We start from the raw sequence: 72,089 nt of genomic DNA, 5'->3' as shown, positions 1-72,089 counted from the left end.
TAAAGACTTGACGATCCACCTTTCCACCCCAATAATGCTTCAAACGATGGCCATTCGCATGAAATCTCTCACCCTTTTTCATTTTCCAACTTCATTGCACCATGGTTAGCAACTTGTACCACAGGAAATGGCCCTGACCAACATGATTTGAGTTTGCTCGGAAATAGTCTCAATTTTGAATTGTCAAGTAACACTTTTTGCCTAGCTTCAAAGACCTTAGGTAGAATTTTCTGATCATGATACTTCTTGGTCCTTTCCTTATAGAGCCTTGCACATTCATAGGCATTAATGCGAAATTCCTCCAATTGGTTCAATTGAAGGAGCCTTTTTGCACTAGCAGCTTGAAAGTCCAGATTGAGCTTTTTTATGCTCTAGTAAGCTCTATGCTCCAATTCCACAGGCAAACGACATGCTTTTTTGAACACCAATCGATAGGGAGACATCCCAATCGCAGTTTTATATGTTGTCTTATAGGCCCAAAGAGCGTCATCCAATTTCAATGACCAATCTTTTCTTGTTGCACCTACTACCTTCTCAAGAATGCTTTTGATCTCTCGGTTGGATATTTCAGCTTAGCCATTTGACTGAGGGTAATATGCTAAAGTTACCCTTGTGCTTTATACCATATTTCTTCATCAGAGGTTGAAATTGATGATTGCAAAAGTGGGAGCCACCGTCACTGATGATAGCCCAAGGTGCTCCAAATCTAGTGAAGATGTTTTTCTTTAGGAATTTGATCACAATCTTAACATCACTGGATACACATGTCGTAGCTTCAACCTATTTCGAGACATAGTCTACAGCAACCAGAATGTACTCTTGATTAAGAGACTTTGGAAAAGGGCCCATGAAATCAATCCCCCATACATCAAAGAGTTCAACTTCCAGAATATTATTCAGAGGCATTTCATTCCTTCTTGATATGTTTCCAACTCGTTGACATCGATCACATCAGATCACAAAGGCGTATGCATCTTCAAACAGTGAAGGCCAATAAAAACCACTTTGAAGGACGTTGGCAATAGTTTTCTTACCTCCAAAGTGCCCTCCATAGGCAGAAGAATGACAACACTCTAGAATATCTTGCTGCTCAACTTCCTAAATATATCTTCTTATCATTTGATCGGCACATCTTTTGAACAAATAAGGCTCTTCCTAGAAGTACATCTTCGCATCGTGAAGAAATTTCCTCTTTTGGTGGAAGTTAAGGTCTAGTGACAAAGTTCCACAAACAAGATAATTAATCAGATATGCATACCATGGAGTAGTAGAGTCATCCACAAAGAACAAGCATTCATCAGGGAAAGATGCATTGAACTCTTGGCAATGATCATGTTGAGCTGCAGTACTCAACCGAGACAGATGGTCCGCCACTTGGTTTTCAGTGCCCTTCCTGTCAACAATTTCCAAGTCAAATTCTTGAAGCAAGAGGACCCAGTGAATCAGGTGTGCTTTGGAATCTTTCTTGGTAAACAAGTGCTTCAGAGTAGAGTGGTATGTATAGATAGTCACTTTAGTGCCTACAATATAAGAGCAGAATTTCTCACAAACAAACACCACTGCCAGTAATTCTTTTTCTGTAGTAGTGTAGTTAAGTTGGGCATCATCCATAGTTTTACTTGCATAGTAAATGAGATGGAAGACCTTTTCTGCTTTTTGTCCCAACACAACTCTAACAGCAAAATCACTAGTATCTGTCACAATGATGAAGGGTACTTCCTAACTAGGTGCCACTAAAATTGGTGCTGATGTAGGCTTCTTCTTTAACTCCTCAAAAGAGTTCATACAAGTGCTATCGAACTTGAACTCCCTATCTTTCTCCCTATCATACAAGCACAAAGGTTTAGAAAAATCTTTAATGAAACAACAGTAGAATCCCGCATGACCTAAGAAACTTCTAATACCCTTTACATTTATTGGTGGAGGCAATTGCTCAATAACAAATACCTTTGCCTTGTCAACCTCAAGGCCCTATTTGGATACCTGATGACCAAGGACAATACCCTCTTGCACCATGAAGTGACATTTCTCCCAATTCAGAACCAAGTACGTTTCTTCACACCTTTGCAAAACAGCAGTCAAATTATCTAAGCAGCAATCAAAAGAATCTCCAAAAATGAAGAAGTCATCCATGAACACCTCAATTATTTTTTTGATCATATCAGCAAAGATGGCCATCATGCACCTTTAGAATGTTGCTAGAGCATTGCAAAGACCAAACGGCATCCTTTTGAAAGCAAACGTGCCATAAGGGCAAGTAAATGTTGTTTTCTCTTGATCATCTGGTGCTATTGCAATTTGGTTGTAGCTTGAATATCCATCCAAGAAACAGAAGAATTCTTGCCTGGCAAGTTTATCCAGCATCTAGTAAATAAATGGCAACAGGAAATGATCCTTTCTGGTTGTCACATTCAACTTTCAATAGTCCATGCAAATTCTCCACCCAGTCATAGTGTGAGTTGGTACTAGCTCATTTCAGGTGTTAGCCACTATAGTTATACTGCTTTTTTTAGGGATGCATTGAACTGGGCTCACCCATGAGCTATCAGAAATAGGGTACTATGCCAGCTGAAAGCCATTCAAGGATCTCCTTCTTGACCACCTCTTTCATAACCGGATTTAATCTCCTTTGATGCTTAATGGAAGGTTTGTGACCATCTTCTAATAAAATCTTGTGCATGCACAAAGGGATGATCCCTTTGATGTCAGCTATGGACCACCCAATAGCTTTCTTGTGGTTGCTTAAGACCCTTAACAATTTCTCCTCTTGCAACGTGGATAACTGAGAAGCTCCGTTAACTGCCGCTGCCGGAACTCCGATGACCGACCAACCAGCCAATGAGGGCTTTGGTATTTTAAAAACAATAAATAAAATGAAGGGCAATTTGGTCTTTTTCTTTTAACATGATAATCCCAATTTGGTCTCTTGAGACCAAATTGAGATTTCTCAAATTTAGCAGACCATTTAAGGATTATAAAATTCAAGTGTCCTTTTCTGTCTTTTTCCCTATTTCTTTCTTTAGCCGACTTTTTCCTCACAGCTATGATCTATATGCAATATTCATTATATAAATTTGGGATTTTCAAGATTGAATTATGTTGGCTAAAAAGAAAACTGAACAATTTCATATAATAGAAATTGAATTCATTGTGTATTAGCAAAATTGAACCAACGTTCCATCCAACAATTAACGTCTATTTTTAAAAATTTATTTTTGAAAATGAGCCCATATATGAATTTACTTTAATATCATATTTAACCTGTGAAAAAAACAAAAAAAGGAAAAAAAAAAGAAATCATCTTTCATCCGATAGTGTTCTAATAACAGAAGCATGGTATAGCGAACCTAACAGAAAAATATTAATCAGTACTATTTTCATTCACCATTTTACTGACAAAAAAAGCACACATTTCCTTGAAAAATGAAATGATCATGCAAGAATCTTATATTTGCTTTATTTACTTTTGTGTCCTCTAAAATGATACTCCTCGTGTCCTAAATATAAGACCCATTTTGTAGTGTAATTTACATTATAAAATGGGTTTTGTATTTAAAACTGGAGGAAGTATAAAATTATCAGTATATAAGCTAGACAGCAAATCTTAAGTAATTAATCCATGAACAAGCAATAATCAAACAATAAAATATTATAAAGCAACAAATAACTAAAAATTCTAAATTCTTGATATCATGATCTCTAGAGAACCACAAGAATCAAGGGTATAAAACGATCTAAATTAACCGGTTACAGGTTCATTACCACAAAAAGTTATATTCATAAGGTCAAATAAGTATTGAAGAGTTATTTGTTTATCATTGTTCGCCTCATGCTTCACTTCACTAACTGTTTCTGGCCTTACGAAACCACAAATGAATTAGGGACGTAGCACTTGGTGGAGCGAGTGTGAAAAAGCTAGTTTGTAATCATAATCAGCAAGCCAAGGACGTGGAGAAAAAGTCTTGAGTAGGCATTGATTTTAATGTGAACTCTCCTGTTGCTATGTTGAATGAAACTATAAGTATCATCACCTCCATCTTCACTCTCCAGAACTGGCTTTTTCGCCAACCAAAAGATAACTCCATCAAGAGTCAGTGCTACGAGCGAGACATATGCCGTCTAATGGATGTTACTTACTGGGATAAGGCTTTTCACATAATTCAAAATCTGATGAGTAAGCCTACATTTTGTTGGGAAAGCAAAATGTTGAATTCATCAGTACTGAGATTGCACAAAAGAACTTTTGCTTCCTCATTCTCCATCTCAGCTTCAATTCCTGTTTCATGAATGACAACGGCTGTACAAACAATATCATTTCTCCAAATAGTCATTGGACATAACTCCCAGCGTGGACAGGGTCTGCTTGTATATATCTTAGTCCAAAGCCATCTCTCCCTGGACTCATTTGTACACTCCTCCATCACCCACAAACCAATCAAAGATGATTGATCATTTCTAATGGGAGAAAGCATAGCAAGTTTGTTATCAAACATAGTAAACTCAATGCGATATAATTCAAGGGCAAGAGCCTCATCAGCAGGAAAAGGTAGCAATGTGAACACTTCCATTGCTATATCAAATGAAACTATCAAACAAAGATCACTTTCTTCCTTTAACCCAAACCAAAAGATTGATCCATTACAAGTGAAACCCCTTTCACTCATAAGAGTTATACCCTCTAAATTCCCAAAATTCACTTTTCTCCAAACGCCTATCCCTAATGCATATACTTCCACCCTAACAACCAAACCATCAAGCATAAAAAGTTTCACAATCTTATAATCGTTAACTATTGCGCTGAACCCAAATCCTACAAAAAAGTTATCACTCTCATAATTGTTAAGAGATTCGGGCACTTGTAGGACATCTCTAATAGCTGGATTCCACAACCAAGAGGAATCCGATTTATTAGACTCGTTGAAAACAAAGCAAGCTATTACTGGAATGGACAATCGTCCAGGATGCTGTTAAGGGACCAATGATAGGATTTGAACAATCGAAAATTAGTAAAGGGTTTGTCTGAGTGGAGTGGAGGAGGTGTTCTGAGATGAAAGATGAGGTTTTGAACAGATTCTTCCAATCTTTGCACGCAAATAAAGATTGTTTTAATCTGACTGGAACAGACCAAATATTAATTTTTAAAATTTTTTTTCATATTGGAAATATTATTTCATTTCCATTTTTACAATATTTATTTTATTATACATTATCTATATCTAATTTTAATTTTTTTGTATATTTTAAATAAATAAAAAATAAAAAAGTTATTAATAATAAATGAAAATAATTAGACTTAAAATTACAAAATTAATAATATGTTGTTTTTCAAAAATTAAATATAGAGATCTAATTATAATCAAATATGAAAAAAAATTTGTAACCGAGAAAAGATTTATCTTAAGTTCAAGAGTAAGGAATACATATCAAAGTAAATTCTTCCTTAATTATTGGAGTAGATAATGATATATATTATGTTATGTAAATTAACGATACAACCACATATAAAAAATTATCACTGTTCATTTACGTATTTCAAAATATCGAGACAGAACAATATTTCATCTCAAATTCAAATACGAAGAATTCCATTTCGACGTTCGTCCTTAGAAATTGGGATTTGGGATAGGATATCATTATTTAAATAAGGAATATATATATAATTATATATATTCAGTTTGAAGGCAATATACATATATTCTGTTTTCCAAATTAGAGTGCATAAAATTTTAGTAGGAAAAATGTTGCGTATTAAATTTTGTATTTAAATTTATTTTCAAATTCTGAAAGAAATTCTTTTTTCTAATTTACCTTTAGATTAGAACAAATTACTTCCCAAGATATCCTTAAAAAAATTTTCAAAGCTGATAAGTTAGAAGTATCAATTTCTCACATGTAAATAAGTTAGCTAAAACTATAATAACGTATATGTTCTTCATGGGTATAATACTTCTCCACCACATCATGCTGCAAGCAGCATTTGATGTGGAAATAAGGATGAATTTTAAGAAGTACTACTACATTGGGATTGACATAACAACTGGATAAAAAGGGAAGGTGAAGATTAAACGGAAAGATACAATACTATCTCCCATTCTCAATATTAGAGCTAGATAACAAATTTAGGAATATTAAGAAAATTACTTAAATTAGTTATTTGTCACAAATATTTGTTGATCTCTCTAAACTATTCTTTTCAATTGTGTGCATTATATGATTAAAATTATTCTTTAGTGGGAACCCTTTTGCAATCAACAAGGATATTTAGGGAAAAGATGAGAGACAAAATGAATTAAGATTTGATATTTGGGACTAAATGCAACCTCCAGTTAGTTCTTATATTAAGGACTAAAGGTTAGATTTAATTAACATAAGAGCTTATTAAAGGTTGAATTTTAACTTAACTACTTAAGGATTGGATGTTGAATTTGAAAATTTAAGGTAAAATAAATTTATTAGCTATATATTTTCTTTTTTTTTTTTTCATATACTTGTATGATTCTTACATGATTTGATATCCAATTTTAATGATTTTTCTAGCTTATTAAATATATTATTTTAAAAATATTATTGATGTAAGTTAAAATAAAAAAATTAATATGCATGTTATTCTTCCAAAAAAAAATATAGAGATATAATCAATTTTTTTTTTATGTCTCCTTTATCTTCATTCCCCCTAAACAGATAAACTAGAAGAAGAAAAAAAGCCTTCAAAACTTGCGTAAATAGCATATTTTGTAGTAGTGTGAAAATTTTTAATTTAAAAGACATTTCATCTCTGTTACAAAAATGAGAAAATTGAGGTGTATGAAGGAAAATAGTAAGATATGAAACTGTGAGAAAAAAACAAGGGAGTATTTTTCATTTATTTGTACGTATGAGAGCTTTGTATATAGCCTCCATTTAGGCCTCCAACTATTAAAGTCTTATTTGAGGGGTATAAAAAATATAAAGAAAAATATAATGGCATTAATCATGAGAAAATCTTTTTTAAGTCATTCATGAGGAAGGCTATGGGTTTATGACATATAAAGATTAAAAAAAAAAAAAGTCCAAGATATCTCACACCAGCGCGTTCAAATTAATGTGCCCTCACGCCCCTCTTTTTGTTTTTGTTTTCTAATTTAACAAGCCAATATATTTATTGCAGAAACAAGTAAACAAAGGGAAAATGATCAGAAACACCTGTTAAATTTTACAAAGATACATAGGTTATACTGACTATTCTTGTAATAATTTTAACAACTCAAAATCTGTTAAAATCACTATTTATCATTTCGAAATTTAACAAATGCTTTTTTTCATTTTCCCAAAAACTAATGCAATTATGATTTTTTTCCCAACTAATGTAATTTTGATCCTAATCATTGAATAAATGTAACCACTTCATGATCTTTAAGAAATTGTACTAACCTGTCCTTAGACGTAGAAAGCCTAAATAAGAGTTGATCTTAGCCCTAGTCTCCTAGATATTGTAACATCCTTATTTTTATCTAGTATTTAATTAAATTTATAAATAGATATATTTTAGTATTAAGTTAATTTTAAAAAAAAAAGTTACATATAGGCAAATTATTATTATTATTCTAATAATGTTTTTGTGTGTGATTGTGTGTGTGTGGATGATATTCTAAGAAAATTAAACCATGGTATAGAAGTCCCACATCGACTAATCTTTAAAGTGAAAGAATTTAAGGAGCCTATATATAGGAGATAATGAGTGGAACTTGAAGTGAGTAAATAATTTTCGCACATATCTGAGGTAGCCTCAGAAAAGTACTAGTTTTGAGTTTATTAACTGTTGGATCAGACTGAAATTTAGTCAGCCCATTTGAGACATTCAAATCGTTAATTTCAATGGTTAGATCATCATTTTGATCTCCGAGTTACAAGTTATTAGGTACGTTTTTAACTTAAATCTTTTGGATTTAGCAGATAGAGTTTTGAATAGTAAATTAGCATTTTAAAACTTTATTCACCGTTAGATTGAGCTATAATTTGGAGGATAGTATCATGATATATAGGAAATTAAATTCAATGGTTAGATTAAGGGTTTAACTTCTGTAGTGAGAATAAATTGGTTCGTACTAAGTCTATTTGTCTAAGTCCTTCGAAGATGGAATATAAGTTATAAATTTACAGTTTGTCTATTTACATTATGAATTCGATGATTCTAATAATATAATCTAATAATTAAAGGATATTTAAGTAAGGAAAATTTAAGAATCGAGTTTAAAGCATATATATATGTTCTCATTTCAAACCTTAGAGAAATGTCTTTTAGGCTAGAGTACTTCTGAGTAAAATTTAAGCTTTTAGAGGAGGAGTTGGAGGTTAGAATTTTGTGAGTAGCCTACTCTAATACTATAGAGATAATATTTTAATTTTGTTTGTAGATATAAACTCTATTGTGGCATTTTCGAGGTTGGACTCTGGTTGTAGTTGACTGCTAGCTAGGAGACCAGGTAACTAAATTTCTATCTGCTGCATGCTCTAGTATAAAGTTGGTGAGCGGCTTTATAACTAATTCTATAAAAATATATTATGTTTTGTATGAACTGTCTTGTGGGATGCTATTTAAAAAAAAAGAAAAGATTGACATAGTTTGTATTGCAAGAAATTGGTGATCATGATTATGATGTGTTATTATGAAATTCCGTTGATTATGCATGTAAATATGGAATTTTAAACCCTGTGCATGTATTTTGGGTGGGGAAAGAAAATAATTGGAGTTATTGAGAGTCATATACTTGTCACGTGGTATTAGCCTCCATATGGAGCTTTATGGTTGGCTGCTATTATTGTCCCACTAGTTCTTCGAGGGACTGTGACACCCCACTAGTTCTTTGAGGGGGGGACCCATGGTCCACCGAGTGCTCTGTGGTCTTTGGCCGGTCCACATCATTCGTGTGGTGAGCTTGTCAGAGTTGCCAGTTAAATGGAAAGAACTTAGCCCATAGGTCTAGTCGGCAAAAATAAGGAGGATATAAGGATGGATTTGGGTTCAGGAATTGCATATGACATGGGATATTCATTGATATTTATATCTTTTAAATAAATGACAAGTATGTTATCTCTTTTGAAATGTATCAATTGCATGAGATTGGTAGGAATATTTGTCTTGTATGATTATTGTGAGTTTAAATGTTAAATAAATGTCTATAAACTATTATTAACTCTGTGTATCCCACCTGACACCTCGCTAGCCCATGCTAGGGTGTGTGATAGGTAGGGATTTAGTTATTGAGACGTTGTCTCACTCCTGTTGCTTTACCATTTTCAGGAAACAATACGTTAGCGGGACCTTCGGGGAAGACTCCTGAGACTCCATAGTTGTAACTGACAGTATAGAGCTTTTGGATCTTATTTTATGCAATCCTTTCGTATATTGCCACGCATCAGGACTGCATTCATTTGGGACTTATTTTACCTTCTTATATTTTTATGTCGTTTGACTTAATGAACGTATTATACTTTCTATCTTTGGTTTATTTTGTTTGGACATTGGACTAGAGTGCTGGTAGTGGGCCTGAGGCCCTCAGACTGCACGTGATTGAATTATTGTGGATCCACGATGTGATAATGGTAATTTTTGCAAGTTTAATTGTTGCTAGTATTGACTAATATAGTCAAATCTAAACTGCTATTATAATTTATCATTTAGAGGCGTATTGTTTTATCACCATATTCGCATGATTGCAAATATATGTTATTCTTTTCTAACCATGATAGCCTTAATTAAGGTCGAATGCTTTTCTATTATGGTTAGCCCCTTAGTGATGTGATTGTTCTTAAATAACCATGATAGGGTATGTTTACTAGTTTTAGTCCTTTCTATCATGGTTAGTTCTGGTTAATAAGTGGTGGATGTTACAGATATAAAACTGTTTTTATCTCCAAAGTTTATATTTTTTTCTAAAAAAATAACTATTGATTGTAAATATTAAAGAAGTATCTACCGTGATTCTAATTCACATAATTATAAAAAAAAAAAAAAGAAGTGGTTTAGAGAATCTACATTTATTACGAATGATCAATTTAGCTTATTTTCTTAATATCAGCAAATAATCATCTAGCTATTATATTAAAACTTGTGATAATAGTTTATACGTTTAAATTTTTTTAATATACTTAAATTGGTTAATTAGTTTTTATATTAAAGACCAGAGAAGTACATATATATATATTCTGTTTTCTGAATTAGGCTACATGAAATTATATTGGAAATATTATTATGTATAAAATTTTCTATTTAAATTTATTTATATATTTGGTATGAATTTTTTAACTAAATTCGCCTTTAGATTAGAATGAGAATTTGTTCTTTAGTGTATGTCTCCAGATCAGGAACAAACAATTTGAACCAAATTAAAAGAATGGTCTTTCTTGGTCTGTTTTCTAATCAATTAACTGAATTAATATATGGAAGAGAGTATGAGGAAAAGGTGTAACTTTTTATTGATCAATGTTTTATTTATAATTTAATACTATTGTTACTGGACGCTATTTTAGCCGGGGGATTTAAATTAAAATGAAACTTTAAAAATAAATATAATAAAAGACATAAAAGTAGGGCGGTCAAATATCCAGTAATACTTGGGATTTTTCTTACTGAATATTAGTTGATTGTTCTTTATAAATTGAGAGTCTAAAATAAAATAAAATATGTATGTATTCTAAGTTTAATTATTTTGGGATTATCCTCTGGAAAATTTGATGGAGATAAGGGAATTAGGGAAATAATAAAAATCTACATATATTATTACATCTCCCAATAAATTAAAGAGTTAATGATATGCCAGTTATGCAATGTTATTCAAGATATTAAAATAAATAATATCTCAATCAAGATTTCGGCGATCTCATTATCTCTGAGATTTTTTTTAAAAAAAAATCCCTGATTTCATAGAAACCTTACCTCTAAGAGCACTTGACTTATGATTCAAGGAAATATTTTGGGAGGAAGATAACGAATTAAAATATTTTGTTGATACTGTAAAATCGAATATATTAATTGCAATCTATATATGTAGATCAGATATCTGTAAGCTATCGTATCGTACAGATATATGATTAAAATTATGATTCACTAAACACACAAGCTTTCTCCTCTTTCCGTCTCTACCACATACCAATCGAAAGTCCATCTTTGGTAAATATTTTCTCAACACTTCCTCGTCTTTTCTTGCTATCCTTCCTCGATTTTTCTTCTTTCCTTTGTTCTGTTATTTACTTGGACTCTTTCTTCTGATAATATGAAGTGTGAAGTTCATATTTTGGTGCAATCCGATGGCTACACTTACATCATCACCAGTTCTTGAAGGAACCATGGTTAGAAAGAGGAATAAACACTCAACGATTCGTGAATATCCATCTGGTTGTGGCCGATTCACAACAAAACCGAAAGAAGATATTATTGCTGAGAAGCTTCAACAACGTTCTGATGATGCTGAGACTTTTGATGAGAAAAACTTGACCGCTCCACAAAAATTGTCGTCATCTCAAGATGTTGAATCAGCATGTTTGAGTGATTATTTGTACAAGGTTGTGGCTAAAAAGAAACTTGATTGATTTAGACCAAGATCAATCATCCCCACGAGACTTCCATTTGAAGAAGACTTTCAACTAATAGAGACATCATCAGGCGTCAAATGCAGGCTTAATTTGCCAAGAAACCAGCTCTTTCCATTCTAGACCCATCCCTTGGTATTGTGTTGGATATTGCCATACTTTCTAAATATTGGTTTTTCCTTGCCATTCCAATGCTAACTTATAATATGTTAAATTTTATTCTATTTTTGGCGTCAATCAATACATTAAATCTGTTATAAAGTAAATTTTAAATTGCGCATATAGATATGGTACAAGATAATCTTTTAGTGTTTTTTTTTTTCCATGTATTCATAAAAGGGATGGAACGTCCTAAATCTTCATATAGTGTTCACATTTCTCTGGTTTTAAAAAACATAGAGTAAAATACTCTAACCTCCTTTCTGTTTTGTCTAATTACACAGATCTCCCCTTTATTTTGAAAACATAAATTTAAATCCATACTTTTAGCTCCATTAAAAATATTTCAAAAACATGCTTTTTTTAATTCAAATTTATATTGGAATACTTTCTATTTGCTAAATTACCCTTCATAAGACTAAATCCCAAAATCTTTGTTAAAACTATATTGAAGAATTTAATATTTTCTCCTTTACCTTAATTTTATTTTTTTTATTTTTGAAAATTGTTGACTGTTTAATATTTTTATCGTATTGGGCCAAAAATTTAAGTAATTTAGTTAATACAAACATAAATTTAAATGATTTGTATAAGTTTCCAAACTCGCGTAATTTATATTATGTGATGAGAAAATAAGCATTTAAAATATTTTCTGGCCATTTAAAAAAAATCTTAAGTTTCAATATTTCATGAGGAACTAAAATTATATAATTCTTTATAACATATTAAAAATTTTGAAAATACATGTATTATAATTATTTTTTGTTGCATCAAAAATTATTTTCTTAAAGATATAAATGTTTAAATAACCTTTATGTTAAATAGGGATATTTTGGTCAAAATAAAAATTTAAAAGTCAAACTTAACAGTCAACTAATAGTTAGATAGATGGAAATTAAATCTAAAAAATTTAAGGAAGGCTTGTGTAACGTACATTTTAATCTGAAAGGAAGTTTATATAAGTTTTTAAAATAGAAAAGAGATATTTAAGTAAAAGAGGGGAAGTCAATGTATTTTACTTAAAAACATATGAGAATACCTTCATTTTCTCTACTTGTTTTGAGAAATAGACAAAAAAAAAAAGGTAACTTTTCTCTTCTGTTTTTTTAAAACAGATATGAGTAGGGGATCTAAAAAGTGTATTTTGTTTTATTGTTAGAATGGAAACTGATTCATCATGCTATTGGTGAAAAATTTACCATATTTTCATCCAACATCTGTTTTGTAATTATTTTCCCCAACCATGTCCTCGAAATGTTTCGTCAAGGAGGGGCTTCAAAACAAGGCCCAAACACAACACGGGTAAAGATAATCCTCTTGGTTTTTTTTTTCTTTCCATGTTTGCAGATCATTTTACTTGGTTGGTTTGCACTTAAACTTGAAACCTACTTACACAAACCAGTGTATTTAATTCATTTTTTCGCTATAAAGACCAAATAAAGAAAACAAGAAACCCAAAATTTACTTCGCTTCCTTTCTTTCTCTTCCCTGTCATATTAAATAGAATGGCTGTCTATAGATATATGAAAAGGACGCATCCCAAATAATCCATACCAGAAAGTGATAAACGGAACAAACTGATATTATAGGCCAGTCAAAGAAACAAGCCATATATTTAATATCAGCAATCTTCATTCTACATACATAACATTTAAAGATTAGGATGATATAACTAGCATTGTTCTCATCATCCACTATTTTACCAAAACAGCACAGATCTTCCCCAAAAAAATGAAAAAAAAAATGCAAGAAATTCAAATTTGCTTCACTTACTTTTGTTTCATACGACAGAAAATGTTTAATATATTATCACGGCAACAACCAAATTATATAAATCCATCACTGAAGAAAAATTAAAACTGAACAATATAACTTCAACATCTACAACATCTACATGTATTAGCCAAGCCAATCAAAAATGCTTATTGGCTCCTCTGTCATGGTACTGTTCATATGAACACTGACAGCTGAAACATTTTTTCCAGCTTATGTTTTTGGGCTCCGTGCATGAGACTTGCTGCACAATAATAATGTCAGCTTTGAATTTCAAATTTTAAAACAGGTTAGTTTAAATTTTTGTCTCTGAAATTTAAATCTATTTTGGTTTTAATTTCTCAAATTTTAAACTCAATTTTAGTTCTTGAAATTTAACCCGTCTTAAAACGTTAGTCCCCATAGGTGTAAAAATGCCGCTCTCTCATTTTTTTACTTCCTCACTGTTCATTTGCAGAAATTATTTACTGTGCCATACTCACTTATCTACACAAAATCCATTTAGGTATCATATGGTAAATTCATATCACCGCTTTTAATGTCATTGATGACGTGCCTGTTTGGATTCACTTAAAAATGACTTATAAGCTGCTTATGGACCAAAAGTCAGTTTATCCACTTTTTGTTGCATTTGGTTTCACTTTTGGCCCATCCTACTTTTAAGCCAAAAGTAGCTTATTTTCTACGATTGGCATAAGCTGATGAAAGCTGCTTTTATGTGCTTATTGGTTGGGAAATAAGAAAGCCAGCGAGGGGTGATGGAGCGAAGGGGGATAGACTGATGGAGAACATCTGGACTAGGAAAAAAAAACGAGTCTTCATATTTCATATATATTATGGCAATTCATTTTTTTATATTTAAAATATTTTTTATGATTTTTCTAAAATTTTAAAATTTAATTCACTCATTAAATGTGACTTCTTCATAATAAATAATTTTAATTTTATTGTATTATGTTAAATCATTTTTTTATCATGTTCCATTATTTATTAAAATTCATACCCATTTTGGTTATTTTACAACCAAACTTATTTTTACTCAATTATAATCCAAACAAGCTTTTACCAATCTCACTTTTGCAAACTAGCTTTTCTGAACTCCAATCCAAACACAATTCAGCTTATATAATTTAGCTTTTACCAACTTCACTTCTCCATAAGCTACTTTTTCAATAAGCTACTTTTCCAATCGCTGATCCAAACGGACCCGACATTTCAACCGATTTTAATACATTTGCTTTGTCAAGGACTAATATTTTAAGACACATGAAATTTGAAAACCATGGATTTGAAATTTAAGAAAACAAAATCAAAATAGGCTCAAATTTCAGAACCAAAACTTCTATTAACCTTTTTGAAACTCTCTCCATTGTTTCATAATCCCTTCTCTCTCATTTCGCTGGTGGGGAAGCATTTTGCATTGAACGTTCTTTCTTTCTTCGTCGTCGTCCTAAAAGAGGGGAGTGGTTTAGCTGTTGTTGTTGGTAGCCGTTGCCGTCATCAGAAAAGTCTTCTTCACTTCTTATTTCGATACCTTCTTCGTTCTCACTGAAGGATTAACTACAAGATGACGGGTTTCATCAAAATGGCTAAATTGACGATTTAGTGGACGAGTTGTTGAAAGTTCAAGTGTATGGTTCGTTGCTGATCATTTTCCTTCTTCTTCTTATCCCTTTCTCACTCACTCATTCACTTTCTTGTCGCCCTCTTATCTCCCATGGATTCCCTCTCCTCTTGCGCTCCAAGCGCATTCACGGCTTGACAGTCTACAATGATGAAGGAAACAGGGTATTCTCATAATCTTTGTGTTAGTACCCAGCATGGAAAGGAGGAGATTCACATGGCTTAGTACCAGAAGGTTTATATCTGATAACTCCCTGCTTCTGGTTTTTTCTTCCAGTTGTCATTTTGATTTATTTCCCAGGCATATTCTTCCTTCTCCTTTGTTTCTATCACTCTCTTCTATAAATTATAATTATATTTTCTTCCGTCCTTAACGCTCTAGATCTATAGATTTTCATTGAAATCAACGGCCACAAGGAGCATGAGCACTGGAAGGTGAAGGGGATTTCGATGCAGAAGTATAGTTGTCGGGATCCAAACTTGAGAATATGGTAATAAACCTTTAGGTCAAGAATCCATAGCTAATGCAAGTATTGGTACGCGGATCTCTAAATTGTTTAAAGATTTGCTAATCTTTTATATTTAAAGTATTTGTTACATCACAGATAATCTGCACACCAATTGGTTTTTTCTTCATAATTGGAATTTATAGATTGCTGCAATTTATGAGTTTTTCATTTTACAGCTTCTTTTTTCCCCCCCAGCTTTTCATTTTACAGCTTTATGTGCCATTTTCATCTTTTATGCGACTCTCCAAGCAGAAGCTAATAAAGTATTAAAATGGATGACTGCTAATATGCCTATTAATCATAGTACTTGGCACGCTTATTCTACTTCACGAAAGCAGCAATTTTTGGGGTCATAGCAGAATCATTGACTACCGTTTTCTATTTAAATGACATATTATTGGCTTCACACATGGTTTTAGTCCATGCTTGATCTATGTGTTTGTAATGGTTTGTAATTATTTCTGAGAAACTGCCTGCTGCATTAAACCATCAGTTCCTTCGGTGCTAGTGTTGTTACTTTCATTGGTGTTGTTCCTTCGGTTCGTGGCCTCCTCTCTCTACAAAGGAGTCTCCTCTGGCTCTCGAGACCCAAGGGATCCAACGGGGCCTTACACCGTTAGACCAACTCTTTATTGGTCTAATGCTTTGTAATTATGTTATACACTTAAATGAAATATCAATTAATTGTTATACATGCAGCTAGTGGGTTTTGCTGGTGTTGTCACTGTTATTGTCGCTGTTCTACGGCTTGTTTTATATGGCTTGGTTTTTTGTAATTTATTTATGCTATGGATGGGGTCAGCATCAAGAAAGGGAAAACATGCAATCTCCAATGTCCTATCATGTGTTCCAGGAATTGTTTTTCCCCAGGAAGATCTGTTAATAAATATATGCCTTCACATGATATGGTGATAACAAAGCTGGGTGTTGGTTATTACCCTCAGTACAATTTTATCACTACAACCTTCTCTGCTTGCCCAGTAATCGGTATTGTTCACTTTACTGAAGGCTTTTTCGAAGCAAGATTTCTTTGGTCATGCAGGTTACCATGCTTGGCAACCTTTTATCGTTGGATGAATAAAATAGGGAAGCAGCAGAACACGTTATTACTTATACATTGGCGCTTCAAATTTTAAGGATATCAATCAATCATCATCAATCAACTAACTGTCAACTATCAATCATCAACTATACTTATAGAATTTTATAATACCCAATTTGTTTAAAAATAAATAAGGTATGACATTATAAGATCTGAATATATTTAATTAATAAGATTTGGATAATATTTTAATTGGAATTTGAATATATTGAATTAAATGGGAAGCATTAAAATTAGAACAATACTTATATCGAATTTCTTTATCCATTATGTCAAGTTCTCCAATTACACATAATCATGTGTCATATTTTTGAAATAATAGAATTTAATAACATTTAATTGTAAATCTACATGAAACAAGAAAAGACATATGGTCATATATAATTAGAGATTTTGACATAATATATATCAGTAACTTGACCTAAGTTTTCTCCTTAAAATTAATTGCGATTTTAATTGGAGGCTCAAATAAAAAATTTATTAATTAATCTTATATTTGAATAATATATTAATATCTTAATTGGGATTTTAATTGGATGGTAATCATTAATTTCAAATTTGAATAATATTTGAAATAGGATTTGAATAATATCTATTAGAAATTCAAATTTAATCAAATATAAGGGGAAGAAATTTCTAGTTTCTTGGAAAATCATGTATATCCATTGGGTCATATTATCATGCATTGCCTGAATTAATCGATTACATAATCAATTATTAATGCATAAATTTCTTAAGATTAACCATTAAGTAAATTTTGCTGCACTAATTACTTGTGTGTGTGTGTGTGTGTGTGTATGAGCAGTATATTTCTTTATGGCGTTTAAACTGAATGTCACATCTGATTGTGCCAAGGTTTGCTTTTGTCCCCACATTGAGTTCACAAAATACATATTAAACCCAGTGAGCAGAAGATCGAAAGATACCAAAACTCAGCATCTCAATCCATATCAGAGCTTATATATAAGTAACTGGATGGATGTAAGTTTGGTCCTTAGTCCATTACAACAGAATCAAGAGATGGTAACAAAAGATGAACAGACTATATACACTGAATATTCCTTAATTTGTGGCATGAAGGGATGCCCCTTTTTATTTATGCAATGGAATTTGCTTGCTTGTAGTAATATTCAGAGAGGGCCCACATGGGGAAGGTGTTTCTATACAGTGGATAATGCAACATGCAATTCCTCATAAATACTCCTGTCAATTCCTAAAAATATATATAAATCACAAATATTAATTAATTTCATATTCATATTTAATTATTTTTGAGTATTAATTAAGTATGAGAGATGGAGAGGAACTCACTTGCTGTGGCCAATCCCCATCTTCTAACTGAGAATTAATTAGGACTTTTGCTGCACGATGAAGAGGAGTTGGGTCTCTCTCTGCCTATATCCAACCAAATAATCAAAAATAGAATACAAAAAAAAAATCTAGGATTCAGAGGTGCTTTTCTTTCATAATTTTAGAAATTTAGTGTAGTATTTTACAATGGAATTAAAACTTGGATTTCTTTTAATCTTTTTTGTCTGACAAATTTTCTACTTCGTTATAAACAGAGCGCTGACAAAAAGCACTTGAAAGGTTGCGTCATGCATGTTCTCTTATGGTCCAGAAATGGATGCCAAATAAGCTTACTTTTTATTTTTTAAAAAAAGAACCAGTTTATGAAGATCACATGCATACCTAATAAAATAAAAAAAATTAACTGAAATTATAAAGATCTCATAAAAAAGAAAATCCTACATGGACGTGAGTAAGAATTAGAGGAATCTATAAAAGTCAGATAAAAAAAATAATTAAGGTGTAATTTTAATACCAAAAGTTTGAACCAAGAGCTTCTAATATCATTTAGTTTTAAAATATACAAAATTAGCCACAATCATCAAAAAAGAGAGCTATTTTGTCACTCTCTTTAAAAGCGGTGGACGTCCTTTCGTTTTTCTTAAGGTGGATCTCACTCTTTTTCTCTCATATCTTCTCTCTCCTCGTTGCTCTTCTTCCTCTTCATCATTTTTCCTCAAACTCCGTCTCCCATTAACACATAAAATCCTAATCACCTGTAAATCAATGAGTTTTGAGTTTTCTGGCTGTCGAGTTCGACAAGCTCATGGACGTAGAGTTCAAGGACCCCATGTGGGTTTGGACCTTACCAGCATGGTTTCAACAGAATGAAGTTGGTGACTTGGGAACAGTTGGAATTGATCTCAACCACTCAACAACATGATAGTAGATTGTCTTGCCACAGCGAGTTCTACAACAGCAAGTAAGGTCTAGGAGCCGTTGTAGGTGTTATGAGAGCAGGTGCTTTCGGTCTAGCTCTATTCATTGGCATATTATTTCAGATGTACTCCCTAATAATGGTGATGGTTTGATAAGCTCTTGGCAATCGTTTGCAGTGAAGTAAAGATAATGGTGACGGTGGGTAGAGATAGAGAGGAATTAATTCCAACGTAAGGAGAAAAGAGAGAGGAGAATTGAAGAGGGAAGTTATTAGAGTGTAGATACAAATTTGTTTCAAAAGTTTTAATTCAGGAGTTTTTGGTACCTAAAAATTTTTTTGAAAGCAAATTTGTCCCAAAAATTTAAAATTATAGCAATATTACCCCCTAATATTAAAAAACTTATATTGACTATTAAAATAGTAATATCGACTGTTAATATTTTTAACAGTATGGGATAATATTAATATGATTTTAAATTTTCAAGATAAACTAGCTCCCAAAAAAATTTTTAGGTACCTAACACTCCTAAGTAAAAACTTTCAGCAAAAATTTACATCGTAACAATTAAATTAATTTGAAGCGATGGCAGCAGCAGGAAGGGAGATAACATTTGAGAGGGGGACGTGTCCAAGAGCATTCTGACAAATTATGGCGGGATACTCGCATAATGGGATCCACCAGAATTAAAAGAGGGGAAAAAATGAGATCAAAGAAGACTGGCCAAGGGACAACGAGTGGACCCACCGTCAGAAAAAGAAGCGGTGGCTTTGAATAGGAGGGGCAAAATTGTTCTCTTTTTTAGTAGTTATCGCCAATCTTGCACCATTTAAAACTAAATAGTACCAGAGATGTTCTTAAGGTATAATTTTGTTGTTAAAAGTATCTCTTAATCCGAGAAAAAAAAGGATCTATATGAAAATTATGTGAAACTATTGGAACTTGCATATTAATTGTTTGAAAAGGGAAAAAAAATTGAAAAGAAGCCTAATCCAAAATAAGCTGCACATGTGGATGCTATGAACTGATCACATAGACAAAATGGTTTTAGAAAAAGTTTGATGACCTACTTGGCCAGAGTAATTAAGACCCATCATAGCCCATGCTGTTTGAACCACATTTGAACGGCTTCCTTCAAGCGGTACATACTTCTGCATTATCCATCAAACTAATTAATTAGTATTAGAAAAAAAAGAGTAATAATATTGAACTCAAAGAGGTATTAATTAATCCACCTTCTTAGGGCATGAAAGATAGCTCTCTCCCCACCCACCATCTTCTCTTTGTGTCGAGAGAAGGAAGTCGGCAGCTTTACGAATGGAAGCACAAGTTTGATAAGTTTTGCCAGCTGCAACAAGCCCACCAAGTGCAAACATTGTTCCATAAATGAAGCAAACTCCCCAGTTTCCATACCAGCAACCATCTTCTGTCTGAGTTTCTTCTATGTATCTCACAGCATTTTCAATGAAATTCTCAATCTCTTTGTTTCTGTGCATTGGATATAGCTCTTTAAACACAACTAAGGCCTCTATTGCTGCCCCAGTGCACTCAACATATTCATGCTCCACTACCACGTTCTCCAAAAATTCAATTGGATTCAATACCTGCTCCCAGAAACAAGGAGTCAATGCATCAATAACAGTCTTTTTTTTTTTTTTTGGAGTCCAAAACATTTTTAGTTCACTTCAAATGTTAATAAAGTATAACAGACTTGGGTTAGGTATAGCTAAAAGAGGTTTGTTCATCAAAATGTGGTTTGAATCTCTGTTGGGAGACGCATGCATATTTAGCATCTGACTGTATCTTGAGTAAGCTTGCAATAAAAGAATATCTGTGCTTACTAAAAAAACAAATACTGATAAAGCGCAATTCTTACTTCTAACCAATCCTGACCTCTGATCGGTTCCCAAGATGCTAAACCACCATTTTTGCTCTTCGAATATTAACACAAAAGTGTCCATAAGTTAACACATGATCATATCAAATTGAATATTCATTAGCTAATTCAAACAGATAAACAAAAAAACAAAAAACTCACCTGAAAAGATAATAATACGTTAATAGCAGCAAACAAGCTTTCAAGTTCTATCTTTTCACCCACAACCTCTGGAGGTAGCTTTGACAATAGAAGACAACACTAAAACAACGAAAGCATATGACAACATGAATTATACTAATGTCAAGTCAAGTTTATTACGTTCACATGCATAACTAATAAGTATTTCTCTAGCAACCAACAAGCTATTAGTTGAGGTGGTAAGTGATTTCATCCTATAAGAAAGATAACATAAGTTCGAATCCCGAAAAGAGTACTTGTTGGAAAAACTTTAATCTTAGTGCTCCCACTCCCACTCCCAGTCCCATAAAGATTACTTTCAGGCCCAAAGTAGCTTGAGGATAATCTAAGTTATACCAAGAAAAAAATAAAATAAGTATCACTAGAGCAAGTCACCTTCAAAGCTTCGGCTGTGCAATCTGAACCCTGCACTCCTTGGTCTTGATCAGAGAAAGTCCATGACCCTTTAGAAATATGACGATACATACTCTTAAAGTCACCAGAAGGGTTATTATTAACCTGTTCAAGTTTTAATTCACATTAAAAAAAAAAAATACAACACACATGCGGTTGTGTAGACACATACATAAACATCTCCCTAGACGAATACGAAGTCAATAAATAGGTTTTCCCATAGGGACAAAACATACTTGGGATTTCTTGAGGAAATAATGTCCTCTTGCAAGTGTAGGAGCAATTTCTTCAACTTGGTTAGTCGCAAGCAAAGCCTGAATCGCTAAGCTAGCATCCCATGTTTGGCTTCCAAAACTCTGCACATGAACATCAAGCCTAGCTAAAACTATTATATTTTACCAAAACATAGTAAATACTATCTCTCATCCTTAATATAAGAGTTACTTGACTAATTTGAGTAGATTAAGGAAGTTTGTTAAGTTAGTTATTTGTGATAAATAAGCATGAGCTTTTCTAGAATACTTTTTCTAATCATATGTATTAATGAGAACTATTATTTTATAGAATATTTAACCTATGCAACTAGGATTACCTTAAAAAAAATGGATAAATATGAAAGACAAAATGAATTGGGAAGTATTATATATGATCAAATTGAAAGTCAAATTAACTCTTATATTAATAATCGAAGGTAGTATTATTCAACTAAACAAATTTTTGTCGAAGTTAAAACTAACTTTGCATCCCACACTCACAAAGATATGTCGAACATAAAAAAAATTAAACTGAGTTTTTAATGATTTAGTTTCTCATAATTGTTATTCCTTAATTTCACCTGCATGGTCATTCCATCTTCTGAAACCCACAAATAATCAGGAACCCTAGCGAGATGCTTTTTGTAAGCTTCTCCATTTGGATCCTCAGCCCAACAAGCAATCATACATAGAGACTGCATGTGATAGCAGGTATAAAAGGACATTTTTAAATGTTAGAATTTTACTATTTCCAATGTTAAAATAACTCGTTTAATTTGACGATGGTGTTTATTACTATGGAAATGATACCTTTACCACACATCCAGCAGTGATGTATCGAGTATTGTCATCTTCATAATGAATATGCTTTATTGCTTTTTGAAGAGCCTTCTCTCTGATCAATTTGTTGAAAGGCCAACGAACAAGAAGTGGCTCGGTTAATATATATAAGCTATCCCATATGAGATCTTGTACCAAGGGATGTGGAGAGTAAATATCCTCCTATAATATATATAAACAACCTACTCATTAGTTGTTCCACAACAATGAAAAATCAACAATCTGCATTATAAAAAAAATGACTTTTAGTAACGACTTCTTTGTCGTTACTGAAAGGGTCTTCAATGATAACTTCTTTGTCACACTAAAAGGTCTTTCAGCAGTGATAAAATGATAATTTCAGCAACTACTCGCTTTGTTGCTGTTGATAAGTTTCAGCAACAATTGCTACAACAACGACTTGATGATGATTTTTTTTATTGTTGAAAGTCAATTTTTTTATAGTGATGTTTAGAGATAGTGCATCATCATTACCTGGGCACAAAGGTGGCGAGCTTTATTCCAATCAATTTGATGGTAAGGTTGAACATAAAGCTCTTTTCTCAATTGAAGAATAAGTGGTGTGACTGGACCCACAAACCTTTTTCCATACAAGTAAGACATAGGTATGTAGACTGATCGACAATAAAACCACATTTTAGCTGCATTCATTGATCAAAGTAAAGAAGATCATTAAACAAACTAACTTATTTATATGGAGCTTTTCCAATATATGGTCCAAGACTATAACTAACTAGATGAAATACCTGGATGCATAGGAAGAAATGAAGGCAAAAGCCAAAACTCAGGAGGCATTGGGTTGATTCCAGCCCATTCAAATACCCCAAGTATCTGTATAGTATCATATCAATAATAAATTAGAGAATGAGAATACGTTAAGCAAATGATAAATCAAAAGTGTTTATGATAAGAGCTGGCGCAAAGAAGACTATGAATTGCTTTATACGTAGGCCTAATCCTAAATTAGCCTCTGTTGCAAAAATGTGCAATAAAGGAGACATACAGCAAGCCAAGTCTTTCCCCAAGAGGGAATGTAGGTGACACCACCACGATCATGAATCCAGCTTCGAGCTCTAACACAAGCATCGTCATCACCTCCAAGGATGCGAATGCATATGTAGCTTAGTGCTGTGCAGAACATGGTGCTGTGACCCTCAATATGAAGTCCCCACCCTCCATCTTCATTCTTCAATCCCATTCATGTATATACCCAACAATTAATGCTCACATCATTAACTATATATTCATTATTCGTTTCATTTCACATCTTAATTCAACTGAATTAATCAAATGAATTTGAAACCTCATCACCTGGTGATTGTACAAGTAACGTAGAATCTCTTTCTGATGCTCTTTTGTAAACACGGTTTCAATTTGCCCCGTAATATACAAGCAAAATACCTGCAGCAGCATGATCCATAGTTAATATGCAAGAAATTATGCAGTATTTCATGAAGAGTTGAGATGATTTAATAGAAATGCTAAAAGCACAAACATACACACACACACACCAAGGGTTGGATATAGAAGAGAGGTCCAGCAATTTGAGCAGGCCAGTGGCCATCCTTAGATTGCAATGCACACAAATAATGAGCTGCTCTTTTCACAGTGTTCATAACTTTCTCAGATGTTATTTCCTCTTCTTCTTTGATCTTCACAGGTGGTATCTTTTGCTGGAAATTCTTCTCTCTCAAAAACTACATCGCATGTCAACAAACCACTATGACGATTAATAATGGAGCAGAAAAACGAATTGATATCAGATTATGGTTAACAATAGTCTCTTGGGCTTTATCTATTGGGAATTGCTGATGAATTATTTGCTGCCTTAACAATATCATAAAAACATTAGATTGAGAGAGAAATTTCTTATTCTTCCTATTCTTCCCCCTAGTGGTGTTTGGGCATCAAAAAAAAAAAAAATTTTAAAAGTATTTTCATGCAAGTTGAAACAAAACTCTTTACACATATTAAGATTGTGTTTGGATGTCCACTTGTTTGTAGTGGCAACTGTGTCTAGCAAAATGTAAAACACACATTGATAGCTTATATGAAGAAGTCTAATTGTTTGACACAGCGTTTTTGCAAATGAACTTTTTGTTTCATCGTACATTGCAAATGAAGCTACATTTTGCTCCGTTAGACTTAGAAGTAAAAATCCATTACCAACGTAGAGAGAGAAGGACAACAGTGATGAAAAGACAAAAGGCTACCTTGTATTATTGGCAAAAAAAAAAAAAGAAGATAAAATCACTTTTAAAAAAAAAAACCTAATAACTTGATGATTTGCAAAAGTATCGTAGGAAAAAAAACAACTAATAAAATTTAATGATGAGGGTATACTATAAATCCAATATAATTCATATGTATCACTAATTTTTAATTTAGCTCTAAAAATCTGCAAAAAGAATAAAATAATATTCAATAGCTGTATATACAAAAATTATGTTAAATACATCTAATTATGCATTTTTTACTATTTATAATTTTTCTTATAATACGTCAATTCTTTATTTTTATACATTTAATTTTAATATTTTTCTTAAATTTGTTAGATTATATACATTATATACATAAAATAAGACTCATACCTTTTTTACTCATTTTATATCTAAACTTATTTTTTAATTATTTATGTAAACAAGTTCTAATTTATCAAACTGACTTTGCATAAATGCCCATTTATATATAAATCACATTATACTAATTGGCTTTTACTTCAACTCACGTTTATAAAGTCAAATGATGTAAAAGTCAGTTTTACTATTACTAATCCAAACACACCTTTAGTTTGTGTATCATAAAATTATTTTTAAAATCATAATTTAGTTTTCATCCAAATACCAAGTTCAAATGATGATAGCAGTTGCCACTTATGTGTTACCCTCCGCCCCTTAATTTTGGGGCTCTTTCCCATTTTTTTTTTTTTTTTGCGGTTCTTTTTACTATTAGATTTTATATAAAATTAATGATATCTTAATATCTTGTTTTAAAAAAAAAAAGGTTTAGTTTTTTATTTTTTATGATTTTTTAAAGATTTAACACTTTAAATGGTTTGATTTCTTTTTAACTTAGAGTATTAAATATTTAAAAAATCATAAAAAAATTGAAAACTAAGTTATTTTTTTAAATCAGATATTAAAATGTTACTTATTTTATTTAGAATATAATAATAAAAAAACAGAAAAAAAAATTGAGAAGAGCCCCAAAATTAAAATTAAAATTAAAAGGCAACCTGTGGACAACACACAAGAGGCAGCTGACATCCCAGCCCGTGGAGGAATGATTACTAGTAGTAGTAAAGGAGAAGCTGCCTAGGAAGATTAATCAAACAGACATATATGGAGCCAACTCAAAAGGAGATGAAGTAGAATATAGTAGAAATACAATAAAGATTAAACCTGAAATCGCCATAGGAGATCACCACAGGCTTTGAAAATGGAGCGATTAGAGGAGAAGTTATGACGAGCAGCTTCAACTTCATCTCTCTCCTGCTGGCTTCCATCTTCTCCATGAAACTCCCATGTCTGCCTCCCCACGAAGTTATTTGTGCTGAGTAAGTATGGATCTTTCCCTGATCCTTCTCCAATCTTCAACCTCCACATCTTCAAAGTTCAGATCGCTTGCCTTTCTTCCACCTTTACACACACCCCTCTTTATAACACAGAAGTATAAGAGATTGATGGAGTTTTTTTTATTAAAAAAAAAGGATTAGACTGTTCACGAGCACACGAGGAGTTATTTCTATCTGATCAATGATTGATGAAATCAGCAGATTATCTTGTACGATACGCAGCTAACATGTGTGGTCAGCTTCATGGCCATTGACAACGAAATGGTATTCCATTGCACGATTTTACGGTATCCCAAAAAAAAAGAGTTAGATTGATTGAATTAGATCCAAACAGAGCAACCAGCCAATAATTAAGAAGTAGGTGTAGCCAAATGGGCCAATCTCTCATAATGTGGTGACGCAAAATTTGAATGCCTTATTGGGTGAAGTACCCACACGAGAAACCTATATTTAATGTCCGACAATATTTCTATTTCAATTGCCTTTAATAAAATTATACTTATGCGTAAAAAAAAAAATCCAAACAGAGTCGTTTTCATTGTCAAGATTTAACACTTTCCGTGTCCAAACTTTCCGTGTCCAAACAGGGATTGAACCTCTACTGCTTAACCACACACTCTTAATTAAGTGTTAGCTTTTATAAATATATAGAACACACACACATATATAAATTTTGTTGACTACAAGATTTAAAATTCAGAGATCAATCAGGCAAGAGAAAGAAAAAATTCAGATATCAATCAACAAGATTATTTAATCTTCAAGGCAAAAACGTGATCCAAATATTAATGCGCGAAACTACGCACGTCACTATCGGACACTTACATATAACTGACAATATCTAAAATTTAGAAATTGACAAGATTATTTTCAAATGCAAAAACTTTACCCAAAATGGCAAAAGTATTATATTACCACGTGAAATGACAGATTGGTCATTGGATGTCAATTTGGGATTTCACAATCTGGGTCAAATAGATTAAACCTGAAATCGCCATAGGAGATCCCCATAGGCTTTGAACTGGAGTGATTAGAGAAGTTATGACGAGCAGCTTCAACTTCATCTCTCTCATGCTGGCTTCCATCTTCTCCATGAAACTCCCATGTCTGCCTCCCCATGAAGTTATTTGTGCTGAGTAAGTATGGATCTTTCCCTGATCCTTCTCCAATCTTCAACCTCCACATCTTCAAAGTTCAGATCGCTTGCCTTTCTTCGGAACTTACACACACCCCTCTTTATAACACAGAAGTATAAGAGATTGATTGAGGTTCTTTTAAAAAAGAAAAAAAAAAGAAAAAAAGATTGGACTCTTCACGAGGACACGAGGAGTTATTTCTATCTGATCAATTATTGATGAAACCAGCAGATTATCTTGTACGATACGCAGCTGACGTGTGGTCAGCTTCATGACCATTGACAACGAAATGGTATTCCATTGCACGATTTTACAGTATCCCAAAAAAGAAGAAGAAAGAGTTGGATTGATTGAATTAAATCCAAACAGAGTTGTCAGCTTGAGTTAGGTCTAGCGAAAATAACTAATCATTTATAACGTGGCCACTTAAAATTCAAATGCCTGGAAGTGTCCACATGATAAGTTTATATTTAATACCTGATAATATTTCGAATAGCATTACTTTCAATAAAAGTATACTTATGTGTAAAAAAAAAATCCAAACGGGGCGGTTTTCATTGTTGAGATCCATTAATATCCATGTCTATAATTAAAAACAATATAAAAAGATACAGCTAATAATATAATATGGAGCCTACCAAAGTTGAGTAGAAGAAAGTAGTGTTAGCTTTTATAAATATATAGCATACACACACACATATATAGATTTTGTTGAGTACAAGATTTAAAATTCAGATATCAATGGCAAAAGAAAATTATTCAGGTATCAATCGACAAGATTATTAATCTTCAAGGCAAAAACATGATCCAAAAATTAAGGGCGAAACTACATATATCCCTATCGGACACTCACATATAACTGACAATATTTAAAATTTAGAAATTGACAAGATTATTTTCAAATGCAAAAACTTGACCCAAAAATTAAGGAAAAAAATGACAGGAAAAATACCTAATTAAATTTTAAAATGCCAAAAGACTATGTGAAATGACAAATTGGTCATTGGATGTCAATTTGGGATATCACAATTTGGATAAAAAAAGAACTACATGCCCACGAGTCTTTTTTTTTTTAAAAAAAAAGGCCTAAGCCACCCATGCTAGAGATCCTGTAGCCAGCTGCTGGAATTCCATATCTTGTAAGGTATTGATTATTATTGTTAAGTTATTTATTATTTTAATTTTTAAAATTTTGATGACTACTTTTATAAAAGTATTGACTAATATTGTTAATATATTTACTACTTTTATTTATAGATTCCCATGACTACTCTTGTTAATCCATTAACTAATCTTATTAATCTATTGATTCCTCTAGTTATAGATAAGATTAAATAAAGCTACAAACATTTGACAATTTTCAAATCTAGAAAACATTTTCAAAGGGAAACAATTAACAGAATGATCTAACTGCTGCTGAGTTCGTTTACATCAAAAATGTTGAAACAAAACACATCTGCAAACTACTAAATAAGATATATAGGATCAAGGCTCTTCAACTTGGCGATTATCCAAAGGTTCTAGGCTTTCACAATAATTGAAAATATCATCATCTGGGAACAACCTGCCAGTAGGAAACATCTTCAATTCATTAGTAGTGAGATTGAATAGATATAAAAAAGTTGCAGGTTCATCCTTCATCTCCTCACGATTAGTTCCAGGAAAGAGTTCATCAGGCTTTACGACATTGCAGACAATTTGACTTCTCCAAATAGTCAACGGAGATAAGAAACATGGAAAAATGTCACTGGTATATTTCTTGTTCCAAGTCCACATTCCCTTTGATGATAAACCTGTTTCCTCTTCCATCACCCACAAATCAATAAAAGATTTGAAATTTTCACTTACAGTTGAAACTAGAAGAGCAGGTTTCCGCTCATACACAGTAAGCCTAGGAGAGTCCGATACAGGAATTTGAATAAGTGCAAATACTTCCATTGCTATGTTAAATGAAACTATCATATGAGCATCATCGTCTCCATCGTCACCCTTCATCATCTGCTTTGAGGCCAACCAAAAGATGACTCCATTAACAGTTATACTTTCGAGCCTGAGACTTATGCCCTCTAATAAGTTCTCATCAAATTCTATTTCCTTCCATGATCCTACACTCAAAGAATACACTTCCACTCGTTTCACCTCGCGAGAAAAATGAGTCCCATAATTTATCACAATCTGGTAATCATAAAGAATAGGGTTGAATCCAAATCCAACAAAGAAAAGACCATCAAAATCAGTAAGAGGTCCGGGCACCTGTCTAACCTCACTAGCTGCCGGATTCCATAATAAAAAGGAAGGAGGAGATGTAAGAGAAGGATCGATTCGAAAACAGAGCAAGCCATTGCAGGAACTGACCAGTCTATCCCTGACCCATTCGATCACAGGAACGTTCTGAACTTCAACAAGTTGTTGCATACTGCAATCCAGCAAATCAAAGAGCGTATGATCTCCATTAAATCGGGTGAAAAGAAGAAAAGGGTTTTGATTCTGGGAGTGGTGGAGGTGGGCTGATATGAAAGATGGGGTTTTGAGGAGATTTTTCCAATCTTTGCACACACATCGAAATCGGATTGGGAATTTCACAGGAAGTCGTTTGAGAATGTTTGTGATGATATCTCGGGGAAGAAATGGTACGTGGCTATCCATTGTAATCTGCTTCATTGTGCTTCACTATGAACAATGAATCTCACAAAGGAAAAGATGACTCTTAAATCGGGACAAACTCTTTTATATATTTATCTCGTATTTAGTAAAAACACTTCTAAACTATAGTTTTGATCTTATCCAAACACTCCCTCAATCAACGTAGAACCGTTACTCCATTAAGGATTATATAAGAAATGTGATGGGTTGAACCTACAAAGAAGGAAGCCGTCGCACTTCCAAAGATAACGGTTGGGTCGTGGATTGTTGGCTTTGCACGTACGTAATATTGGGCAGTTGCAAAGTGCAGTGGGATTTTCTTTACCCTTTTTAAACAAAAAAAAATGAATTAATACTTTATTGGCTTTAAAATTTACTCGAAAGATCTTAAAAAGGAAAAATTGGTTAAAAAAAATACCTGCTTGAAAATTTAATTAACTAAAAATACTTGAATTTGAGTGCATACGTATATAATCCATGAGTGTAACATATCTTTCGCTACATGCAAATTACTTCTGTATTGATGATTGTTACACACAGCAGAAGATATATTGCATTCACGGATCATAATTATACTAATTCAAATTTATATCGTTTTAGCCAAATAAATTTCCAAACAGGAATTTTTTACCGATTTATATAAACTTGATATAAAATAAAAAAATTTTAATTACATTCATCCAAGAGAGGATGAATTTAAAAAAACATATAAAATGTATTTTTCCAATTTCTAATATAAGATTAAAATTATTATTTAGATTTAAAAAATATGATGGATACTGATTTTGTTTTTTTTTAAACTAAACTTCAGCCAATTGCTCTCATACCCGGTTTATCGCAAATTGCAATGGCTAGTTCTTTGGAACTCTGTTCTTATTCGTCATATGATCTCAAACACTTGAATCAACAGTGCAGTAAGGTATTTTCTCTGCTGGAGCATGAAGAGCATTTAAAAGATTACCCTTTCAGACGTTAGTTCCAGTGGCAACATTAGAAGCGGATGATCAGCTTTTGAGGTCACTCCACTTGTAATTTGCTGAATAAGGTCATAGAAAGCCTATTTAGAATGACTTATAAGCAAAATTTCAATCATGATTTATAGAAAGTGAAATAAATATGTGAAAAAAATTTTATCTCGACTTACGTAAAACGTGTTTATAAGTATTTTAAATGTAATTCCAAACCGGGTCTTAGAAGCTAGGTTTCCAGAGTTATGAATGGATGCTTCAATGTGCAGGGTTGAGAAAACAGAGAAAACCATTCAACTATGAACGGATACTTCAATGTGCTTTCAAAGTTATGTGCACTGCTAATTATATCTTAGAACTATGGTGTATTTAACATGGCGTCCCTAGGAGCTAGGACATCAACATTAAACCCGGAAAAAAAAATGAAGGTGGGAATTCTGGAAAATGCTCTGTTCTGGAGCCTCTTCCTTCATCTTCTTTTCAAGAAAAAGATCCAAAATTTGGAATCAACGTTATGCAATCCTGAGAGATCCCACATACCCCATCATTTTCCTCAGAAGACTCCAATCAGATAAATCCCAGAATTCAGCTGCTGGCCTTCCATCCATGCATTGACACATTAGATTTATTAATATTGGAGATTGAGTCTTCGATACAAAGATGACTCAAAAGAACTGGAAAAATATACACATACATATACCCACAACCAACTCAACAGGGGCTAATATGCGTGGGTTCATTTCCACTAAAAGTTTGCCTAAATAGAATAGATAATGTAAAATGGGTCAACGCACTCCAATATATTTGAAATCATTCGCATATTGGCTAAATTAAAATCTCAAATAATTGATAAGCTTGAAAATCTCAAATAACATTATAAAAAAGTCAAACATGGCAAGAAGATATTAGCATTCTTCAAATATGGATGTTGCCGAGCAGTACAAGGCTTTCCAAATAATCAAAAATCTGACCATAATATCTCCATTTTGGGATAGAAAACATGTTGAATTCATCAGTAGTGAGATTGCACAAAACAACGTTTCCTTCATAATTCTACGGTTCACCTCCAAATGGGTATTCAACTCGGAAGACACTGCAAACAATTTCATTTCTCCAAATAATCTGAGGAATAATACTAAACGTAAATGGATTGGGCCTGCTAGTATACATTTTAGTCCAATTCCATCTCTCCCTGCATGGATCTGTACACTCCTCCAGCACCCATAAATCAATCAAATATGAGTCAGAATTTTCAATCACAGTAGGAGAAAGCAGAGCCAGTTTGTTCTGAGACATAGTAGGGCTATGGAAACATGATTGAGAGGCAGAAGTCATAGGAGGAAATGATATCAATGTGAACAGTTCCATTGCTATGTCAAATGAAACTATTTTTCTGTCCTCCTCCACACCTTCCTTCATCCCAACCCAAAAGATAGCTCCATTACAATTGAAAGCGCTAGGATGGCTAACACGGACACCCTTTAAGTTCCCGGGTTCAACTTTTGTCCATAACCCTGTCCCTAATGCATACACTTCCACTTGAGCAACCAAAAAATCAGACGTAAAAAGTTTCACCATCTTGTAATCATTGATGATTGAGCTGAACCCAAATCCTACAGAAAAGGACTCACCCTCATAGTTGTTAAGAGATTTTGGCACTTGCTGGACCTTTCTAATGGCTGGATTCCACAACCAGAGGGAGCGTTGAGATTCACTAAAGAGTTCGACGCAAAACAAGCCATTACTAGAATAAACGGCAGCCCCGTAAGCCGTTAAGGAATCATTGATATGTGGGCTCTGAAATTCAAGAACTATGTGAGATATTTTATTATGATCATTAATTATTTAGTTATTTAATTAGGAATTAATAAAATGTCCTAAGAGTGGCCCATGGTCAGATAAGACCCAAACCCAGCAGGGTTATTATTACTTTTAGTCAATATTATATTTCTCTAATGGTGAGAAAATAAATTATCGTGTTTTGACGGCTGAAAGTTGATAGAGCAATACATTTAGAAACAGAAAACACCATCTACTCCCTGAGGTTCCCTGACTGGTGACGGCTGAACCCGGTTGCCATCACTGTGCCTATCTGCCAGTCAGAAGAGACCTGAATCAATTCTCTTCTGGTTCTAATCTATCTTGCAGTTCTCAAATTAATTAAGTAATAGCTATGGCAAGAGGCAACTCTAATCTTAAATTCTTTCGCTGTATATTTTATAAGAGGATTCATTTTGTATTATCTGGATTGAATATATTTTATATATATTATTTTGAATCTATCTCACACGTGGCATCGGAGCCTGGTTAGATTATACTCTGACTAATTTTATTTATTTAACACGTTTTGTTTTTATCTGGGACAATCTGACTTTATATGAAATTTACCATTGTATTTTTTTATCAGTTCCATAAGTCAAATCAGAGATAACTAAACCATAATTTATTTTCAAACTAGTTATTGTTTTTAATACATGCAAAATTTCGGATGAATGGGACATTAGGAGATGAACGATTGTTCCTCCAATGATTGCCATCACCAACTCCGTTAACATCAGGAATCCGAAATCACTGTGGTTTTTCCTTTCTTCTTTTGAGCCCAAATTGATCTACGTTTTGGCTATCTTTTTCCATTGAAATATGTTTGAATTGGTTGCTTTCATGTTTTTGGACATTGTACTACCAAAACCGCCACCCAAAACGCTGGAAAACGGTGTCTTTGTCGTCGGAAATGGACTAGAGCCACTGGAAAAAATGGAAGAATTCAACGGCTGTGAAGGACCACCGAATCGGGTCGCAACTGTCTGTCAGGTAGGTCAACTTGCCTCATTGAGGAGAAAGCAGAAACAGTGCGTTTTGGCCTATGCCAAAATGACACTATTTCATGCATACAGGAAGGCTCCTGTTGCCGATTCAAAACGGCGTCATTTTAGGCCACAGTGAAACGCACCGTTTCACTTATTCAGGTAATGGGCCGAACAACTTTGGGCCGTGATTTGGGTTTTAAGAAACAAAAATTTTATTTAATTCTATTTGGGCTGAAAGGTTTCTGGGCTTCTGTTTATTTTTTTTTTAATTTTGAAGTGGGCCAAGGATTTGAGCTTTTTTGTGTAGAAATAAGTTTTTTTTTCTTTTCTCTATTTGCTGTCTAGGCCACACTATTTTGTTAAAAAAAAATCAGTGCACAGTGACGTAACATAGTTGTTTGGGCCTCGGTTTGGGCCGTTTTTTCACAGAGATTAGTTTTGGCCTTTGTTTACTTTCTAGGCTTCTGTTTGGGCCTAAACAATGTTGGTTTTGTTGTTTCTAGAATTTGTTTTGGGTTCTGTTTGATTAAGCTCTTGTTTGTCCTATTTAATTTAGTTTTCAAAATCTGTTTATGTTAAATGAGCCATTAATTGAAAACTGTTCAATTATTTAAAAATAGTTTCCACATGTAATTTATTTTATGCATATATTTAAATTGTTTAAATAGAAATAAACATTGATCTTAGCTATTTGACATTTCTGTGTAAATTTGCAAAATTGTTTGTTGTATTGTTTATTTGCCTAAATATTTGGACAATAGAATTTAGGCAAATTACTTAATTATTTGAATTTTGCAATGTTTATTTTAAGTTGGATTATGCTGAGATTAATGTTTAAACAATTGTTTGGATACATGAAATAGTGGGAGGACTTAATATAATAATTAATTGCTTGTGTTCTCCATTAATATTGTGCGTGTTGGATTAAACGTGCTCATTTGATATTTGTGATTAGCATGTTTTCTTAAGAAGTAGCCACAGCATCCTTTATCTGTTGCATGCAACATAAATCACATAATGAACTTATAAAATATCAATTGTAATTAAATATGCATTCATAATTAATCTTTGCCTATAGGTAGATAATTATAAATGTATATTTAATTAGGGTGGGATAGAATTGCCATGTATTTTCTAAGTGACCCACAAGTATTAGGAAATATAAATGCGTTCTACTTCCATCAATATGAGATAAATACATGCTATGCTAATTTCTTCGCCCACAGGTAGAACTTAGTGATACGTATTTATAATTGTATGCTTTATTAATGTTTTTAAGCATGCATGGCACATTTATTGTGATTGTCTCAACTGATTTGTAAGTTTGATGATTCTTTGATATTGCAGCTTCATTTTCTGTCCCTAACTTGATTATTGATGCTAGTAATAAGATCATACTGGATGGTACTAATTACCCTGATTGGAGGGAAGATATTGCCTTGCAACTTGGTTGCTATAACATGGACTTTGTCTTGGAGACTGACAGGCCTCCCAAACCAGCTAATGACTCGGCTGAAAAGGATTACTGTGAACATTGGGAGAAAACCAACCGCCTTACTCTCTTGATCATTAAAACAAGGATTGCAAGGGGCATTCGGGGAGCAATCCCTAAATGCGAAACTGCTAAAGAATACCTAGAAGCTGTCGATAAACAGTTTAAACCAACAGACAAGCAAATGGGAGGTACCATCATGTCAAAGCTATGTGCTATGAAGCTCACAGGTATTGGTGGAATCAGGTAGCATATTATGAAAATAAGAGATCTATCCTCTCAACTGAAAACCTTCTAGATGGAACCAACTGAGCAATTTCTGGTGTAGTTAATCCTGAACTCCCTTCCTCCACAATTTGATGCCTTTAAGGTGTCTTACAACACACGTAAGGAAAAATGGTCAGTAGATGAACTACTATCCATGTGTGTGCAAGAAGAAACTAGGTTGTTGATAAATGGAAAGGGTGCATCTAAAGAAGCTCATCTAGGAGAAAGTTCTAATAAGGGTGGCAGTAAGAAGGGAAATAAGGATGATAAGAAGAAGAAGAAAAGAATCCTTCTTGTTACTGCCTCAAACAAGAAGGATGTCAAATGCTTCTTCTGCAAGAAGAAGGGGCACATAAAGAATGAGTGCTTCAAAAGGAAAGCATGGCTTGAACGTTAAGGTATGTTTACTTCTCATGTTACTTGAGAATCTCATGCTATTAACGTTGATGATGATGCTTGGTGGATTGATACTGGTTCAATGATCCACATTTCCACAACCATGCAGGGCTTCTTAACAAGCAGGCCACCACGTTCGAGTGAGGAATGGGTTTTATCAGGCAACAGGAACCCAGACCGTGTGGAGTTTGTTGGGACTTATCGCATTTTTTTGAATAATACTCATATGGACCTTTTTGAGACTTTTTACATTCCAACTTACATGAGGAACTTAATTTCCATTTCAAAATTAATTCCGTTGGATTATGGTTTATGTCTTGAAAAGGGCTCTATGTTTTTTAGCAGACATGATGTTAAGATTGCAGACATTGCAATGATTGGTGATTTATTTAAAATTATTCGTGATCCTGTTCAATCCTTTACTATTTCACGTGGTATAAAACATAGTGTCATCAATGAGAATTCTATTAGCTTGTGGCATAGGAGATTGAGACATATCTCCATTGAGAGAATCAAAAGGTTAACTAAGGAGGAAATTCTTCCACCCTTAGACCATTCAGAATGTGGATTGCATAAGGGGAAAGTAGACCAACAAGTCACAAAAGGGAGCTAAAAGAAGTTTTGAATTGCTTGAGATTATACATACCAATATTTGCTGCCCTAATTTAACCGCTCACAATCAAAAGTATTTTATTACCTTTATTGACGATTACTCGTGATATATGTATGTCTACTTGCTTTATAATAAAAGTGAGGCACTAGATGCCTTTAAGGAATACAAAGTAGAAGTAGAAAAACAAATTGGAAAACCAATTAAAATTGTGAGGTCTGATAAAGGTGGTGTATACTATGGTAGGTGCACAAATGAAGGACAAGCACCTAGTCCATTTGTAGACTTTCTTCGAGAGCAAGGTATAGTTGCTCAATATACCATGCCTGGCTCACCAGATATGAATAGTGTAGCTAAAAGAAGAAATAGGACCTTACTGGACATGGTTAGAAACATGATGAGTAGCTCCAAACTTCCAATTTCTTTATGAAAATAAGCACTCAAGATAATCGTATACATATTAAACAGGGTTCCAACAAAGGCAGTACCTAAAACTCCTTTTGAAATCTGGAAAGGTTGGAAACCTAGTTTAAATCATTTGAAAGTATGGGGCTGTCTTGCAGAAGTAAGAGTGTATAACCCACAAGAAAAGAAATTGGACCCTAGAACTATAAGAGCTTACTTTGTAGGCTATGCAGAAAAGTTTAAGGGTTATAAGTTTTATTGTCCTTCGCCTTCAAAACGTTTTGTAGAATCTAGGAATGCTAAGTTTCTTGAGAACGATGTGTTTAGTGGGAGTAATCAAACAAAAGATGATCTATGGAGTAACAGAGTAAACAATACATTGTATTCCCATGGTAATAATCGGTAGATAAATAGGTTACAGAGGGAATCCTCACCGTAATCAATGGGATTTGGAAAATAAAAACAAAAACAGATATTGGAGATATATCCCTTATATGAGCCGAGATATACTCCCCTAATTTTATCTAATAATTACATATATTTACAAGTATAGATAAATACTATATTTACCACACTCCCCCTCAAGTTGGATCATATATACTCATCATGTCCAACTTGCTAACAAATCTTTTGAATGCATCTTCAGCTAGACCTTTTGTGAGAATATCTGCGACTTGTAATCTGGTAAGAACATAAGACAGATTGATAATGCCGTCTTCTACCTTCTCTCTTATGAAGTGTTGATCTATTTCAACATGCTTGGTTCTGCTATGTTGGACTGGATTTAGGGCCATACTTAGGGCTGCCTTATTGTCACAATAAAACTTCAATGGTGAGTTGAATACAAAGTGTGCTTCTTCTGCTACCCTGCGTATCCACAACCTTTCCATAATACCTTGGGCTAACGCCCTTAGCTTAGATTCTGCACTACTCTTTGCCACTACTCTTTGCTTCTGACTTTTCCATGTAACCAGGTTGCCCCAAACGAAGGTACAATAGCCAGAGGTTGACCTACTGTTTTCCTGGTCTCTTGCCCAGTTAGCGTCAGTGTAGATCTCAACTGTTCTATTGTCATTCTTCTTGAAGAATAGACCACGGCCAGGAGTACCTTTAAGGTACCTTAGTATCTTGTAGGCTGCATCCATGTGTTTCTTTTTCGGTGAGTGCATATGCTGACTTGCTACACTTACAGCAAAAGCAATGTCAGGTCTAGTATGTGAGAGATAGATTAATTTTCCAACTAACCTCTGATAGCGCCCCTTATCAGTAGGAGCTTCATCTTTCTCTTGTTTCTTTCTCTTCGCAATTTCTACTTCGGTCTTGGCTGCTTTTTCACTTCTCTTGCACCCCTTTTTGATACTGATAGGTACTTTGCTTGGTTTACACCCAAGCATCCCAGTTTCTTTAAGTAGATCAAGGATGTATTTTCTTTGACATATAGAAATACCCTTTTCTGACCTTGCAACTTCCATACCTAGGAAATACTTCAACTTTCCAAGATCTTTTACTTCAAACTCTTTATTCAAGGCTGCCTTTATTCTGCTCATTTCCTCCACATCATTACCAGTAAGGACAATATCGTCGACGTACACAATTAGAATAGTGATGAGATGTCCATTCTTGGAGACAAACATTGTGTGATCTGACAAACTCTACTTGTATCCCTCAGTTTTAAGCACAGCGTAAAACTTATCAAACCATGCTCTGGGTGACTGCTTTAGCCCATATATCGACTTTTTCAATTTGCATACCTGATTGTTTCTCCCTTTTTCAAAGCCAAGAGGTAAGGTCATATATACTTCTTCCTTTAGCTCACCGTTAAGGAAGGCATTTTTGATGTCCAATTGCTGTAGAGGCCAATCAAGATTTGCTGCAATGGAGAGAAGAACTCTAATGGTATTTAACTTTGCCACAGGAGCAAATGTCTCAATGTAATCCACACCATATGTTTGAGTGAATCCCTTTGCAACCAATCTTGCCTTGTGTTTGTTAAGGGACCCATCGGCATTATATTTAGGAGTAAAAACCCATTTGTAACCTACTGGTTTCTTACCATCTGGTAGTGTAGTGATTTCCCATGTATCATTCTTTTCTAAGGCTCTTAGTTCTTCTAAGACAGCATTTTTCCATTCTGAGGTCTCAAGTGCTTCATAAATATCTTTAGGAACAGCAACTTTATCTAGATTTGTAACAAAGGTATAGTGACCTTTAGAGAGAGCAGCATAGGATATATACTTTTGAATGGGATGTTTAGTGCAAGATCGACTTTTCTTTCTCAGAGCAATAGGTAGATCCAGATCACATACCTCTTCGTGAGCAGTCTCAACAATATCAGGACCTATCACCGGTTCTGTGAGTGGCACGGCCTCAGGTGTGACAGACTCATGTGTTTGCTTGTCTCTACGGATATATACCTTGTCAAACTTCTTCTTGGAACACTCATTTCCTATACTAGAAGTGACAGTAGGAGGTATAGCTTTTGGAGGTGTGTTTAAGGGAGCAGGAGGTATAGGTTCAGGGATATTCCTAGGCTGAAATTCACTCCAACTCTCCCCCTGAATTGAAGCAGGTGAATAAAATGGTTCATGTTCAACAAAGGTGACATCACGGCTGACCAACAGATGTTTAGTGATCGGATCATAACATTTATAGCCCTTCTGAAAGTTGGAATACCCGAGAAAGATACACTTAGCTGCACGAGGGTCAAGTTTGGAAGGAGGGTAGTGGAGATGAGCAAAGACAGTACAGCCAAAAACACGAAGAGGAAGAGTGGAGTCAAGATGGGACACGACATGGGTTTCACGAAGTTTGTCAAGATAAGAGATATAGGAGAGGGTATGACTTGGGAGGCGATTAATTAAGTATGTGGCAGTAAGGATGGCATCCCCCTAGTAGAACTTAGGAACATGACATGTGTAGAGGAGAGCACGAGCAACCTCAAGGAGATGTTTATTTTTGCGTTCAACAATACCATTCTGTTGTGGGGTGTGAGGACAGTTACTCTTGTGAACAATGCCATTGTTTTTTAGAAAAGGATCCAGAGATTGATTGAAATATTTAGTTCCATTATCAGTATAAAGAACTTGGATGGATGTGTTAAACTGATTTTTGACATAGTTGCAAAATTCGATGAAAGTAGCAAGAACATCATATTTGTCTTTCAAAAGGTACACCCAACACATGCGTGTGTGGTCATCAATAAAAGTAACAAAAAATTTTGAACGCGTGCGATTAGGAATACGTGAAGGACCCCATACATCACTGTGCACAATTGAAAAAGGGCAAGATGAGCGATAAGTAGTGGGAGGATAAGTGGTACGATGATGTTTCGCTAACTCACAGGTATCACAATGAAAAATACTGTCTTTATTAAGAGATAAATCAAGAAAAAAATTTTGCATATAGGAAAAACTGGGATGACCCATCCTTTGATGCCATAACAGAAAATTATTTGCTTTAGGAATGGAAACAGAGCCATTTATTCTTGAACACAAGGCAGTAACCATGGAGACATCCAAATAATAGAGTCCATCAGATTCTTCAGCCGTGCCAATCAGCATCCCTGAGGAGAGATCCTGAAAAATACAATGAGAAGAGAAAAAGTGAGCAGAGCAGTTGGTTTGTTTAGTCAACTTGCTAATAGACAATAGGTTACAGGCAAGGCGAGGAACATGCAAAACAGATTGTAGTTGAAATTTATCAGTAAGATGAACAGTGCCTATTCCAGCAATATTAGAGGGTGAACCAGTGGCTGTTTTAATGGTTTGGTTTCCTGCTGAGGGAAGATAAGAGACGAACATTCTAGCTTCTGATGTCATATGATCAGATGCACCCGTATCAACAATCCACTTTGAGGACTTAGAAAAAGTATGAAAAGCAATAGGATTACCTTTCTGAGCCACAGAGGCAGAAGCGACCTGTTTTGTCAGAGTTGGTAAGGTTTTGAGGAGTTCTAACAATTGTCCTAGCTGATCGGGACTAATGCTAGGAAGTGATTCAGGAGCAGGAGTATTCTGATCTTGCACATCCTGATTTTCCCGAGGCTTGTTCCGCCGAGATTTCCAGTCAGCCGGTTTCCCAAAAAGGTCCCAGCACCTATCACGTGAATGCCCAGTTTTCTTACAGTGATCACAAGTATGTTTTCCTCGACTCTGAGAGGGTCTATGGTCAGTTTGTTTACTAACAAAAGCAGAGGAATCCTGAGCAGGTACTTTGGAACCGGATAGCATGACTTCACGCCGTGATTCTTCACGACGAACTTCCGCATAGACTTCTCTGGTGGAAGGTAGAATATGGTTGCCTAAAATCCGAGCCCGGACATCGTCGAATTCAGGATTTAATCCAGCAAGAAAAAGTAGCACCCTCTCGTTTTCAACATTTTTCTTGTTCCGAGCAGCATCAGTAGCGGAAGACCATTCTTCAACAGTGATCAGGTCCAATTCCTGCCAAAGTGCCATAAGCTCAAACCAATATTCAGTGATACTACGTGGACCCTGTACGCATCTCCAGGTCTGGCGACGCAAGTCAAACAGCCGAGAGTGATCCTTTGTATCTGAGTAGGAGTCACGAACTACTTCCCATTTATCTTTAGCCGTGGGAAGATACATAAACGTCCATTTAAGTTGAGGAGACATGGCATTATCAACCTTCCATTGAGCCATCGCAGAGGAGGCCGAATCCGATGGCATCGGTGAACCACCTAGAGCCGGGAAAACGGGCCGAGCCCGTTTAAGCCCGTTTAAGTCGAGGGCCGGGCTTGTATTTTGGAGCTTTGAAAGGGAAGTCGGGCTTAAAAGGGCTAGCCCTGTAGGGCCGAAAAATAAACGGGCCGGCCCGTTTAGGCCCGCCAATTTTTTTTTAAATTTCTATCTTTTTTTCTTAATTTAAAAAAGAAAACCCTAACATTTTAAACATATCATACTCTTAGTTTTACTTATCTTGGCAGCTCACATAACTAGCATTCACAAAAAGAAAAAAAGAATCACTATAGTTGTGCGAAAAATAACCAAAAAAATATGAAAATTGCAAAATTTAAAACTAGGTATATTCACAAAAATATAGTGTTAAAGAAGTTGTCAAAACCTATTAAAATACTATATGTGTAATTTTTATAGTCTTTATTTGTCATTCTCCCATATTTTTTATACTTGAAATATAATTGATCAAAAAATCTTTTAAACTAGAATAAAGATCTATATCATTTTTATAGTAGAAACAAATTTAGAACTAAGGACGATGGACTCTTTTCTTTTTTGTCGATATAACAAATGATTATTCTTCATATATACTATGTTTGTTAGTTAAACTTTTTTGTTAATTATTTATAATCAAACTAGATCATCCGCATTGCAATTATCTACTGAACTTAATGCTTATTTAGTTATTTATGTCTGTCCTCTATTTAGTTTGTTTATTCAATAGACCTTATTACACTGTAATATATGTTTAGACATGATAATGTTTATATTTGTGACTCAATTTTATTTATATTTATACCTTTTATTAGTAATTTTATTGTTTCATTTTTATTATTTTGATAAAATATACAAAAAAATAAAATAAAAATTCATTTTAGTTAGAAAGGCTAAAAGCCCGCGGGCTAGCCCGAGCCCGTCATCTCACGGGCTGGGCTTGAAAAAAATTACTTATTTTTGGAACTCGGGCTTAAACGGGCCGGCCCGTTTTCCCAGTACTAGAACCACCATTGAGGAATCCAAGTTTACCGCAGCCTTCAACAGCGAGTAAAATCGCCTGAGCCCAATCACGGTAATTTGTGAGAGTCAGGCGTTCAGAGACAATCGAGATGGGGGACCCAAATGCAAAGGATCCTTCGGTAGTGACAGACCCATGGGGCTCGCTGACCGTAGACGATGCCGTGGTGGAAGACCCATCAAGAGAAGTCGCCATGGTAGTGAGCTTCTCAACTGGTCGACCACAGAGAACACACCGAGAAGGCTACCGAACTGAAGAGAACGTCCACTGCTTTGATACCATGTGGAGTAACAGAGTAAACAGTACATTGTATTCCCATGGTGATAATCGGTAGATAAATAGGGTACAGAGGGAATCCTCACCGTAATCAGTGGGATTTGGAAAATAAAAACAAAAACGGATATTGGAGATATATCCCTTATATGAGTCGAGATATACTCCCCTGATTTTATCTAATAATTACATATATTTACAAGTATAAATAAATACTATATTTACCACATGATCACATAGAAGAAACCATTAACACAAATGGTGAGGGAACTTCAACGGTCAATGACTCTCATCCAGTTAGAGTTGTCATAGAACATACACTACAAGAAAATGTTGAAGTAGCAGCGGAACATTTCTAGCGGTTCAACAAAACCGCTAGAAATTCCAAATATTTCTAGCGGTTTTTCTAAAAACCGCTGCAAAATACAGACGGTTTGACCATTGCCCGCACATTTCTAGCGGTTACCACCTAACCGCTAGAAAGTTAGAGCTAGAAAATTCCCCGGGTTTTGGCGGGAACTTGGCGCCAAATTTGTAGCGTTTATTTTCTAGCGGTTGAGGCTAATAAACCGCTAGACACTGAAAATTTCTAGCAGTTGATATATGAACCGATAGAAATATTTTTCATTCCCCGAGGAGTTTAGAAATTTCTAGCGGTTCGGTCCAAAACCGCTAGAAATTTTTGCCCATTCCCGAGGCACTTGTGACCGTTGGGAATTTCTAGCGGTTCGGTCCAAAACCGCTAGAAATTTCTAGCGGTTTTGGACCGAACCGCTAGAAATTCTCGGTCTATATAACCCCTCCCCCCACTCTCACTTCTTCAATCGTTCTGGAAGCGAAGCTCTGCAGAATTTTCTCCACAAACATATTCGAGTTCTGATTCAGTTGCAGATCCTTATTTTCAGGTAAAAATAGTAATTTATTGATAAATAATTTTTATTTTATGTTTTATTTTATTTAATTTATTATGTTGTAGCTTATAAATAATTTTTCTTTTTATTTTATTTATAAATAATTACTATTTGTTGTTATTAGGATGACTCGTCGACACGGGAAAGACCCAGTTGATCCTGAGAGAGCTGGACCCAGTGAGGTTCATCATGATGCTGGTGAGCCATTCCCCAGCATTCATGACTACGATCTTAGCGAGGAGGATATCCTCAGTTTTATGAAGCAGGATGATGTTGAGCGGACTGAGGAGGCTCATTTTACTGGGGATGAGCAACCCCATGCTGATGCTGATGCTGCTGACGAGGAGGAGGAGGAGGAGCAGGATCAGGGGAATGAGTATCCCCAGGCTGCGCAGCGTCCTGCTCCGAGACGTCAGGCTGGTTATGAGGTGGAATTTGTCGGTAAGTATTTATTTAACTTTTTAAAATTTTGATCAGTATTTAATTTATATAGAAATTGTATTAATTTATTGATATATAATTTATTTCTTAATTAAATTTTGCAGACACTGAGGGGAACAGGTCCTATCGGAGGCTGACAGCCAGAGAGCTGTCTATGATGACGAGCGGACGAGTGGTTGTGCCGCTCAATGAGTTGGGCCAACCGACGAAGAAAGGTGGCCAGTTGTACAACAAGTACGTGCGCCTCCTTGGTCAGCAGTGGACGCTGTTCCCCATCTACGTGCAGGACTGGAAGAAGATCACCTCAGACAAGAAGCAGCAAGGCTGGGAAATGATGAAGGTAATATAAAATTGTTATTTATAATTTTTTTTAATTTAAATAAATGATTATATATTTTGTTTTCAAATAATTTAATTGTTTGATTATAATTTTTTATTTATTTAATTTGTTTGTTATTTATAATATTTTTAAAAGTAGTTAAATGAATATATATATTTTTTATTTAAATTATTTAAAAGTAGTTAAATGAAAATAATTTGTTATTGATTTCATTAATTTATTACTTATAATAATTTTAAATTTAGTTGAGTAAAAATATTTTTTCATTTAAATTACTTAATTGTTTAATTATTATTTGTTTTTGATTAATTTATATTTTATTTATAATATTCTTAAATTAGTTAAAAACTAATTATTTGTTTTTGATTATTGAAATTGCTTAATTATTTGTTTATAATTTGTTATTTAGTTAATTTATTATTTTAATCATAGAGTAAATTTATTCTGGGGGAGGAGTTGAGGGCTGACACGATCAAGAGGCTTGGGATGGCATGGAAGAACAGGAGGGCCGACCTGTGGAGGGAGAAGAAAGGTGACGGGACGAGGCCCCTCCAGGAGATACTGGCAGATGTACCTGGTGGAGTCCCGGACCAAGACTGGTCCAGTTACGTCTATTTTAGGATGACGGCTGACCAGATGGTATGATAATATTGTATTAATTATAATTTCTTTATTTTTTATCCGACTTGACTCATTTAATTTAATTTTTTTACATTTTGCTTCAGGCTCTTTCTAGGAGAAATGCTGGGAGCGTCAGGCATCAGACGATACGTCATAGGGCTGGATCCAGGAGCTTTGCGATCACTTATGACGAGATTGTGAGTACTTGAAATAAATTTATTAAATATGTATATGTATTTAATTTGTAACTAATTATTTCTTTGATTTCATTTACAGAGGGAAAAGATACGGCAGGAGCGGGGATACACGGCCACTTATGGCGAGATGTGGCCGATGGTGTATAGACCCCGAGACGGGCGTGCGTCGGATGAGGTTGAGGAGATAGCGGTAAGTAATAAATTAAATATTAATATAATATCACAGTGTAGATATCATTATATTATAATTAACTTCTTTATATTAATTTTGGTAGGCACGGATGACTCAGGTCGATTCCGAGTTGCGTGAGTCTCAGGGGTCTGCCTTGGATCCCACCGCCTCACTTTTAGCGGGTCGTGGCCGGCCGCAGCACCCTGGTCGAGTTAGCGGGCTTGGACTTGGACCTACACCGACTAGGTTGCCCCGCTCAAGTGGCGCTGGCCCTTCATATACTGCTGGGAGCTCTCATGCGAGTGCGAAGCGGCCGGGTTCCTCATCCTCAGAGGAATTGCGAGAGGAGCTCAGACAAGAGTTCGAGGCCAGGATGGAGGCCAGGATCGTGGAGCGTGATCGTCAGCTCCAGACGCAGCTTGACCAGCTCTTGGCAGCTGCTACGGCTCTGCGTCATGTGGTGGTCAGTATAGCTCCAAACATCTCGGTTCCTGACATCCCCGACCTACACCTGCCACCAGTCCCGCCCCTACCCCCCCATCCGCCAGTCCAGTCCCAGCAGGTTGAGCGGCCTGCCCACCCCCAGCCGGAGGATCCAGCAGAGGATGATCACGATGATGCTGCTTCTGCCCCCACCCATGATTTATCTTGCTTTCATTGTATGGGATTTTATTAGAATCTTGATTTTACGGTTTTATATACTATTTAGATATTTATTTAAATTTTATATTTATTTGTTTACTTTATTGATTTATTTCTATAATTTTATTTATGTCAAGTACTAATTAATATTGAAATATTTATTTATTTATTACAACATCAACATTACAATTTATTAAACACGTTAAACATGTTAATTAATCAAAATAATTCTATAATCATTTATTAATTTAATAAATATTTATTTTTGTAATGTTATTAATTTATTGTGCAGTATTTCTATTTAATATTTAAAAATAATATCGTTTGTAGCGGTTCCAAAACCGTTAGAAAATTCAACTGAATTTTAACCATCGTGAAACTTTCTAGCGGTTTTATAAACCGCTAGAAAAATAGTAATTTTCTAGCGGTTCTTGTAAACCGCTAGAAAAACATTTTCTAGCGGTTTACAAGAACCGCTAGAAAATTGCCAAATTTTACCTATTTTTCTAGCGGTTTTATAACCGCTAGAAAATTCAAAACCGATGGAGACAAAATTCCCGTTAAACCGCTAGAAATTTCTATCGGTTTGTAACCGATATTTAGAATTTCTAGCGGTTAATAACCGCTGGAAAATGAAAATTTCCGTTAAAACCGCTACAAATTTGTAGCGGTTTTGTAACCGCTACAAAAAAATGACCGTTCCACCAGCCTCCTTTATAAGCTGAAGCACTCCAACTGAATTCCATTTTAACTTCTCTTTGAGCTCTGTGTCATATTTTCACGAAATTTGAGCATTATTAGTGATGGATAGGTCGTGGATCAACTTGCACCGGTCGACTCCGCAATACTTGGCTGGTCTAAACTATTTCTTGGATTTTGCTTTCGCCAATGCTGCCGTAAATGGTAAGATTCAGTGTCCCTGTCCTAAATGTAATTTCAAAAAGTGGCATCCCAAAGATATTGTTAGGGAACATTTAATCTTTAAGCCTTTTCCGCGAGAGTACGTATTTTGGCAACTACATGGGGAACGGCTAGATATGGGTGCTGAGTCAGTTCCAGTAGTTTCACGGATGGGAGTTCGAGTGGATGAAGCCGATGCCGTGAATGATGCTGTGCGTGATGCTTTTGGTGTTCACGAAAGCTCGAATCCCAACGAAGATGAAGTAGAGGGACCTCAACCGGAGTTTCTAAGAAACGAAACTGCTCGGGAATTTTTTGACCTCATGACCGAAGCTGACAAGCCTCTTTATTCTGGGTGTACAAAGTATTCGAAGTTGTCATTCTTGGTGAGGCTGTATCACATCAAATGCTTGTGCGGTATGACTGACAAGGCGATGTCTATGTTGCTGGAATTACTGGGAGATGCTTTCCCCCAAGCTGAATTCCCTCCATCTTTTTACGAAGCAAAAAAGATTATTAACAAGCTTGGCTTGAACTATAAGAAGATAGATGCATGCCCAAACGACTGTATGCTATACTGGGGAGATGATGCCAACAAAGAGATTTGTACGAGATGCAAGACGTCACGCTATAAGTCGGTACGGAAGGGCAAGAAGCAAAAGAAGAAACCGGCCAAAATTCTCAGGTACAAATTATTACAGCGTGTTACTTGTTCCGTCTCTAAAATATTCGATATTTGAAATTCTTAAAACAATTGATTATGTCATCAATTTTTTTAAATTGAGTCAATATTTAGTATTTAAATATTCGGTATTTTAAATTTTTAATATATTATTTTCTTAGATACTTTCCTTTGAAACCACGGTTGCAAAGAATGTATATGTCATCAAAAATGGCTCAGCACATGAGGTGGCACGCGACTGAGGAAAATCTAGATGGTAGGTTAAGGCACCCACGAGACTCGGAGGCGTGGAAAGCGTTTGATGCGAAATTTCCAGACTTTGCCAATGATCCTAGAAATGTACGTCTTGCATTGGCAACCGATGGTTTTAATCCCTTCGGAAACATGAGCACAAGTTACAGTATCTGGCCGGTGGTGTTAATTCCATACAATCTACCACCTTGGATGTGCATGAAGCAGAGCTCCTTTTTGCTTTCCATGATCATTCCTGGCAAGAAAGCACCAGGAAATGATATTGACGTATACCTGCAACCGTTGATACACGAATTGATCGACCTATGGACGAATGGTGTTGAGGCATATGACTCACATGACAAGCAACTATTCAATCTCCGTGCAGCCTTGATGTGGACAATAAGTGATTTTCCCGGTTTGGGAACTTTGTCTGGCTGGAATGTGCATACTGGGTTGGCCTGTCCTGAGTGCAATTTTGATTCTGTGCCATGTCGCCTTCCACACAGTCGCAAGTGGTGCTTCATAGGACATCGACGGTTCCTTGATTCCAAGCACAGACTTAGATTGCAACGGATTCGCTTTGATGGGAAACAGGAGAAGAGAGATCCTCCTGTTACTTTGTCTGGTATGGATATTTTGCGGCAGTTAGAAGATGTTCATGTCGAGTTTGGTAAGAGTGTGGATCCCGAACGATTGGGACGACGATCTCGTGGGACATCTGATACGCAACCTATGCAATGGCGGAAGAGAAGCATATTTTTCACTCTTCCTTATTGGGAATCTAATTTGCTACGACACAGTTTGGATGTTATGCACATTGAAAAAAATGTGTGCGATAATGTGCTATATACGTTGCTCAATGAAGCTGGAAAGTCCAAAGACCATCTCGCAGCTAGAAAAGATTTACGGGCCTGGGGAATTCGTGAAGAGGCTTGGCCTGATGAAAACGACAAGTTTCAGCCAGCTAAATTCACCTTGACAAAGCAGAACAAGGATATCTTCCTCTCGACGTTGAAGAACATAAAAGTACCAGATGGATATTCTAGCAACATCTCAAGGTGTATCGATCTGCAGGCTCGAAAGGTTACTGGGTTGAAAAGTCATGACTCTCATGTTCTTATGCAACAGTTACTTCCATTGGCCTTGAAAAACACACTTCCTTCTGATGTATCGGTGGTTTTGGTAGAATTATGTTCATTTTTCAAGAAGTTGTGTGCGAAGGTCTTGGTAGCGGAAGAGCTTGATCAGCTGCAAAATAAAATTATTCTTACACTTTGTCACTTGGAGATGATATTTCCTCCATCATTCTTTACTGTTATGGTTCACTTGACTGTCCACCTTGTTCGAGAAGCAAAGGTTGCTGGCCCAGTTCACTATCGATGGATGTACCCTATAGAGAGGTACTAGATTATCTTTTATTCCCGCCTCTTTAAATTTCACATTGTTCTTTCATTTACTCGTAATTATTAATGCAATTTTAACTTACAGGTACTTGGGAAAATTAAAATCATATGTTAGGAATAAGGCATGGCCTGAGGGGTCAATAGCAGAAGGTTATTCCGGAGATGAGGTCCTAACTTTCTGTTCGAGGTACTTTGATGACATGGAGACATCTTTTAACCGCCCGCGTCGCGTAGATGATTCTCCTCCTGGTCCTTCCACGTCAACTTTATTTCCTCCTGTTGGGAAACCAGTTGGAGGATATGAATTCTTCAGACTCACTACAGAGAAACTCCAGGCACACAGACACGTTTTGATAAATTGCAGCCAAGTTGAACCCTTCATGCAGTAAGTATATATATCATATAAGCTCACTAGCTTTTACACTTTATATTTGTTTCTTACTGACTCTTCTAACAAATTACACTTTACTATAGTGAGTTTAGGAGTTATCTCAGGCGTCAGCTACGGGGCCGTGCGCGTTCTGCTGACATTGATAAAAGAGTCCACAAAGAGTTTCCCAGTTGGTTTACACGTCGAATACGTAATGACAACAGCCCATACACAGATGAATTCAAAGCTCTTTCTCTCGGTCCGTTAGACCATGCACGAAGGTTTACCGCGTACAATGTCAACGGCTTCAAGTTCTGTACGGTTGGACGTGATCAGGGATTGCTCACACAAAACTCTGGAGTTTGCGGGACATTCGGAACGAGATGTTATGCTAGCAGTAGTGATGGCGATATGCGCTTTGGAGGCGTCACTTACTATGGAAAGCTAATTGACATTATTGAGTTGAGTTACCAGCTTTTCACCGTGACACTGTTCAAGTGCTCCTGGGCAAATACGACAACTTCACGGGGACTCGCTACTGACCATTTGGGCATCACCTCAGTTAATTTCTCTAGACTTATTCATACGGGGGCATCTGAAGATGATGAGCCATATATCCTTGCTTCTGAGGCACACCAAATTTACTATGTCGAGGACGAGAAACATAAAGACTGGAATATGGTCGTTCACCTCAAGCCACGGGATCTTTATGATATGGGTGATGGTGACATTATTTACGACAGTGAACCCTTCCAACCCTCGAATTTTGAAGACTTCTTTCCTCAAGGAGATGATAATTTGCCAATTATCAGGTACACGTCTTTTCTTAAATTATTTAAATAATTAACTACTAATTACTAATTTTTTCCAAATACATTATAAATTTAACAAATTTTTTTAAAATGTGTCCTTTCAGGCCGGATGATGATGGAGAATAGCAGCATCCAAAATAAATTATTTAAAAAATTTTCCGTCCATAAATACATATGTATAAATTAAAATTCGTACAGTTTTTTTAAAAATAAAAAATTTAATTTGTAGCGGTTACATAACCGCTACAAATTTATTTTACGAAATTGTAATTTGTAGCGGTTATTAACCGCTACAAATTTATTTTAGAAAATTGTAATTTGTAGCGGTTTTAACCGCTACAAATACATACATATAAATTAAAAAATAAAAAACTAAATTTGTAGCGGTTAATAACCGCTACAAATATAACCGCTACAAAATACTAGCGCTTATATATACGCTAGAAAATGAATAACAGCTACAAAATGCAATAAAACGCTACAAAAACACCGCTACAAATGTGTCGCTGATCTCTATAAATACCATATCTTCTCTACATTCATTTACTCCATCTCTTTTCTTTCCTCTCCTATTTTCTTCATAATTCTCTCTTTTTTTCTTACTATCTCATATGGTGGTTTTTTTCTCTTTACTGTATGGTAAGTGAATTTTTTTTATAATTCATTGTATCTTTTATTTGTTTTTATTTAAAATTTACTAACATATTTATTTCTCCTTTCCTTTCAGATTTTTCTTCTCCACACTTGTCATGCCCTCCTCAACTGATTCAAATACTCATCAACCTAACACTATAGGTTCAATATTACAAAATATATCATCTTCAATTCAACTATCTTATTAAATATTCAATTAAATTATCTTATTAAATTAAATTCACTTCTTTTGACACATTCATAATTTAATTACATATTTTTATTACAAAATTTAAATATATAAATGTAACATATAACTAATTATACAAATTAACAAAAATTCTTCAACATAATTTATTTAATGGTTTTTAAAATTATAATATGAAAAACCATAAATTTTTTTTTCTGGCACGGTAAACATTTCTAGCGGTTCGAACCGCTAGAAATATTTCGTCAAATTTAAATTTTGCGCCAAAATTTCTAGCGGTTCAAACCGCTAGAAAATTTTTTGCCGCCATTCCTAAAATTCAATTGGCGGGAAAATTTATTTTCCAAAACATTTCTAGCGGTTTATAGAACCGCTAGAAATTTCCGCGCGCTACTGAAATTATTTAATTCCCGGCAAAATAGATTTGGTTTAGCAGGTTTCTAGCGGTTATAAAACCGCTAGAAAATTTTTTCCGGGACCATTTTCTAGCGGTTTTATAACCGCTAGTAATGTTTCTCCTTCAGATATTTTCTAGCGGTTAGAAACCGCTAGAAAGTTTCTATCGTTTTGACCATGATGTGTAGCGGTTGAAATAACCGCTAGAAATTTTTTCTTGCACCTGTTTTTCTAGCGGTTTCCTGAACCGCTACAAATTTGATTTGTTACGGTTAAAACCGCTAGAAATGTATCACTCTAACCGCTACAATTGACATATTTTTTTGTAGTGATAGTGTAGATCCCATAACACAAGTTGACAATACTGGACATCAGGAACATATGCAAGCTGATCAACCTGTCACATAATCTAAACCACCATAGAATGTGACAGGGAATGTTCCTAATGAGCAATCTAAACCAACTCAAGAAGTTGAATTAAGAAGGTCAACTAGAGAAAGAAGACCAGTATTACCTAGTGACTATGTTGTGTATTCTGCTGAAATTGACTATGATGATACAATTGAAAATGATCCTTAGACATTTACTCAGGCTGTGAAAAGTGAAATTACAAATTGTGGCATGATGCCATGGTTGAAGAAATGAACTCAATAGCAAACAACTATGTATTGGAGCTTGTAAAGTTACCTAGTGGGTCTAAAGCGTAAGTGGGTTTATAAAACAAAAAGAGACTCACAAGGTAATATTGATCGTTACAAAGCAAGGTTGGTTGCTAAGGGTTTCACACAAGTGGAAGGAATCAATTACAGAGAAACCTTTCTCCTGTATCAAAAAAAGATCTTTCTGCATCATCATGGCATTGGTTGCACATTTTGACTTGGAGTTACAGCATTTGGATGTTAAGACTGCCTTTCTCAATGGTGATCTTGAGGAAGAGGTCTACATGAAGCAACCTGAGGGATTTGTTGCAAAAGACAAAGAATATATGGTGTGCAAGTTAAAAAAATCGATCTATGGTCTAAAGCAAGCTTCACGACAATGGTATTTAAAGTTCCAAGAAGTGATCACATCATTTGGTTTCGATGAGAACATCATGGATGAGTGTATATACCATAAGGCTAGTGGAACCAAAATCATATTTCTGATTTTATATGTCGATGACATATTGATCTGAGACTATTGCACGAGGTAAAACAATTCTTGTTTAAGAACTTTAATATGAAGGATATGGGTAAGACATCTTATGTCATTGGCATTAAGATCCATAGGGATAGGACTCAAGGCCTTCTAGGCCTATCTCAAGAACTATATAAACAAAGTTCTTGAACGATTCAGGATGAAGAACTGTTCTACTAACATGACTCCTCTAGAAAAAGGGGATAAGTTCAGTATAGATCAATATTCCAAGACCGAGCTTAAAAAAAGAGAAATGGAAAAGGTCCCATATGCCTCAGTAGTAGGAAGCTTAATGTATGCACAGGTCTACACTAGGCCTGATATGGCTTTTGCTGTGGGCACACTGGGAAAGTACCAAAGTAATCATGGTGAGGCACATTGGATGGCTGCAAAGAAAGTGTTTAGTTATCTGCAAGGTACTAAACACTATATGCTTACATATAAGAGGACAAAGAATCTAGAAGTGATTAGTTACTCAGACTCTGATCTAGGAGGATGCATGGACACATACAAGTCCACAACTAGTTACATCTTCTTACTAGCAGAAGGAGCTATTTCATGGAAAAGTGTAAAACAAACACTAACTACTCCTTCTACTGGTGATGCTAAATACATTGCATGTTTTAAGGCAAGCTCACAAGCAATCTGGATCAAGAATTTCATTGTGGGGCTTAAGATTGTGGAATCAGTCTCTCGGTCGATTAGAATGTACTATGATAACATAGCTGCCGTGGCTATATCCAACAACAAAAGAAATAAGAGTCGAAGTAAATTCGTCAAACTGAAGTTCCTTTGCTTGAGAGAAAGAGTTATGCATGGCCAAGTTTCGGTTGAACATATCAATACAAAGAGTATCCTAGCAAATCTTTTGACTAAAGGATTGAAACCGAACGAATTTGTGTTGCATGTGCCTCACATGGGACTTCGTCCTTTATTTGATTAGCTGAGGTATGATCAATGAAATTAGTTTATGGTTTGTCATCTCTAATTGTAATTGTATATACATTTGTGTTTTGAGATTGATAAGCATGAGGCAGGAACCGAATAAACATTGAGTTTATTCATAAAGGTATAACCATTAAGTAAGGGTGTTGCTTGTAATGCATGGAAGGCAATACCCAACTTAAGGGGGCTTGTCGCCATGATTCTTGCAGTATAGCCTTAACTTATCTGAGATAAGACAATTGACATACAGTACACGGGCCAAGTGGGAGAATGTGAGATATGTTATTATTATCATTAATTATTTAGCTATTTAATTAGGAATTAATAAAATGTCCTGAGAGTGGCTCGTGGTCAGATAAGGCCCAAGCCCAGTGGGGTTATTATTACTTTCAGTCAATATTATATTTCTCTAATGGTGAGAAAATAAATTATCGTATTTTGATGGCTAAAAGTTGATAGAGCGATACATTTAGAAACAGAAAATCCTATCTACTCCCTAAGGTTCCCTGACTGGTGACGGATGAACTCGGTTGCCATCACTATGCCTATCTGTCAGTCAGAAAAGACCTAAATCAATTTTCTTCTGGCTTTAATCTATCTTGTAGCTCTCAGATTAATTAAGTAATAGCTATGGCGAGAAGTAACTCTAATCTTAAAGTCTTATAAGAGGATTCATTTTGTATTATCTGGATTGAATATATTTTATATATGTTATTTTGAATCTGTCTTACACTTGCATCTCACAATTGAACAAACACAAGTGTCAATGATTTCTTTTAGAGATATTATAATCGACAGCAAGTAAAGGGTTTTGCTGAGTGGAATGGTGGATTTGTCGAGCAATGAAAGATGGGGTTTTGAACAGATTCTTCCAATCTTTACACACGCATTGAAATCGGAATAGGGATTTTACCAGGAGCCGCTGAAGAATATTTGTGATAATTTCTTGGGGAAGATGTGGTGTGCAGTTCTCCATCAATGCGTGCTCCACGGTGCTCGACTGCCGACTGAAGGAATCCCACGAGTGACGACGGGGTGAGGGATTAGTAGGTATATATACGCAGGTGCTAAAGCTGCGTTTTATTCAATGCAGACTGACAGCATTGATTTTTTTTTTTAAAAAAAAAATTTCATTTAACCTGGTCCCCACCGAGGATAATTAATATCTGTCAGGTCAAAAAATTTCATCTATGAACCCAAACAATTATGAAATTTCGCTGTATCCCAACGATCAAAATTTCGTGGGTAAAAGAATAAAAACACCACTACTCTATATTTTTTTAAAAAAATCCTCTTTAATGGCGGAATTTTGGTTGTTAATCACTAAATTTGAGTTGTCAATCATTATACATTTTATAGGTGAATGGACAATTCAAATTCTACGATTAACAATCTAAGTTCCGTGATTTAAACCTCAAATTCGGCAATTTACTAAAAAAAAAAGAATATTCACAACCCCCAACATAATTATTTTGGTATGAATAAATAGCTCAAATTTCACAATTCACAATGTAAAGTATAGAATTTGTAACCCAAACTCAGTGATTTATAAGAAATATAAGAGCAAACAATTCAAATTCAAATTTAGAAATTTACAACCAAATTTTAGAGATTTATAAGAAAAATTGGGTAATTAGTAAGAAATACAAGAAAATCCACAACTTCAAAATAAGACAACAGTATTTTTGTCTTTCTATTCATAAATTTTTAGTTCTTAGAAGCGTATTGAAATGTTAGATTTTTTTTTTTTTTTTGGATTGAGTGATAATAATTGTCTGGCGTGGAGTTTATTGAATTCTCCTTTTCAATTTAAATGTAAATGCTTCCTAACGTATAACAATTAGCCAACCTTTATGCTATGTAAATATCAGATATTAAATGTGATAATCTCTATTAACAAAGATTTGAATCTTAGATCAACTAGAGCTACTACCTCTTCCTTCATCTTCTTTTCAAGACCCAAAATTTGGAATCAACATTATGTCGTCCCAAGAGATGCCACATACCTCATCATTTTCCTTAGACGACTCCAATCAGGTAAATCCCAGAATTCAGCTGCCGGCCTTCCATTCATGCCTTGTCGCATTAGATTTATTAATATTGGAGATTTTGTCTTTGATACAAAGATGACTCGAAGGAACTGAAAAAATCTACACATACGTATACCAACAACGAACTCAATAGGGGTTAATATGTGTAGATTCATTTCCACTAAAAGTTTGCTTAAATAGAGTAGATACTTACTGTAAACTGGGTCAACGCACTCCAATATATTTGAAATCATTCGCATATTGGCTAAATTAAAATCTCAAATAATTGATAAGCTTGAAAATCTCAAATAACATTATAAAAAGGTCAAACAAGGCAAAAAGCATTTGGTATTAAATATTAGCATTCTTCAAATATGGATGTTGTCGAGCAGTACAAGGCTTTCCAAATAATCAAAAATCAGAGCATAATATCTCCATTTTGGGATAGAAAGCATGTTGAATTCATCAGTGGTGAGATTGAACAAAACAACTTTTCCTTCATGATTCACCGGTTCACCTCCAAATGGGTATTCAACTTCAAAGACGCTGCAAACAATTTCATTTCTCCAAATAATCTCAGGAACAATACTAAACGTGAATGGATTGGGTCTGCTAGTCTACATTTTAGTCCAATTCCATCTCTCCCTGCATGGATCTGTACACTCCTCCAGCACCCATAAATCAATCAAATATGATTCAGAATTTTTAATCACAGTAGGAGAAAGGAGAGCAAGTTTGTTCTGATACATAGTAAGGCTATGGAAACATGATTGAGAGGCAGAAGTCATAGTAGGAAACGGTATCAATGTGAACAGTTCCATTGCTATGTCAAATGAAACTATTTTTCTGCCCTCCTCCACACCTTCCTTCATCCCAACCCAAAAGATAGCTCCATTACAATTGAAAGCGCTAGGATGGCTAACACAGACACCCTCTAAGTTCCCGGGTTCAACATTTGTCCATAACCCTGTCCTTAATGCATACACTTCCACTCGAGCAACCAAAAAATCAGACATGAAAAGTTTCACTATCTTGTAATCATTGACGATTGAGCTGAACCCAAATCCTACAGAAAAGGACTCACCCTCATACTTGTTCAGAGATTTTGGCACTCGATGGACCTTTCTAATGGCTGGATTCCACAACCAGAGGGAGCGTTGAGATTCACCAAAGAGTTCGACGCAAAGCAAGCCATTACTGGAATAAAGCCCAGTCCCGTAAGCCATTAAGGAATCACTGACATTTGGGCTCTCAAATTCAAGAACTTGCATCTCACGATTAAACAAACACAAGTGCCAATGATTTCTTTTAGAGATATTATAATCGACAGCGAGTAAAGGGTTTTGCTGAGTGGAATGGTGGAGGTGTTGAGCAATGAAAGATGGGGTTTTAAACTTTCCTCCCAATCTTTACACGCACATTGAAATCGGATCAGGGATTTTACCGGGAGTCGCAGAAGAATATTTGTGATAATTTCTTGGGGAAGATGTGGTGTGTCTTTCTCCATCATTGCGTGCTCCACGGTGCTCGACTGCCGACTGGTCTAAAGGAGTCTCACGAGTCACGGCGGGGTGAGGCGCTAGCAGTTATATCAGTGGCAAGGCGGTTTGCCATGTGGAATGGAACCATTAATTAATTTTTTCAAAAAAATGAAAATAAGTTTAGTTTGTTCCTATTCTCATCATAAACGAAATTGGAGACAAGAAGATAACTTTAAATTGGAAAACTTTCATTGAACCTTACTGTAAATAATTAATATCAGTCATCCTTAAAAAAATTTTTGAAATTTCGTTGCACCTCTAAGAATCAAAATTTTAAGGGTCAAAAGATAAAAATACCTTTAGTTTATTTTTAAAAATTTTTTTTGTAAATCACTAAATTTCAATTACCAATTGTTGTCAATTTTATAAGTAAATGAATAATTCTGATTTGGCAATTCACAATTCAAATTCGGTGATTTAAAAAAAAAAAAAAGGTATTCACAACCCTGGGTGTTTTGGTGCAAATGAACAATTCAATTTGCAATTCACAACTAAAATTTAGCAATTTGAAACCCAAATTTTGATGATTTATAAGAAATATAAGAGAATTCACAAACTCTAAAGAGGTGTTCGAGTAACCCCAAAAGCACTTCTCAAAAATACCTTTATACAAATCAAGACAAAATTTCTTCACATAATTACTTCATATATTATAAAAGCACTTTTAAAGTAATAGTTTTGTTTCTACCCAAATACTCTCTAAATGTAATTTTGATTGGTGCAAATGAACAAGTCAAATTATGTGATTCACAGCTAAAATTCAGTGATTTGTTAAAAAATATAAGGAAATTTACGAGTCTAAAATAAAGTAATGATATTTTTGTTTATTCACCCATAAAATTTAAGTCCTTAAGGACATAGTAAAATTTTAAAATTTTTTTAGAGGTAATTGATATTAATTGTTTAGTAAGGGTTTGTTGAATTCTCCCTTTTAAATTCAAATCTAAATGCTAATTAACATATAACAATTAGGCAAAGTGCGTGCTCTATAAATGTCGGGCACTAAATATAATTATTTCTACTTATAAGATTTTAAACGTTAGTTTAATTCATTGCAAGTGACTAGCTATTTCTGTTAAATCAATTCTTATTAGTTGAAATCGCCTCCTTTTAACAAAGCCCCGCACGGCGCACGCTTCTTCAACTAAACTTGCGATCTAACACTCTCATTAAGGAGGATGATAAAATTAAAAATTAGGTTTTTTTTCTCGAGAGAAAACTTAGGTCAAGTGCCTTAGGTCTAGTGCACCAATAAAATGCTATTATCTGGATTATTTTACGCATCAACATTTAACTTTTTAGGGACTGTTTGGTATGAAAGAAATAGAGAGGAAAATTTTTTTTAATGAGCTCATTTTAAAAAATTAAAGAAATAGAATTATAAAATTTTGTTAAAAAAATACTTCTCCAATTCTTAATATAAGACCTATTTAACTAATTTGATTAGATTAAAGAAGTTAAATAAGTTAGTTAGTTATAAAAAATATGATATGCTTTCCTCAAACACTATGATCATATTTCTAAATATCCTCTTTCTTTCTTCTAGTTGATTATGATTGATAGAGTATCCATAGGGATAATTTAGAAAAAATTGATAAATATAAGAAATATGTCTTATATTTAAGACCAAAGTTAACTCAATAATTAGGTTTTATATTAAAGACTAGAGGAGTATAAGATAAAAGAGTAAGAAAAATTAATTAGAAAATTTTAACACCACTTTTCTAATTTTTTTTAAAATGAGCTCATAAAAATTTTCCTCTTCATACCAAACAAACCTTTAAACATTCTATTAATAAAGGATTAAGGTGTAAATTTGTTTCAAAAGTTTTTATTCATGAGTATTGGGTATCCAAAAGCTTTTTTGGAGCTAATTTTTCCTAAAAGTTTAAAATCGTAATAATATTGTTTCTTATAGTTAAAAATAGGGTTAAGATGCACCCAGCACCCCTAAGTATTTTGTTAGGTGCACCCAGTGGCCTAAAGTAATTTATGGTGCAATTTTGCCATCAAAATAATTAAAATGGTGTACCGGTATCCCATGCTAACAGATTTGTTACTTTAACCGTTAAATTGATGAGTCAGCATAAGTTTGACCAAAATAATCTGACGTGGCATGTCTAATAAGCAGGTGACGTGGAATTTTTTCGGGGTTAAGGTGCATGCACTCCCAAGTATTTTTCCAGGTGCACCCAGTGACCTAAAGTAATTTATGGTACAATTTTGCCCTCAAAGTAATTAAAATGATGCACCGATATCCTATGCTAACAGACCTGTTACTTTGACCGTGAAATTGATGAGTCAGCACAAGTTTGACCAAAATAATCTGACCTAGCATGTCTAATAAGCAGGTGACATGGCTTTTCTTGTTAATTCTATTCTTTTGTCTGAATATTACTCCTCTGGTCCTATTTATAAGGCACTTCCAGCATGTTTTACATAGACCAAGGAAAAGCTTAAATTTCATTAACTCTCATTTAAATTTTAATAACTTTTCAACTTTATCCCTATTTAATATACATTATACCTTATATAAACAAAGTCAATACAATAATAAATGAGGAGTAAATTTGTACATTTACATAAAAAATTTCTCTCAGTGCCTTATAAATAAGACCAAAAAATATCTTCTCTCTCTACCCTATAAATAGGACCAGAGGAGTATCTCTGAAAAAATTTCTTACTCTGAAAAAAATTCCAAAAGCCGAAGAGAGCATTTACTGAACAGAGAAAACAAAGCAGTGGCAGATGAAAAAAATTTCACATCACCTGCTTATTAGACATACCAGGTCAAATTATTTTGGTCAAACTTGTGCTGACTCATAAATTTCACAGTCAAAGTAACAGATCTGTTAGCATAGGATACCGGTGCACCATTTTAATTATTTTGAGGACAAAATTGCACCATAAATTACTTTAGGCTACTGGGTGCACCTGGAAAAATACTTGAGGATGCTGGATGCACCTTAACCTTGAAAAAATTCCACATCACTTGCTTATTAGACATGCCACGTCAGATTATTTTGATCAAACTTGTGCTGACTCATCAATTTAACGGTCAAAGTAACGGATCTGTTAGCATGGGATACCGGTGCACTATTTTAATTATTTTGGGGCCAAAATTGCACCATAAATTACTTTAGGCTACTGGATGCACCTGACAAAATACTTGGGGGTGCTGGATGCACCTTAACCCTTAAAAATATTAACAGTCAACATTATTATTTTAACGGTTAATATAATTTTTTAATGGTAGGAGGCAATATTAAGTGAAAATTTTCAAAAATAAATTTACACTATTTAACTGTCCAACTCCAACCTATTTCTATTCATATAATCCAGTTCCTTCAAAAGCCATTTCATCGTCAGGCAAAAAAAAAAAAAAAGACGTTTCATCGTACCAAACGGGCCTCTCCGAGTCTCGAGAGAGGGAAAATGAAGTTTAACGTGAAGGCTTGGAGCGGCGGCGCGCGCGTCGGAGTACTGGAGATCGGAGGCTGTGCGAGTCCTATAGAGACGCCTGCTCTTCTCCTATCTACTCGTAAAGGCCTCCCTCACTTCATCTCCCCAGACCTTCTCTCTTCCCTCCCTTCTCCTGATTGTCGTCTTCTCCAAGTTTCTCCACTCCACTTGTAAGCACCTCACCCAACCTCATTCGTTCTTTTCATTAAATTTGTAACTAAAAGTGTACCTTCTGCTTTATCTCAATAGACATATATACTTTGGCATCATGGAAGATGAACATGAAGTTATGTAAAGAAATAGGTCCTTGTGTAAAAGGGACCTAACCGTGTAGTTATTATTAAAAAATTAATCACTACTGTAATGTTGCTTGTTTTCAACTTGGGATATCATCATTTTATTCTAAATGTATTTGGGGCTTTCAGTTTTGGTAGTTTTGGTGATTGCGTGATCATGCTTTTGTGACTAGAGTTCATCATGGTCTGTAACCATAGGCAACAAACGGGTTGCATTATGACAATAGTGGTGTTGGCGTGTGCTACTTTGGGGCAATTATCATGCTATGGTGAAGGTGGAGTTGGTTGAGAAACTCTAGAACTGAAAGTGCATTTTGGTTGTAATAATCATGGTTGCAGCAACATTGTGGTAACCAATTTTTACTGGAGGCATTTGGTGCAGGACATCAATATAAATAAGAACACAACAGAGATGTTGTTTTTATTTTTTAAAGTTGAGAGATTTTGAGAGAAAGCAGCTCTAATTTTTATTCATGAGATAGCAATTACATATATATAGAGGAGTAGAAGAGATGTAATCAGATCTAATCCCCTAAAATCCTCCTAGAATCATGGGATACATAAACTGAAATGATACGTAATAAATCCTCCTAGAATCATGGGATACATGAACTGAAATAATACATAATAAATGCAGATATGATCCTAGGAAATAATCACTATATTCTTAAATAGGAAAACTAGGTTAACACATCGGAAGAGCCCATATGATGACGGCAGGCCCATTACCAACAAAAGTTTAATGTATGGGTACTTCTTACATAGGAATTTCCATTGAGGTCCCTTAATATTTGAATTTATCTTAACTAACCTAACATGTTTTATGTTTAGATTAGCTCCTAATGTAGACAAGTTCGGATTGCTGACACTACCTAGTGGGATAAGACATGTTTTTTTGGCCAACATATAGTACTTTATACTTAGCTGATCACATGTTTGGTTTGTGATAATAGTATTATTAATGCAGCCTAAGCCCATGTATACTAAATTTTATTGGTCTTTAGGTAGTAACCTTCATTTTTAGGCTCTTTTCCACCCATGTTTGTGAAATTTAGTACTGTTTGCTAATTACTAATTAGAATTTTTCTCCCCTTGAGTTTTGTTGCTTAGCCTAGAGGCATTTTGGGCCCCGTGGTGAGAATTGGGTCTCAGCTGCAGATCATTTCATTTATTAGGTATAATGTGTATTCTTCGTTTCACCTAGAGACTTATATGCCTATGAAAGGGCCATCTTGAATTCTCATCCATTTCAAAAATGCAAGAAAATTATACCTGGTCTAATTTCTTCTTCAAATAAAACAAAAGGAAAAATTAAACTGAAAAATAAATTAGAGAAGAAGAATAATACAAGGTACATTGGCTTTCGGATCTAATTGCGTGTGCTTTTCTTTTTAGAACAATTGTGTAAGATGAAGTAGTCACTCATCAGTTTTAGACCCACCAGATCTTTGAGTGCAAACTGCAAATGAGGAAAAAATGGCGCTCAGGAAATTCATTCCTGTACAGAAATGTTAGCGATTGCTATATTATATCACCGGTTTGTGTTGAGTAACCTATCCCAAATGTGCTTCTGCAGTTTGGAAGGACTTCCTACAAAAAATATATCAAAAATAGGGGGGCTCCATCGATTGCTCAGTTTGCATGGATATGGAATTGCAGCTGTAGTTAGGGATTCTATTAGCTGTCTTCCTGAGTGTATTGGAAGTACCAAACTTGGGGCATCTTTTGAAACCCCCTGTGGTCGTCTCTTGGTAAAATCAACATGTACTTGCTGGATAAATTGATTATTTCATTGTTTTTGTTTTGAATAATGGTGAATGTAATGAAGGTTATTTATTTTGACAGATTAAACCCAAAGATTATATGGAAATGATTTCACACATGAGGCCAAACATATGGGTTGCTTTGGCTGATGAAGTACCTGCTTGGGTATCAGATAAAAGGAACAAGACCTCAGTAGACCGAACTGTCAGATGGCTTGATGACTGCCTTGCATTGAATCTGGTAAAGGAAAATGCATGATTACATGCTATATTTTTATTCGTCTTTCTGTTAGAATGGAATGAAGTTCCTCATGAATTAATTATGGTTGTTTGGTTCAAGATGGTTGGAAGGATTTCCTTTTCCATATTATCTGTTTTGCTATGATTTTAGCATTACTACTTGAATGTCCTTGATCTTTTAATAATCTAGGCTTGTTCTTTTTTATTCATTTGGTAAGTCAACGAGTTTGTTATTTTCTCTTGGCTCCGTGGATGATGAAGAAAATTCAGAGTAATTAGAGCTCTGAAATCTTAGGTTATTCAGTATAGAACAGAAGCATCGATTTTTTTAAATTAAAATAAATTTAGTTTGTTCCTACCCTTATCATATATGAAATTGAAGGTAGCAGGATAAATTAATTTTAAATTTAAATCTAATTGCTATCTAACGTAGCAATTACATAACAATTAGTTAGCGTCTGTACTCTGTGTTAGAGTTGCACAGCACCTGGACTCCTTCTAAGGCCTGAAACTCCCATGCCTATTTTTAATAAAGGCCCACATGCTTCTTGAGTGAATGGTGCTGTTTGTTAGAGGTTTTATATTATATCTAGATAGATATATAAATTTGTGGGACATATCAATTACAAGTCATACTCTTGCTCTCGCTTTTCATCATAAGTGGGAGGGAGAAAAGAATTGCAACGCATGCTTCATTGATTGACTTAGGGCTTACCATTCATCCTTGCAGCCTAAAGTATGAGTTTTCTAATGTCGTCTTGTCAGCTTTGTTTTGACATTGGTCATTGATAAGTTTGTTTATAGTATATTCACTTTGTGAGTAAGCACTATGGCATCGATGTGATAGAATTAATTAAAATGGACATGCATTTATCTTTCAAAATCCAGGAAGGCGGATGTGCCTTTGGTGCCATTGTTGGAGGTTCATATTTGGAAGAGCGGAAGCATTGTGCAATGGAGGTAGCCAAGCGAAATGTATCAGGTTCTTCCTTTTTTCTGAAAAGATAACGAACTATGTTAACATTTTATATTATTTTATTATTTACCACATGAGTTTCAAACGTACTGAAGAATTATGCAAAGATTTTGGAACGTACCATTAAGTAATTATTGGATAAATATTACACACCATTTATGTCTATTTACAGCTCGAGTTTTGTTGGTAGTGAAAAATGATATAAATATGGTGAAATTTGCTACTGAGTAATTATTACAGACCAGTGATCCCTTGTTAGCCTAGATTATGGTAGATGCAGCTCATCTTTTGGATATGGGACAAACTGGTTTACTCTGACATGTCTATATAAATTTATGCATCTTTCTTTTTCCTTGTCTTCTACTGTTTCTCAGACGGAGTGATCAGTTATCATTGGTCCTTTGATATGTTGCTATGAAGTATTACTACTTAGAGACTTGTATTTTCTTGGTTAAGAATATCTTATAGTGATTAGTGAAAAGCTTAGTAAACTAATACATTTTTCCTATAATAATATTGGCCCCTTTTTCAACTAATATTTTCATCTTTTTGCATGGGTTTCTGTCTGGAGTGGAAGAAAAAAATTCTCTGAGTGTATGACTGAATATCTTTTATTTCCTCTTATCACTAGTCACGTAATCCTTTTTCCTTTTATTGTCTCACAACCTTAACTGAATACAGCCTTGGTAACGAGCTGGAAATGTGACATTGTACTTAATTACTTATATTACGTCCACAATTTCCATACTGACTGACTGTTGGTTATCTTAAAGTTGAAGCGGCCATTTTCTTGAGTCATAATCACACATTTCGGTTTTCAAATAATTATCCACATATATTGTTGTGGACAACTCAATAATGGAACTGCAATAATTTATGCAGGTTATTGGATTGGAGGTTTTGGGCTTGGAGAGAGCATTGATGAACGACCTCCTCTTCTTACTGCTATTATGGTAAGATGCTTTGTGTTTCTGAAGTGGGAACTAAAGCCTAATATATATTAATTTAGTTGGTGCCTGGAGGAGCCCCAAGCTAAAGCATAACATTAGATAAGTATTTTAACTTCTCTGTAGAGTGGATATTATTGATGCTGATATGAGCTACTATTTTCGAACCACCTCAAACAATCTCCTACCATTTTCTCTTCAATAGATACCATGCCAATTCTTCCTTGTACGTGTTCAGTACAAATTTTATCTTTAGTTACATAAAAAAACATTTTGGTCTGCGTGATTTGGTTAGTTGTTACTTATATAAAAGATCAAAGGGAGAACCTTATTAGGTACTTTTTTTTATCATAAATAACTTCGGTAGCATTTCTCCATTTGAACCACCCACCTTGATTTCTAGATTACACATCTCCACAAGTTCACCATCCTTTTGTACAATTGATTCCAAATATCTAAACTTTGTTACCTGTGGAGTGATTTGATCTCCCATTTTAATCTCAAAATCACTTCTAACTTCCCATCTCATAAAAAATGAAGTGCACAAATGGGAATATTTTGATTAATTATGGAGATAAATCGGCAGATGTATTCTATGGTGATATTTACTCGCATATTTTCTGAGTTAGCACCTCTCATGCCACGGTATAATGTTAGTGACATGTCGAGTTTGAAAAAGCTTGGTTTCCTTTTATCATATTATCTGTGTCTTTTCATCATTCTGTAGATAAATTTTGCCCATTTACGTTCCAATTTTTTTTTTTTGGGGGGGTGTTTGGCTGTTGAAATGCTTTCAGGACTCCTCAAAATGTTGCATCACAATTATAAATTCCCATATGCGGTTCAAGTTCTGAGAAAATATTCCTAAAGAATATTGCTCTGCTAGGTATCCAATATTCTGATACATGTCTCATTTTCATTTTTTTAAATTTGAAATTCAAAAGTTTCTTCTTTTTCATTTTATTTTGACATGGGAGCCGTACATACAAAGGAGATTGTGGCTTTACAAGTCAATCAACCAATCATATATCTAAAAGAGAAACAGAAGTTAAAAAACGCATAATATAGGTAGCATGATACGCAGAAATTGGAAGGAAAAAAAAACTAAGTTGACTAGATTACTGGAATGCTGAAACCCCGTGTGATGAACAAACCGGGGGATAATCAGAAAAAAAAGGGCTCATGATGAGCACATAATTATGAGGTTCCAACACTCCCTCTCAAACTAGGTTACTTAGGAGTTGGGACTTATTATCTTCTCAAGTCTCGAATCCCACTTGACCATCAGACCTGAAAAATCTTCTCTGAACTGTTGAGCAGTTTTTTGCAAAAATTTTCATTGCTCTCATGAATATAGACTACTTTCAAGTTGCCAGAGCTCTGGCTCTAGAGACACTTAAGTTATTAAAGGTCTTTTAATCCCTCAAACAAAACTTTGGAGAGGTGTTTTCTTATTAATTTTCTTTGACACAAAGCCACATGCGCATACAAGCTGCTGCTTCTTGTTTTTTCTTCTTTTTGTGAAACTCAGGCATGTTTTATATTTGAACATAGTGGTAGAAAATTGATGTTTTCTTTGGCTATCATGGATAACATGATGACTTATTCTCAGGATATCTTGCCAGATGATAAGCCACGCATGGTCTGTGGGCTTGGACTTCCAGGTACCTTGTTTAATGTAGCTAATTCTTTTGGTTCATTGTCATTAATTTTTTATGCAAAATGTCATATTTAGTTGGTGTTACGACCCACCTACTGGGTTTGGCATTTTAAGTGGCATGATCATATAGAGTGAGGGAGACATGGTTTTAATTCAGCTGATGGTTGACCTAGGAATGGGTTAGTAAGTAAATAATTCATGACTATCATTTTATTCATCTTTTTCTTATCCATATATTAATATCTGTTCTTTAAAATGTTTATAAGAAAAAAATGAAATTCCTTACAAGTGTGTTCTTTCTTTATTCAGCCAGAATGAATAGAAATTTATTTCATGTAAAAATAATTTTAACTTTACAGAGGAGGTCTTGCAAGGAATAGCTGCTGGAATCGATCTTTTTGACTCAACGTAAGTTGCTAAGCCTACTTTATATTTTTACCTACAACAACGCGATCTTTACAGTATTTTGTTCTATTATGAAATTAGGATGGTTGATGAGATAATTTGCAGGTACATATATTCCCTCACACTTGGAGGATATGCACTTACCTTTCCACTGGACAAAGATGGGAATCGTTATAATCTGCAGTTGAGTCAAATAGGAAGTGACTCGACCAAAATTAATTTAAGAGCTACTGTTTATAGGTAACATGATAAACTGTTCAACATTTTTATTTTATTTTTTTATGTTTTAGTATGCTAATACTGGTATGGGTTTGAAATTTTAATCAGCAGGTAATGTAAAGTGACACTAGTCTTGAGGTCAATGCAAAATATTATTGGGTCATTCTTGTTAGTAAATCTAGATGTTTTGGGAACCCTAATGGAATTTGTGTCTTTTAGTGGCTCAAAGACTAGAGTTATTCTTGTTAGTAAAGTGGCACTAAACCTGAGGCCAATGCAAAATATTAACGTTCAACGTTCAATGTTCACTTGTTGCTGGCTTTATGACAGTTTGATAAGCTTTCCTTTAAGCTTAAAAGGTTTATTATGGTCATAAACAACTTATGATGCCTTTTTTTTTTAAAATTTTTTTTTTTAATTTCAACCATCCAGTCCTACGCATAACATTTTTATCAATTTCACTGCCATTTTGTAATATGATTCCAAAGACCTAAATTTTGACAGTCGTGATATTTATTGGTAGTATTTTGTTTGTACGAGCTCCGTTCTACAAGAGAATAGTGTTATTTCTGAACTATGGAGCTAGTTTGTTTTATTAACTCGTAATTATAGCCATTGGAATGACATTTGAACTAAATTTGTGTAGTAACTTTGAACTCATTTTAAGTGATGGAAATGCTATAATTATAGCTACTGTCTTTTTAATTTTTTACCCCTTCCTTTTCATGCAGGAAAGACATGTCTCCCATTCTAGGAAACTGCACCTGCTATACATGCCAGAACCATACCAAAGCATACATCAATCACCTACTCAACGTTCACGAAATGCTGGCACAAATCCTACTAGACATGTATGAATATCTTTGCTCAGATACTCTCTCTACTCTTATTTGTAAGCAACTATTAACAACTTTACATGGATTAAAGAACTTAGTTAAAATTAGTTATTTTTGGTAAAATGTCAAAATTACCCTCAATATAGTTAGTTGGGGATTCTATGTGGAAGAAATTAATGCTTCAAAAAGATATGTTATGCCATGAAACACGTTGAATTCCTGATGACAAGAACCAGGTGAGTAATATTGTTACAAACGGAGTTACCATAAATCTGTGCTCTGACATATTAGTTCTGGGGTATTGCACTATTTCTGGTTATAATGGCGTTGATAAATTTATTATATTGAATTTTGCAGCCACAATACACACCACTATTTGCTGTTCTTTCGTCTGATAAGGGCAACGATCAAAGACGGAAGCTTTGAACAATTTCGGCAGACATTCATAGAGAGCAGGCGCAACCATTTGAAAGGGGAAGCTGTTCCTGCTTAGTGCATCCTAATTTTGCAGAAGATTTTGCTTTTAGGGTTTATGCTTAACCTGACGAGGATCTCATGTATCATACAGAGCTTAAGAAATGAGTTGTATTATAGCATGTAGATTTGATGATCTTTTTGGACCCAAAACAGCAAATTGTATGTTATGCGGCTACATTAGTTCTCTTCGTTTTTCCTTTTTGTCTTCGGCGTTAAAAACGTTAGTTATGTCTTACAAGTTGCTTGTTAATTTGTTATTATGTACCCTCTCAAGTAATTAATATAGAAGTTATTTAATTAATTTAGGTATATTAAAAAAACCAAATAAATTGGCTAATTATAACAAATGTGACATGATTTTTTTTAAAGTATTCTTTTATAACATTGGATTATTTATTAATTTATAAGTTAAATAAATTCATTCAGATAGAAATGATCAATATGATAAATAAATTGGATTGAGATTTTATATTTATAATTAAATTTAACATTATAACTGGCTCTTATATAAGATATTCGAGAAAGTATTTCACTTATATTAAACCACGTCAATAATGTGATTGCGCAATTTAGTTCCCCAAGCATATTTTTCTGGATTGTATGTTTAAGAATAAAACATAAGTAGATATTTCAATGAACACACGATGAAGGTGCTCATGTACTTACCCATGAACTTTTGTTCCTATATGTATGGTATAAAGCTGATAATATATATATATATATATATATGTATATATATGTGTATATATGTATGGTATAAAAATGTGAAGGGTTCTTTTTCTCTTTCCCATGTTTTTTGGGTATTTGGAGGAAATTAGAGTTAGTTATATATGAAATATTGTATGAGTGGGACTATTTACTAATTAAAATGCACTTCGTGTATCCATTAGCATTTGCAATATGTTGGCAAAAATAAAAAATACAAATAAGCATTTGAAATATAATTGAACAATTAAGCATCCTCAAGTATTAGACAACAATAAAGAAGCAAACTAGAAGATGAATCTTATTATTGTTTCTGTTGCTGGCTTGCTGCAGCCACTACAAAAAATTGCATTATTTTATTTATGATTATGATTTAGAAATATAATGTCTTGAAATATTTTTATTTAAAAAAAATAATTTAAAGGACTATATAAAATATGGATGCATTTTAAAAGTTCATTTAATTTTTTTTTCCTCACTGGTTGTGGTCGGGCCTGGGGCCCTGGACTAACTCACAATTTTATGAAAATAAGAAAATTTTATATGTAGAAAATAAGAAAAGTGTTATGAAAATAAGAAAAATATTATATGTAGAAGATAAAAGAGAACGGAAGAGAAAGAGGGAGTAATCTTTTATTTACTTCAAAAAATAAATCTACATAATTGTAAAATACAAAACATTTGGAGATTATGTCTATCTATCTATTTAATCATAGAAAATTCCTAAAAAGCCATTCATGTTGTAGGTTGGCTTTTAGTGTGAAATGTCAACAGATAGCTTTTGAAAGGTTATGAATATCTACACTTAATACTGTACTCTTTCGGTTCATTTTTATAAGAGGCAATTGTCCAAATTAATTAAAATTAGTTAAAAATAATAAATATATAAAAAATGTAATATTTTTGCCAAAAATATTTTCATTTATGTGGAAGAGAGAATGTATAAAAATTAAATATAATGAGCATTATTTAATAGAAGTAATATGAGAATTCAACAAATAAAATTTGAAATAACCTTTAAATGTTTCTTGTAAAAGAAAAGATGCACCACTTCACAATTGTCCCTTGAAAAAAAGGAATGGAGAGAAGGAGAGTAATATTTATAACAAAAAGCAAGTTTTTTCTTTTTATCTAATATACACATTTTTTTAAAATTTTGTCACTCAGTATTTTCATAAAAATTTGTTAAATACTACTATAAAAAATAAAATCTATTTTCCTTAAACTTCTGTCTTTCAATTTTTGTGGAAACGTTAAAAATTTGAAAAAGGAAAAGAAATTTTGGCTCTACCCCTGCCTTCTTAATATAGGCACATCAATATATATCGTTGGCAAAAATGTAGATAGATTAATAATTTTCAATGCACTTACTTCGAATAAAAAACTCAAGAAATCGTCACTATATTGCAGTTCCTGGGGTTTCTGGAGCTTCTGTGCCTTGCTTCTTCTCCATAGGCTTTACTAGGTGTTTGAGCAAAGTAGGCATTTCGTGAGATATGGAAGACATAGAGGATCTGTTAATTGGAAGCGGGGACGGATCTCCGCCGGGTTTTCGCTTGCCCGTAACCTCCGTTGGAATGAACCCAAAGAAGAATAGGAACAAGGGTAATCTAAGTCACAAGCTTTCTCAAATCCATGACTCCACTTCTGCTAGCTCGTTGTCCCCAAAAATCCCCGGCACTCAGGTCCATTCTCATTGAATCTCTCTCCTTCCTCCTTCTTGAAAGTTCTTGACTAAGTTTGTCTGTGTTGATGCTGCAGACCATATTTATAAAGACCTTCGGATGCTCCCATAACCAGGTAATGCTCAATTTGCACGATTCTTTCTTTTCTTGAGCAGGCCTTAAGCTACTTCACTGCTAATTGTGTGTTGGTTTACTGAAATGTTTTCAATGCTCTTGAGGATAGTTGGGTATGGTTTCTGGAGATTGCCCTTTTTAAGTTCATAGTTTATTGTACTATCAATTTTTAATGTCGTAATCCTTATTTCTTGATAGAGCTATTGGCTTATTGAGCTAGACCATAAAGTATTTATGAGCTAATATTAAAGGTGAAGAGTGCATAGCCAGTCCCATGCATATTAAAACCCCATGCTCGCACGCACCCCCACGCATCTTCCTACGTTACATCCAGCTCTGATTTAGGAACTGATCATGCTTCTTTAGAAGCTTTTTCTTCGTTGTATGAACTTTTGAGGGTGAGTATTGTACCCTGTGTTTAATTGGTCTCAATCAATAATTTTCATGTACTGTATGAACAGAGTGATAGTGAATATATGGCTGGTCAGCTTTTAGCATTTGGCTATACCTTGAGCGATAATCCTGAAGAAGCAGACCTATGGCTGATAAATACGTAAGGCCTTTAGCTTTCTCACTCTGTTTCTGTGTTTTCCCCCCTGTAATTTTTTATCATACATTATATTGAGGCAGTAAATTGTGAAACTAAATCATATTTTAGTTCATGGCTTAAGTTTGATACCTCCCATATTTCTATTCCAAAGTTTCTGAATTTTACATGATAGATTAATCAATGAATTTATTAACTCTGAATTGAATAGTCTTCCATTTTTTGGTGTAATTCTTGAGCATGCAAGGAGGCCCAACATCTCAGGACCATCAACTGATGCTAATGAAAATAAAA

General features: G+C 34.4%; 6 protein-coding genes across 7 annotated transcripts; 2 read left to right on the top strand and 4 right to left on the bottom strand.

Annotated features, from left to right (window-relative positions):
* Positions 1-17,676: 17,676 nt before the first annotated feature.
* On the bottom strand, positions 17,677-26,272 carry LOC114746501 (beta-amyrin synthase-like). The gene is made up of 16 exons (XM_028934720.1): positions 25,928-26,272; positions 24,038-24,223; positions 23,838-23,927; positions 23,530-23,712; positions 23,273-23,357; positions 23,001-23,167; positions 22,497-22,688; positions 22,268-22,381; positions 21,669-21,788; positions 21,415-21,537; positions 21,001-21,099; positions 20,839-20,895; positions 20,198-20,566; positions 20,033-20,113; positions 18,046-18,129; positions 17,677-17,947 (listed from the first exon to the last, which is right to left on the bottom strand). The coding sequence occupies exons 1-16, from the start codon at positions 26,129-26,131 to the stop codon at positions 17,831-17,833; spliced, it is 2,271 nt and encodes a 756-aa protein (XP_028790553.1). The 5' UTR covers positions 26,132-26,272; the 3' UTR covers positions 17,677-17,830.
* Positions 26,273-28,721: 2,449 nt separating this feature from the next.
* LOC114746541 (putative F-box protein At5g62660) lies at positions 28,722-29,882 on the bottom strand. The gene has a single exon (XM_028934762.1). The coding sequence runs from the start codon at positions 29,880-29,882 to the stop codon at positions 28,722-28,724; it is 1,161 nt and encodes a 386-aa protein (XP_028790595.1).
* A 2,018-nt stretch (positions 29,883-31,900) lies between these two features.
* LOC114746533 (F-box/kelch-repeat protein At3g06240-like) lies at positions 31,901-33,384 on the bottom strand. The gene is made up of 2 exons (XM_028934752.1): positions 33,361-33,384; positions 31,901-32,644 (listed from the first exon to the last, which is right to left on the bottom strand). The coding sequence occupies exons 1-2, from the start codon at positions 33,382-33,384 to the stop codon at positions 31,901-31,903; spliced, it is 768 nt and encodes a 255-aa protein (XP_028790585.1).
* A 23,155-nt stretch (positions 33,385-56,539) lies between these two features.
* On the bottom strand, positions 56,540-57,193 carry LOC114746522 (F-box/kelch-repeat protein At3g06240-like). The gene has a single exon (XM_028934743.1). The coding sequence runs from the start codon at positions 57,191-57,193 to the stop codon at positions 56,540-56,542; it is 654 nt and encodes a 217-aa protein (XP_028790576.1).
* Positions 57,194-60,898: 3,705 nt separating this feature from the next.
* On the top strand, positions 60,899-69,045 carry LOC114746621 (queuine tRNA-ribosyltransferase accessory subunit 2-like). Of its 2 annotated transcripts, none has more exons than XM_028934853.1 (10): positions 60,899-61,095; positions 62,798-62,972; positions 63,067-63,225; positions 64,113-64,206; positions 65,083-65,153; positions 66,760-66,811; positions 67,167-67,215; positions 67,318-67,452; positions 68,163-68,282; positions 68,625-69,045. In XM_028934853.1, exons 1-10 carry the CDS (start codon positions 60,899-60,901, stop codon positions 68,758-68,760), a joined length of 1,188 nt encoding a protein of 395 aa, XP_028790686.1. In that variant the 3' UTR covers positions 68,761-69,045. The 2 variants fall into 2 exon arrangements, with proteins under 2 accessions (XP_028790686.1, XP_028790695.1); XM_028934862.1 differs by lacking the exon at positions 60,899-61,095 and adding an exon at positions 62,332-62,396.
* Positions 69,046-70,871: 1,826 nt separating this feature from the next.
* LOC114746493 (threonylcarbamoyladenosine tRNA methylthiotransferase-like) lies at positions 70,872-72,066 on the top strand. Its single transcript, XM_028934713.1, has 3 exons — positions 70,872-71,134; positions 71,211-71,249; positions 71,710-72,066. The coding sequence occupies exons 1-3, from the start codon at positions 70,946-70,948 to the stop codon at positions 71,803-71,805; spliced, it is 324 nt and encodes a 107-aa protein (XP_028790546.1). The 5' UTR covers positions 70,872-70,945; the 3' UTR covers positions 71,806-72,066.
* The last annotated feature ends 23 nt before the right edge of the window (positions 72,067-72,089 follow it).

Source organism: Neltuma alba, unplaced genomic scaffold (assembly GCF_004799145.2).
Source record: "Neltuma alba isolate B1F8T4 unplaced genomic scaffold, ASM479914v2 tig00000834_pilon, whole genome shotgun sequence".
NCBI lineage: Eukaryota > Viridiplantae > Streptophyta > Magnoliopsida > Fabales > Fabaceae > Neltuma > Neltuma alba.
This window is presented reverse-complemented; position numbering and strand designations above follow the sequence as displayed.

Coding starts and splice junctions, on each gene's coding strand:
- LOC114746501 (XM_028934720.1), bottom strand. CDS start 26,131: ATGTGGAGGTTGAAGATTGGAGAAGGATCAGGGAAAGATCCATACTTA. Junction 20,567..20,838: donor GAGGTCAGGATTGGTTAGAA/GTAAGAATTGCG, acceptor TTCTGGGAGCAG/GTATTGAATCCAATTGAATT. Junction 20,114..20,197: donor ATCTTTCATGCCCTAAGAAG/GTGGATTAATTA, acceptor TGGATAATGCAG/AAGTATGTACCGCTTGAAGG.
- LOC114746541 (XM_028934762.1), bottom strand. CDS start 29,882: ATGGATAGCCACGTACCATTTCTTCCCCGAGATATCATCACAAACATT.
- LOC114746533 (XM_028934752.1), bottom strand. CDS start 33,384: ATGGCAATCATTGGAGGAACAATC. Junction 32,645..33,360: donor CAATCATTGGAGGAACAATC/GTTCATCTCCTA, acceptor CTTGAATTTCAG/AGCCCACATATCAATGATTC.
- LOC114746522 (XM_028934743.1), bottom strand. CDS start 57,193: ATGCAAGTTCTTGAATTTGAGAGCCCAAATGTCAGTGATTCCTTAATG.
- LOC114746621 (XM_028934853.1), top strand. CDS start 60,899: ATGAAGTTTAACGTGAAGGCTTGGAGCGGCGGCGCGCGCGTCGGAGTA. Junction 64,207..65,082: donor AGCCAAGCGAAATGTATCAG/GTTCTTCCTTTT, acceptor TAATTTATGCAG/GTTATTGGATTGGAGGTTTT. Junction 68,283..68,624: donor GCACAAATCCTACTAGACAT/GTATGAATATCT, acceptor TGAATTTTGCAG/CCACAATACACACCACTATT.
- LOC114746493 (XM_028934713.1), top strand. CDS start 70,946: ATGGAAGACATAGAGGATCTGTTAATTGGAAGCGGGGACGGATCTCCG. Junction 71,135..71,210: donor CAAAAATCCCCGGCACTCAG/GTCCATTCTCAT, acceptor TTGATGCTGCAG/ACCATATTTATAAAGACCTT. Junction 71,250..71,709: donor TCGGATGCTCCCATAACCAG/GTAATGCTCAAT, acceptor CTGTATGAACAG/AGTGATAGTGAATATATGGC.